A 70,751-nucleotide genomic window follows, 5' to 3' on the forward strand; every position below is an offset into this window, starting at 1 on the left:
TCTTGGAGAGCCCGGCAAGCTACTGAGAGTGTTCCGCCCGCTTGGCAAAGCCTGGCAAGCTACCTGTGATGTATTCGAAATGCCAAACACAGTAACAACAAGTCTCACAATGGAGATGGTACTGGGCCCGCTCGAGCAAATCAGTGAGCAACAGGAGGACAGTGTGTGTGTGTTTGTGTGTATGTGTGTGTTTGTGTGATTAAATTTCCTGAGTTCGATTCTTCCGCCCCTCTCCGAGAGCCCGGCAAGCTACCGAGAGTATCTCACCAGCGTATTCGATATGCCAAACACAGTAACAAGTCTCACAATGTTACTGGACCCGCTCGAGCAAATCGATGAACAACGGGAGGACAGTGACAGCGATTAAATTTCCTGCAGTTTGGATGGAGAGGGGAACGCCAAGTGGAGGGTGTTTGGAGGATCCTCCCAGGAGGGGAGATGCAGGTTGAAAGTAGACTGGACTGAACATGTTCGCCACTCAATGCCTCTTTGGCTGATCACAGCGCCCAGGAGGAGAGAGAGAACAGGGGGGAATGCCCTGCCACAGTGGCAGGGGGGGATGGGGGGATGGGAGGATGGGGGGGAGGGATATTATCCTGGTGGTGGAAAATGGGCACTGGTGGAGGGATGGGTATTTGATCGTGGTATGACCGAGATCCAAGCACAAAATTTGTAAATCTACAACTGTACCTCATGTTGTTTCACTAATAAAAAAGGAAAAAAAAAATTTCCTGCAGTTTGGCAAGGGGGCGTGGTCATGCCCGAGATGCTAATGGCTACGTGTAGAGATTTACTATGGGGTCTAAACAACAATTTTTTTTCCCGGATTTTTTTTTGGGAGGAGGAAAGGGGGGCGGGGCACACACTAACGGTTGCTCAGGCATCAGACCTGGTGGATCCCTGGGGATTGTATATAGCTGGGGGGTTGAGGTGTGTGAAGTAAACAAGTTTCCCAGCACTCCGCCCTGGTGGGGGTGGGGGACAGCGGATATTGGAAGCTCACAGAGCAGGTGACACTGCTTTCTTTTACGAAAGGAATGGTTGTATTTGGAAGATGCAGTTCCATTGTAAGTTCCACTGTAATGTTAATGATTTGGGTCTGAGGACAGGTCTCTGTCTGTAGATTTTGCACTGTGGATCTTTTTCTCTCCCTCCCCCTCCATAACTATAAACACATGCATGTACTTGGGCACGTAATGGATATTAGAACTACAGACTGATATATTAGTAGGATGAAAGTGTCATAGACTCTGTGTAGTTTAAATTCTACATTATATTATTGTCACTGCACAGGACAGCGTATATGACAGGTGATTCGTACATGTCTGTATGAATTTCCTCAGTTTCCCGCGCTCCTGAGCACCCGCTGGGAACGTTTGCCGTGGGTGCTCCCGCAGCCGTCCGCGAAGTTGTGAGAAGGTTTCTGTGGGCGCTGCGTGCGCTGGGGAAGGGCAGGCATCGAGGGGGTGTCTGTGCGGAGGTAGAGGTGGGCCGCAGGGGCCCCCAGGAGCTGGAGGGACATGCCAGCCCCTCCCAACTGCGGTCTCTTTCCTGGGGGGTCCGGACACCGGGGCCTGCTCACCCTCCCACTACTCAGTGCTCTGGGGCCTTGGGGGGGGCACGGATGGGAGGCAGCCAGGGCACGTGGGGATGGGGAAGTGTGTGTGTGTGTGTGTGTGTGTGTGTGTGTGTGTGTGTGTGTGTGTGTGCGCGCGCATGCATGTGTAGTCACTAACCAAAGCGGTCTTCGTGCTTTCATCCATGTTTGGGAAGTGCAGATGGGAATGACTGTGGAGATGACCCCATGGGATGGAAGACTCCTTGGTTGAAGGGGAGAGAAAATTGCGCGGGTGGGTGCGCCACACAAGGGCCGCAGGCCGTGGGAGAGAGAGCGCTGCCACCAGCCTGGCTACACATGCTGAAATCCTGCCACAGGGAAAACACCTGGCTGCCTGCTGCCCTTGTGTGTCTCCCCTCCCCTCCCCTCCCCTCCCCTTCCCCTCCTCCCCGCTCCCCCTCTCTCACCTCCCCTCTCCTCCCCTGTCCTCCCCTCTCTCCTTCCCCTCCCCTCCTCGCCCCTCCTCTCCTCCCCTCTCCTCTCTCCTTAACCCTCCTTTCCTTCTTCCTTTCTTTCCTCCTCTCCTCCTTTCCGTCCTTCCTTCTTTCTTTCTTTCCTCCCTCTGTCCCTTACGTCTCCCTCCCTCCCTCTCTGCTTCCCTTTCCCTCTCCTCCCTTTCCTACTTCCTTCCTCCCTTCCACACCTTCCTTCCTTCCTTCCTTCCTTCCTTCCTTCCTTCCTTCTTTCCTTCCTTCCCCTCCCTCCCTCCCTCCCTCCCTCTTTCTTTCTTTCTTTCTTTCTTTCTTTCTTTCTCGTTCTCTCTCCGTTTCCCTTCTCTCTCTCTCTCTCTCTCTCTCTCTCCCCCCCCCAAATATATACTCTATTTTTTCTCCTAATATACTCTGAACCCCCTGGTTTACAAAGTTGTTCATAATACAGTTGTTTCGGACCTTCAGAGTCCCAACACCAGTCCCACCACCAGTGTGACCTTCCCTCCACCATTGTCCCCAGTTTCCACCCCCTTCACCTAAGCCTGCGCCCTTAGCAGGCACACAACAACTTATTTTCTATTGTCTGCTGTTACAGCTAGTTAAGGCTAATGGAATTCTCAAAGAATACTTCAGAGAAAGTTTGTGAAAACTGTTGTGTCCCTGTGGGGTCCTTAAGGCCTGGCCTGAGGGTTTCCTGCACTGTGTGTCCTTGCGCCTAGTGTTTGCTGATTGAGCTCCCCAGCTTCTCTGCTACTTTCTCATCGGGTCGGATGTGCTCCTAACTCGGATGTCACGATCGTGGGACTTGGAAGTGTCACTTGAGGAACTCCAGGATCCGTAGAACTGTGCCCCTGAGTGGCCGCAGTGCCCGCTGGGGGTGGGGGCGGCTGCTGGAGCCGCTGTAAGTCGCGGGGAGAGGCTGGGGAAGGCACCAGGCTGCAGTGACTTTTCAGCCCGATGTCCGATGTGTGTCACTTGGGCCTCTGCAAAGATGTGCTGTTGGCGGCCGAGGCAACGGGGTGGGGCACGGCTGTGGGGTGCCAGGGACTGGGCCCGCCCCGCTGTTGAGCAGGCCCCAGCGTTTCCTGTCGAAAGACCGCCCAGACTGTGATGGATCAGCTTGGCTTGCCTCCCCGCCGGGGTTCGGGGCTCATGGTGACTGTGGAGCTCACCCGGGGGCAGCTGCAGGACCCAGGCTGTCCCGTCCGGACAGAGTATCAGGTGCTGCATAGAACGAGCCCCCGCCCCACTGCCCAGCCACGTTGAACATTCCTCTGTGCGTCATCCCGGGAATGCACCCACCGGCTTGGTGACTGAGCAAGGCGGGTATCAGGGCCTGGTGTCCCTCTGTGCCCCCTGGACTCCCCCGGCCCGTTCCCACGGCGAGAGGCACACAGTTCCCAGCCCTTCCTCAGACCCAGCCATTCCCTCCTTGCTCCGCCTGCGGAGCTGCTTCCTTCCCGTTATTTTACTTGACAGAAGTCATAACGTGCCCAACTATGGTTGGATCCTCCCCTCCACTCATTGTTTTCCACCACGTTCTCCCTTTCATGTCTTTTTTTATTTTTTTGTTCGTTTCTTCAGGGAACACATCCAGTGGTGCTCAGGGCGGACTCCTGGCTCTGTGCTCAGGGATCACTCCTAATGGACTCCGGGGACAATGTGGGGTGCTGGGGATCGAACCCAGGCCCGCTGCATGCGAGAGAAGCGTGCTGCCCTTTGATCATCTCCCGGCCTCACTCTTTCCTCTTTTTTTTTTTTAATTTTTTTTTTTATTTATTGAATCACCATGGGAAAGGTTACAAAGCTTTCAGGTTTAGGTCTCAGTCATGCAAATATCAAGCACATTTCCCTTTACCAAAACTTATTTTTTACCATGAAGAACCCCAATAAAACCCCACCCCCCACCCCTCCCAGTCCCTGTGGGGCAGATGAATTCTAGTTAACACTCTCTCTGCTTTGATTAGATTCATTGTTTCAATAAAAGATTCACCACTATAATTTAGAGTTTACCCCTCCCCCCTCCCCCCCCCGAATCAGACATGCTGGCAAAGCATTGTGAAGTGATTTGCTTTCTACAGCTGGGTTCAAGAATTATTTGTTGGTTTTGGATTTCTGCTATTTTACTTATTGACCCTGGAAGTATTTCTACTGAAAGTCAGATAGTTAAGAAATTGGTTTCTGTGCTCTGGAGTCGTGGCCGTGCTGGAGAGCCGCTCGTGGGGGGCAACTGGTGGCCTCGGTAGGGCGTGAAGGGCGGACCGAAACGCCCCCCTTCCCATGAGGTTTTAGTCGCCCCCAGTCCCCCGGCTCATACCTGCTGTCCACAAGGCTCCCATGCGGCCGCCATCTTTCTTTCCAGAGAGGAGAAGGCGACTGGGGCAACATCCTTTCCCCTCCGGACAGACCTGATGGCCTGGATTAACGCATAGTCCGTTCACTTTTCTGCTCCAAGCTGCCGGGTTCTGCATTAAGTCCTTGTGCTTCTGGGACTGTGGCCATGCTGGAGAGCCGCTCGTGGGGGGCAACTGGTGACCTCGGTAGGGCGTGAAGGACGGACCGGAACGCCCCCCTTCCCATGAGGTTTTAGTCGCCCCCACACCCCCGGCTCATACCTGCTGTCCACAAGGCTCCCATGCGGCCGCCATCTTTCTTTCCAGAGAGGAGAAGGTGACTTTTTCCTCTTTTTAAGGCTGTCAGTCAGCTTGGTCACATGTCACACATCTTTGGGTATTTTGCTTTGAACGAAGATAAAGTCGTTTTCTTTCAGTATCTTTGGGGCTCTGATTTGTATTGATTATTGGGAAAGGTAAAGGCCCTCCCGTTGATCGTCGATTTGCTCGAGCGGGCCCAGTAACGTCTCCATTGGAGATTTGTTGTTACTGTGTCTGGCATATCGAATACTCTCGGTAGCTTGCCGGGCTCTCCGAGAGGGGCGGAGGAATCGAACTCGAGTCGGCCATGTTGACCGCTTGTAAGGCGAACGCCCTACCCGCTGTGCTATCGCTCCAGCCCATTATTGGGAAAGGGACACAGTTAGTCTTAGTGTGGTTCTGGTGGATTCCTTTTCCGCACTTCCGACGTGATCTGCATGCATTGTTTCTCCCCACCCCCTCCACTTATAATGTTACCCACCTTTTTGAAGGCGGTCCATTAGCAAGGTTGTAGGTGGTCCATCTGGCCCACGCGCGCCTCCACATGGCCGATCAGCCCCACCCCCGGGATATGGCCCCCTGCACTCCAGCAGAACGTGTCTGCGGGGCCCCAGACAGAACAACAGCAACAGAAAACCGATTTCTTTACCTTAACTTTGCTCTACCCCTGGACCTTCTGCCCAGTGCAGAACCTGCTTGGTTTTGGGCTTTTTTGCCCTTTTCTTCTGCATGTTTATTGGGGCAGGGTTGGGGGGGGGCACCTGGCAGTCCTTAGGGGCTGATCTGGGTTTGCCCAGGGGACTCTGGGGGTGCCTGGGTGTGACACATGCACCAGCCTGATGGCTGGCCACATCCAGGCATGCCTGGAGTCGAGGGGGAGGGGTGGCCCGGCTTGGTCTGGATCGCGGCTGGGGCTGGGTGCCCTGCCATCCGCCCACCCTGTGGGCACCGCAAGTTGGGCCCACCCCTCCCAGGCCCATCTGGCCCCCGGCCGCCGGGCTACAGACGGTGTAGGCAGGGACAGGGCGCGTTGCAAGGCTGGGCATCCCGACCGCAGTGGCACAGAGGGCACCCAATGCGCAGCTCACAGCCCTGGCCTGGCTGGGGACAGTTAGCACACGCTCCTGCCTCTGATGGGCGACACCAAACGGGCTGCTCAGGATCAGCTGTGAGCCAAGGTCATGAATCACAAGGGAAAGAAAATTCTATGCTTTGCCTTTTGTTTTTTAATTTTAAAAAATGTATAAGGTCCCTGTCACTGTCCTCCCATTGTTCATCGATTTGCTCTAGCGCGCCCAGTAATGTCTCCATTTTGAGACTTGTTTCTGTGTTTGGCATATCGAATACATCATGGGGAGCTTGCCAGGCTTAGCCGTGCAGGCGAGATAACTCTCGGTAGCTTGCCAGGCTCTCTGAGAGGGGCGAAGGAATCGAACCCAGATCGGCTGCATGCAAGGCAAACGCCCTTCTAGCTGGGCTATCTCACGGTGATTCAATTAAAAAAATTTTAAAAATAAGGTAGTTCACAATATCTGATTACATTTAACATTCAAACACCAATGCCACCACCATTACACCTTCCTGCCACCAAATTTGGGTTGTTTCTATCTTAAGCCCCAATCCCTGTCCCAGAGCACAACTGAAATAATATATTTTGTATTGTCTGTTATGAAGAACCGCTGAAAATGCTACAAAAAAGTATTCATATAGGAAACAGTGAAGATTGTTCTATTTTGGCAGGGGCCATTAAGACATTCTTTAGGATATCACGAACATGTTGTTAAAGGTTGAGTGATGTGAACTTTCATTTATATGAAAATTTGTATATATGCATATATATTTCCTTCTATGATTGGCTGCCTACTACCCGAACCCCATCAAATGTGGTGTGTTACTTATGGAGAATGGGTCGGAAGTGTCTTATGATGTGTCGCATGGCCACATCCAAGAATATGTTCACTCATGCGTGAGACTCGGCCTAGCGTGTGGGAAGTGGCCATGAGCGTGGCAGCAGTTGGGTTCTGGAGGTTTTCGGCTGCCGGGGCTGGGTCCCTTGGAGTGGGAGCTTTGCTTTCTTTTGGCGAAGATGAAGTTCTCACTTGAATTTTGTTCTGTTTTGGTTTGGGTATTTTTTGGGGGGGAGAGTTGTCATAAAGCGTCCAGGCTCCTTCTGGCTCTGTCTGGGGTTCCGCTGCCTGCAGTCCTCCAGGGACAGTGGTGCCGAGATTGAGCTTGGCTGTGTGGCACGAACCCCGGCCCTGCCTCAGGCTGTCTCTAGGCCTCCCTGTGTGCTTTGGGGGTTCCCAGTGACCGCGCCTCTGGCCGGGGGTGTGGGTGGAGGTGCTGGGGCTGATCTCCATGATATTGGCCATACGGGGCTTTCGGGGTCTGTCCCGAGCGAGCCATGAGCCGCGCGTGGTGGGGGACAGTGGCTGCGATCAAACCCTGGATGGGTGGAAGGCCAGTGCCTCAGCCCTGTGCTGTCTCGCCCAGCCCTGCGCCGTGGACCGTCCAGGGAGTTTTCGTCCGAGAAGCTCCGGAGCGTGTCCCGACGCAGGTGGTGGTGCTCCCACATGGGCCGTCCAGGGAGTCCGAGGGGTCTCACCGGTGTCCTTCCTCCCCCAGACGCGTGGATGCACCCTGTGGGGCAGGTGTCCCACCGCCACGGAAGCCCGGGCTTGTCCCTGAGGAGGATCCTGAGGAGGCCACGGAAGACCACAGCCGAGCGGGGACTCTCCCACGTGACTGCAGACACGCGGACAGCAAGGCGCGGGTTCAACCCCTCCCCAAGACGCCCACCCAGCGGCTCCCGCCGCCCCATCGCGAGCCTGCACAGTCCAGGGACACGGCTACTGTGGCCTACCTGGGCGCCCCCGCTCACCTGAGCTCCCCCCTAAGTGCTCACCTGGACGACAGTGCTTACCTCGCCGACTCTGCTCACCCGAGTGCTCACCTGGACGACCCCACTCACCTGAGCTCTCCCCCGAGCGCTCACCTCGCCGACTCCGTTCACCTGAGCTCTCACCTGGGTGCTCACCTCGCTGACTCCGCTCACCTGAGTGCTCACCCGAGTGCTCACCTGGACGACCACACTCATCTGAGCTCTCCCCCGAGTGCTCACCTAGACGACCCTACTCACCTGAGCGTTCACCTGGACGCCCCTGGCCAGCCCGTCCTCGGGCCAGCGCCCCTGCCGAGTCCGGGAGGCCCCACGGAGGAGAGCAGCGAGCAGGGCAGATGGCAGGTAGATGAGCCAGCGAGCGCCCCCCAGCAGGAAGCCCCGCTCCCCGCCAGCTGCCGGCCCCGGCACACGTCCGCTATGGAGACCTCTCGCTCCCCTTCGCCCCAGTTCGCCCCCCAGAAGCTCACAGACAAGCCCCCGCTGCTCCTCCAGGACGAGAGCGCCCCCAGGTACGGAGTGCCCGGGGCTGTGGGCCTGGAGGGTTGTGAGCCCCGCGGGGGTCCTGGGTGGGGGAGGGGTAGCTGCACGGGCTCCCAGGAAGCAGGCAGGGACCCAGTCCTGCAAGCCCTTCCTTGACCCCCACATGCCTCGGTTCCTGGGGGCCAAGCCTCTGCGGCTGTGATCACAGTTTCTCCTAGATGTCCATTCAGTTGATTGATTGATTGATTGATTGATTTTTTTTTTGCTATTTTTTTTTAAGTTTTTTATTTTTATTAGCGAGAGACCATGAGGTACGGTTGTAGACTTACAAATTTTTATGCTTGGGTTTCAGTTATACAATGATCAAATATCCATCCCTCCACCAGTGCCCGTTTCCCACCACCACAGATCCCAGTATCCCTCCCACCCCCTACTCCCCCATCCCACCCTGCTCTGTGGCAGGGCATTCCCTTTTGTTCTCTCTCTCCTTTTGGGTGTTGTGGTTTGCAAAAGAGGCATTGAGTGGCAATCATGTTTGGTCTATAGTCTACTTTCAACATGCTTCTCCCATCCTGGGAGGATCCTCCCAACACCCTTTATTTGGTGCTCCCTTCTCTATCTGAGCTCCCTTTTCCCCCTAGCGTGTGTGGCTGGCCTCCAAGTCATGGAGCAAAATTCCTGGTACTAATCTCGGCCACTCTTGGGTGTTAGTCGCCTATTTTGTTACTTTATGTCCCCCAGATGAATGCAATCTTTCTATGTATGTCCCTCTCTTTCTGACTCATTTCGCTTAGCATGATACTTTCCATGTAGTACCACTTGTATGTAAATTTCATGACTTCATCTTTTCTAACAGCTACATAGTACTCCATTGTGTAGCTGTACCAAAGTTTCTTTAACCAGTCAGATTGATTGATTTTTTAATGTAGGAGTGCTGCTATTTATTCACCACCATGACACCTTCCCACTACCATTATTTCTGATTTTCCCACCACCACCCAAGCCTGCTCCTTAGGCGGATACTGAATAATTTCTTTTGTGTTGCTGTTAAGAATAGCATGAGATGTCATGTGGCCACGGAAGTGGCCGAGCGCTCCTGGAATTCGACAATTTTTTAAAAATATTTGGGGTCTGGAGGCGTCTCTGCAGCATGCTGCTCTCTTCTGAAGTTCATTTGTGACTCTCTGAATCATGGTAGCCAGTCAGTTTAGACCAGGGCCGGAGCATGCCACACGGCTCACCCGGTTCGATTCCTAGTACCCCCCATTGTGGTCTTCGTGCCGTACCCCCTGGTGCTGAGGGCTCCCTCCCAGCCACGCACTCAGGGCTCACTCCCAGGGGACCCTGTGCGGTGCTGGCAATCAAACTCGGATTTGTTCTCTGCAACACGGGCTTTTATTTTCAAAATTGAGTCACTGTGAGATAGACCCTTATAAAGCTGCTCATGATCAGGTTTCAGTTGTACAGTGTTCCAACACCCATCCCTCTACCAGGGCACACTTCCCAGCACCAGTGTCCCCAGGTTCCCTCCCGCCACCCCGCCCCCACCCCAGCCTGCCTCTGTGGCAGGCATTCCCCGCTCTCTCTTTGGGCATTGTGCTTTGTGATACCCGATACTGAAAGTTTGTTATTGTCCTTTACCTACTTTTGCACTCAGTTCTTTTCCAGCTATTAATGTCCAGCTATTTTTTTTTTATCTACAACAACTGAGTGAAGTCATTCTATGTCTGTCCCTCTTCTTCTGACTCATTTCACTCAGCATGATACTCTCCATGTCCATCCATTTATAGGCAAATTTCATGACTTCATTTTTCCTGACAGCTGCATAGTATTCCACTGTGTAGATGTCCCATATCCATTCGTCTGTTCTTGGGCACTGAGGTCATTTCCAGAGTCTGGCTACTGTGAGTAGTGCTACAGTGAACACAGAAGGCAGATGGTGTTTCTGCTGTGTGTCTCTGGGCCCCCAGGGCATATTCCCAGAAGTGGCACTGCTGGATCAAATGGGAGTTCAACTTCTAGTTCTTTGAGAAATGTCAATATTGTTTTCCAAAAGGGCTGGACCAGTCGGCATTGCCACCCACAGTAAGGAGAGTCACTTTCTCCCCGCGTCGGCACAAGATAGCATTTTTAATGCCTGGACTCTCTCTGGCTCTACTTCTTTGTGTTTTGTTTGTTTGCTTAGTGGGTTGGTTTGCTTTTTGGGTCACACCCAATGATGCTCAGGGATTACTCCTGACTCTACACTCAGGAATTACTCTTGGCAGTACTCAAAGGACCCTGTGGGATGAAGGGATGGAACCCGGGTTGGCCTCGTGCAAGGCAAGCAAACACCCTCCCTGCTGTCCTATCGCTCTGGTGCCTCTCTCTTTTTTTAAGCTTCAAAATAGCTCAGAAGAGGAAAGGACATAATTGGACTTTGGGGGGAACTTTATTGTATCTAACGATGCCGGTCAGGGTCCATCCCACATGTGGCTTCAAAGGTACTTACGTACCCCAACCAGCCGTTTTTCTACCACCACTGAGCCGCTGAAGTGCAGAACTGGCCGAAGGGCCATGGGGGTTGGCCGGAGCTCTGTTCTGGGTCACAGACAGTGCTCTGGTGCCCTGGGTTCACCCAGAACCACCCCCATTTCCGTGAGTCTCTTCTCTTCATCTAGCTCTCAGGGCTGGCCAGCTTTGCCCCAAGTGGGTATCACTTTTCCTCCCTAATGCCCCCCCAAATCGAGCCCTGCCAGGAGTGATCCCTGAGCACAGAGCCAGGAGTAAGCCCCGAGCACAGCCAGGTATGACCCACCCCCACCCCCCTGAAAAAAAAATGCCTGTGAATTTCAGTGTACGATGCATTCAGTGCCTGAAAGATTCACGAAGAGATGGTCAAAATGGCCCATTTAATTCCAGAACCAAGTAGCCTTTATACAAAATCTGAGGTGTTTCTGTTACAGAACTGCACGTAGGTGTGATTGATCATTTACTGATCATTTACTGAGGTAAAGCGTTTCATCGGAGGCAGTTCTCTTAGGGAAATTAACTCAGGGTAATACTCTGGCTCCCAGGGGCATGCATATGGCTTTTCTCTTTCCCTTGCTGCTAGTACATATTAAACAATTAAGTTTACACCTTATTAAGAGTTTCAGTTATTCAGGGACTGGAGAGATAGCACAGCGGGTAGGGCATTTGCCTTGCTTGTGGGCAACCCAGGTTCGATTCCCAGCATCCCATATGGTCCCCTGAGTGCAGAGCCAAGAGTAACCCCTGTGCAAGGTCAGGTGTGACCCAAAAAGCAAAAAAAAAAAAAAAAAGAAAGAGTTTCAGTTATTCAGGTAAACACATTAAGAGATAGAGATCCCAAAACTCAGTACTCTGGGCTACAGGGGCAGAGCCCACTGGGCATTACCGTAAATTCCTCAGGCTGGTTGCGCTTGTCCCCCATGCGGTCCTTCCTGTCTCTTAAGTCATAGGGGGGCCGGCATGAAGACTGTGCTTTATACTTTCCAGAATGTTCCATTTCTATACCAGGGTAGCTTTGCCGCTTGCCCTGGGTCCACCCAAAGGTCCTTTGGTGGGACCCCCCTTTTTCAGGTGTTAGGAACTGCAACAACTAAAGACCAAGTCAAGCCTGAGTCAGGTCATTATGATGGCTGTCCAGGAGTGGAGTTCCCAAGGAGTCAGTGAGTTCCCAACTATCAGGAGCACGGCATTAAGGGTCCTTCTGTGCTTAAGAAAAGAGTATTGCCTGATAGTAAACTATGAAATGGTTATAGGGGGAATAGAAAAGCAGGGCATTCACTACAAATACAGAGCAAGTAGCTTACTGTAGATACAAAGTCCAGAGTCACGGGGTTTGACTTCTAAGTAACCAAGACTGACTTGGGGAATTGTAACAATGAGAGGTAAAACACAAAGGAAAGGTAAAAGATAGACTGGGGGGATTAGGGGTGCTCATGAGGGCACTGTAAGCTTTTCAGGGTGAGGGGAAGGAAAAGGGGCAACTCACTGACGAAGCCTAAAGCACGTAGGGTTAGTATCCAGCATCTGCTCAGTCCTGCGGCCACCGGTTGGTCGTGGCACTTCTGCAGGGCCAGTGCACCTGCCTGCCATGCAGGAAAAAACAGAAAAGCCAAATACCCCAGTGTGCAGGAAGTTTCCGGGCTTAAAGTGCATGGAGGCGGCCAGAGAGAGCACAGCTGGGAGGGCACTTGTCTTGCACACAGCCAACCTGGGTCTGATCTCTGGCATCCCACAGCCTCCCTTGAGTCCCCCACGACTGATCCATGAGCATCAGTCTAGGAGTGAGCCCTGAGTGGTACCGGGTGTGGCCCAAAAACAAAGTAAACCAAAAATAGAACAAGTAAGCCCCGTTCCCACACCCCCCTCTTCCCCCGCAGGGTCGCAAATAAGTCCCCCTTCCCACTCCCTCCCTCCCTGGCAGGACCACAAATAGAGCACCTGTGGACAGTCTCCATGGCACTACCCTGCACCCAGAACTCAGGGAGCTGCCCCACCCTCAAAAACATGCATCAGGGGCTATGGACTTACCTCAGTGGTAGAGCACTTAGCATGTTGGGGGCCCTGAGTCTGGCCCCTACAGCCAAGGTCCCCTGAGCACTGCCAGTTTTGGCTCCTAGCCAAATCATTCGGCCACACAGCAGGAAACAACCTGGGGTTCTGCCCAGCTGCGTAACTGAGAACACCTTTAGTTAAGGGGAAAAAATGGGATTTTTTTCCCTGGCATTTTGGGTCAGTCCTGGTGATGCTGAGGGGTTCCTTCTGACTCTGCACTCAGACACGACTCCTGGTGGTGCGTGGGGGACCCTATGGGATGCCAGGGATCGAACCCAGGTAGGCCGTGCGCAAAGCAAGTGCCCTGTTCACTGTCCTATCACTCCAGCCCCAAGAAAAAGATTGTTTTTTATGCACCTGACCCAGGATCGATCTCTGGCACCCCAGAGGATCCCCCGAGCCCCTCCAGGAGGGATCGCTGAGTGCAGAGCCAGGAGTCAGCCCTGAGCACCCCCGCCCCTCCCCCACATGAACAGACACACAAATTAAAGTTTTTAAGCATGAAATCCTGTCCTATAAGGGGATTTGTGAACTTGTGAAATCAGCCCTATGTTTTCTGTTTCTTCTTGTTTCTAGAAGGCAAGAGAGAAAAAAAAACCTTTTTAAGCTAAGGGATGATTGCCAGTCTCCTGGGGCCCTGTCCGTGGGTTTTTGGGGTCCACATTGTTGGGGAGATTCAGGATGGGTGTGTATGGGGATGGTGTGCGTGCAGTCAGGAGGCCACCGGCAGGGCTCCGGGCCTCCTTCTCTGCTCAGTGACTCAGCCAGGCGGTCAGGCCTACTATAGTTGAGTGGTCAGCTGGTCACTATCAGGTGTTGTTCAGTTGAGTGGCCTGGCCAGGCGCCATGTCAGGCCACTTCACAGGGTCACAGGGTGTGGGGCGGGGCAGGGAGCCGCTGGCATGTTTGGCCTTAGGGCCGGGCCCCAAAGGCAGTGGGTGAGTTCACTGTTAGGGAGCACTGCACTGTGGGCCTGGTCACGGCCACCACAGACGCCCTTCCTGCAGGACTGGAGGCTCCAGCGCGAGGTCAGGGTGAGCGCCCTCCCCCCCACTTCCGCTGGCTGCACGATCTAGGGGAGGTAAAGGTGGGGGCCCGCCCGTCCACAGAGCGTGCCCACATGGGGCAGGGGCCAGGCGGGGCTGGGCCCGTGCCAGGGATGAGGCTTGGCTGCTCTGTGGGCTTTCCCTCCAGCTGACTTGAGGAGGGGGAGACGGGGCTCCCTGGGAGGGGTTCGCAGGCGTGCATGCAAGGCACACCGGAGGATGGCTCGCTGGCAGCCTGCTCCTGCTCGGCACAGTGACTGGATGCTCCTTTGCTGTGACACTGCACGTGTAGTGTCAGGTCGGCTGTCACATCCCAGGCACGCGTGGTCATTGAGCTGGGTTGATTGGTTTTTCTCAGGGGGTTTTGTGTTTTGTTTTAGCTTTTTGGGATTTTGGTGGGAGTACTATTCAGAGTTTCTTAGAGCTACTTTCAACTCAGTGCTCTGTGTGTGTGTGTGTGTGTGTGTGTGTGTGTGTGTCTGTCTGTCTGTCTGTCTGTGGGGTAGGGTCACTCCTGGTGGTGCTTGGAAGACTGCACTGTGGCGGAGATGGAGCCCCAGTCTCCCATGTACCAAGCCTGCTCTCAGCCTGCTGGGTAACCCCCGCACACAGGTGTTATCAAGGAGGTGAGGGCCGGAGAGGGAGAGAACAGGGGTGAGGCGATTGCCTTGCACGCAGCCAACCCATTTGATCCCCAGCACCCCATAGGGTCCCCCAAGCCCCACCAGGAGTGATCCCTGTGCACAGAGCCAGGGGTAAGCCCTGAACATGGCAGGCACAGCTCAAAAAAACAACAGCAGCCAAACAAAGAAAAAGAAAGGAAAAAGGAGGTGTTGTTGGGTGCGCCTAGGAAACGCCCTGCTTTTACGGGGTTTTGCTGGAGGAGAGAAGAAATTCCTGAGTTCCTCTTTTGTTTGCTTGTTTTCTGTTTGGGCCACCCCCAGCAGTGCTCAGGGCTGACTCCTGGCTCTGTGCTCAGGGATCTCTCCTGGCCGGGGCTGGGGAGACCCTCTGGGCTCCCAGGGAGTCAACTCAGCTCTGCCCTATGCGAGGCAAGTGCTGTCCCTCCTGTACTGTGTCTCCGGCTTGCAGTGCCCTGCTCACTTGTCCTTGTGTCCCTGGGAGGAGAACCGCATGGCAACAGGGTGAGAGGAGGCCTTGAAAGGGCACCTGCGACTCAGGGGTGCGAGCGACCCTTCTGACACGTGAACCCACAGTACCCTGACCGAGAGGCCTAAATAAGAAATCTCAGGCGTCTGTTCCCTGGAGGCTCACCGCCCGCCCCCACCCCCACCCCCACGAAAGACAGACGCGGCTAGGACCTGGCGAGGAAGTCTGGGTTCAAGTTTTGCGTGCAGGAGGCCGCTCGGCTCCCAGCTGGCTCTGTTACCACTGCACAGTTCCCCAAGCGTTGTCATGCTGGGAAATTACACTGGTGGAGGGATGGGTGTTGGAACATTGTAGGACTGAAACCCGATCATGAACAGCTTTATAATGCTCTATCTTATGATGGCTCAATAAAAATAAGAATCAGTACTAAGAAATATATGTAGAAAGATATTAATGACGAGGCAGTTGATAGAAAAACAGAGTGGAATATAAAAAGGAAAATGCAGACGTGGCGACTGTGGCAGGCGTCCGCAGGGCCACGAGCTGTGCCCTCTGCCCCACGCAGGATCGAGAGGGTGATTGACAGCCGTACCACGGTGAAGATGGTGCCCATCAAGATCGTGCACGCCGAGAGCCAGCCTGAGAAGGACACCCGCCAGGGCCTGGCCCACACCTCGCCGCCGCCCGCCCTACCCAGCGGGCTGGAGCGGGACCAGATCAAGACGCTCAGCACCTCGGAACAGTCATACTCGCGCTTCTGCGTGTACAGCCGTCAGTGGGCCGAGCCCCGGGCCCCAGGCCCCGCCAAGGAAGGCAGCCTGGCTGGCCCCCGCTCTGCCCCCACCGGCTACGCCAAGGCCAAGGAGAGGTCAGCCGAGGACCTGAAGTCAGAGGAGCTGGTCCGGGAGATCGTGGGGAAGGACAAGTCCCTGGCCGAGATCCTGGACCCCAGTGTGAAGATCAGGACCACCATGGACCTGATGGAGGGCATTTTCCCCAAGGATGAGCACCTCCTGGAAGAGGCCCAGCAGCGCAGGAAGCTGCTGCCCAAAATTCCCTCCCCTCGCGCTGCGGACGACAGGTAAGTCCACGCTGTGGGTGCCCGCACCACACTGGCCCATCGGCCTCGCATCTCAGTGGCTGCACCGCACAGGGGGACTGGCAGGTGGCTGGACACGGAGGGCAGAGTGGGGGCTGGGACTGGCCACTGCTGATCCTAAGAGGCACTGGAACATGTAGGGGCTCTTCCGACGCCCGGGCGAGACTGACCTGTGGCATTTGGGGAGATGGAACTGAAGGCCTCCAGGCAAGGCTGAGCCTGAGGCATTCGGGCCCTGCCTCGCTTGCCCGGAGGGAGGGGAAGGGACATGTGCTGGGCAGAGCTGCCCCTTTTATGCCAGTGGTCAGGCAGGGCATCCCCAGGGGCATCTCCCACTGAGGTTTGGGCTACCAGCATTGGCACGTTGGCAGGTATCTTGTAGGCATGGGCGCGAGCCCAGCTGCTGCCCAGCCTAGAACAGTGCCCAGGGCCAGTTGGCCTGTGGGCTGTGACACAGTCAAGAGTTAGCCACAGGCGTGGGGTGCGGGGTTGTGAGCCAACTTTTCTCGTTGTGGAGAGAGGCAGCCACACGTGTGGGTGCGTGCAGGGGCGTTGTCAGGCTTTGGGTTACTAAGTGCCAAGCCGGGCCCCTCTCCCACCGGATGCCCATCCCCGAGGGGAGTGAAAGCGCAAAGGAAGAACCAAGCCCAAGTCAGACCCAGGCACCCACCCCATGGCCTGGTGTTCACCACTCCCTGCATCCCAGATGGGATTTCATAGTTTCCAGATTTGTTATACATACACACACACATGGGCTGGAGCGATAGCACAGCGGGTAGGGCGTTTGCCTTGCACGCAGACAACATGGCCGACCCAAATTCGATTCCTCCGCCCCTCTCGGAGAGCCCGGCAAGCTACCGAGAGTATTCGATATGCCAGACACAGTAACAACAAAGTCTCCAATGGAGACGTTACTGGGCCCGCTCGAGCGAATCGATGAACAACGGGAGGGCCTTTACCTTTACCTTACCTTTACACACACACATATATACATATACACACAGCATATATATACATAAATACACATACACACATACATACATATATACATACACACTCACTTTCTATACTTATATACACACATATACATATATACCCATATATAAACTTATGCACACATATACATATGTACATGTATGCATACATATATACATAGATACATATGCACATATACGCACATATATACACACATATACGTACTATCTGTCTCTGCCTGTGGGACCATTTTTTCCCTTTTTCGAAAATGCGATGCTATGACCTTGAGGGTTCTCCGTTGGGCTGGTGGCAACCATGGCTTGAAGGGGGCGGGAGGTAACGGACACTCCACCGCTTGCACCCAGGAAAGAAGAGGCGAGCGCACTGGCAGCCATGCCCCTGGCCACGAATTCTGCCTACTACAGCACATCAGCCCCTAAGGCCGAGCTCCTCATCAAAATGAAGGACCTTCAGGACCAGCAGGAGCCCGAGGACGATTCGGAGAGTGACCTGGACCACGACCTCTCAGTCAAGAAGGTAGGGACGCGGCAGTTCCCGGGGAGGACTCCGGGCCACATACATCCACAGGGGTTTGCACGATGTTTCTGTACAGCACTGCATGTGCCCAGTAAAAGTGAAACCACGGGGGCTGGAGCAATAGCATAGCGGGTAGGGCATTTGCCTTGCACGCAGCCAACCCGGGTTCGATTCCCAGCTTCCTATATGGTCCCCCAAGCACCACCAGGCGTCATTCCTGAGTGCACGAGCCAGGAGTAACCCCTGTGCATCGCTGGGTGTGACCCCAAAAAGCAAAGAAAAAAAAAAGCCACAGGGGCTGGAGCCGTACTGCAGGGGGGAGGGTGTTTGTCTGCATGCAGCTGACCTGGGTTGGATCCCCGACACCCTGAGCGGTCCCCTGAGCCCCACCAGCTGGGGTCCTTTCCAAAGCAGCTTGGCAGAGGGCAGCTGGGACAGCAAGGGACAACTAGGACGGTAGTTGGAAATGGTTACTCTGGACAGGAACTGCATGCTGAGAGGAGGGGAAGGAACAAAATCTGATAACCTCTCAGTACCCACATTGCAAACCGTAATCCCACAGGGGAGAGGGACAGAGACAGAGAAGGAAAGTGCCTGCCATAGAGACAAGCCGGGGGAAGGTGACAGGAAGGAAACTGGGGACATTGGTGGTGGGAAATGTGCACTGGTGAAGGGACGGGTGTTGGAACACTGAAACCCAGTCATGAACAGCATTGTAACTGCATATCTCATGGTGATTCAATAAAAAAATAAATAAGTAAAAGAAGAGCTCCAAGCTCTCCCCCATGGCTAAAAGAGAAAGAAAAAGAGAAAGGAAGAAGGGGGGAAAAAACAAAAACCTCAAAGACTTTTATCATTCCTGGGATGTGTATCGCCTAGCTCTGCACCTGGCCGTGTTCTTGGAGTCCAGCTAAGGGGACAACAACCTCCAGGCATTTTCAGTCCTTTGCACATTCCCTGTAGGTTTTTTTTTTTGGGGGGGGGGGAGGGTGAGTCTCAGCAGGATGCATTTCCGCCCTGCATCTCAGGCTCAGACACCCAAGCAGGAGCACTGAGAGACCCAACAGCGGCCCAGAGTGGGGAGAGCACCCCACCTCCCCAATACACCATTTCTTCAGCCCAAAGGTGCCCCCAACACCAGGCAACGCAGCCTCGGTGGCAGCCAGCCCTTTCCTCTCTGCCGGAGTTGGTGTGTCTGGGAGAGAGGTGGGCGGTGCCAGCCTAGTGGCAGACACACTCAGGTTCCACCAGCTGCAACCTGGCCCCCTGTACATGTTTGTCAATAAAGTTTTATTGAAACAGGAGCCCCATTTTCCTCCTCCCCAAACAGTGTCCCGCGGCTCTGGCAGGCCTCAGGTGGTATGGGGTAGATGCTGCTGTGAGCGTCCTGTGTCTCCAAAACGTCAAAGTATTTATTCTCCGTCCCCATCCTCCACCACCTCACCCCTTTTATTTCCTTTTACCAAAAAAAAATTATTTTTTCACTAAAACATAAAATTTGCAGAGATTTCTAGGCATGCTATAGGAAATGGTCACAAGTTTGTTCTTGAAGGGACAGTTCTACACTGGACAGCAAACTCACAGTCTCACTGAGCAGGCTGTGCTGTTTAATGTTCCTATTCTGTTTCTATCAAGCTTGTCCATCTAAACCAAGGTAAACTCGGCTACAGGGCATACTTGAAAGAACTGGGTACGAGGCTGGTGAGATAGTACAGCGGGGAGGGTGTTTACCTTGCACACAGCTGACCCGGGTTTGATCCCTGGCATCTCCTATGGTCCACCAAGCAACCCCAGGAGTAATTCCTGAGTGCAGAGCCAAAAGTAACTGCTGAGCATCGCTGGGTGTGAACCCCACCCCCACCCCAAAAGAACTGGTTAGCTGCTTTTAACTGAAGCATTTAGATCACCATGATATGGGGAAATGGAGCCCACAGAATCCAAAATTGATCTTCCCCATAAATAGAGCAAAATCCAGAAAAAATACCCACAGCCCTGCAGCTGTCGCGGACAAGTACCCTCCTATCCAGTGCTTTACACTGAAACCACTGTAGGGGGAGAAGCGAGTCGAAGCAGGGAGGGGCCACTGCTCCTAAGCCAAGCAAACCCACATCATGCTCATACTGGGACAATAAGGAATGAGGACATGAGGTTTGCTGGTGTGCACTGAATCTTCCCCAAGGGCTGAAGATGCCTGGGCTTTTATTCTGTAATGTTTCCAAGCTGGCGTTTGTTCAAGACAAACAAAAGGAAGAAGGCTGTGCGGAACAGGGGCAGTGCTGTGCCTTCCTGTGATGACCGGATTGATTTCGGTGTTACTCACTTTACCCCGGCTCTCGCTGTTCTGATGACGTGGGCTTCACAGCGCTTGCTAACTTTGGGTCATGACACAGACTTTAGAGACTGCTATTAGGTATTGTACTGGAAGGAATAGTTCAAGTTTTAAAAACCCTCCCTCTCTGGATTAAAAAAAAAACCAAAAGTATGAGTCTAATATCCAAGGCCAGGGAACGTGGGCCAGGAGAACTGGTGCATGGTTGGAAGCTCACCACAAGTGTGTGTGTGGGGGGGGGGTATAGCACGCAGGACAGTTAGGATGGAGAAGAGACCATATGACAGAAAGAGTTGGAAATGATCACTCGGGACTAGAATTGAGTGCTGAAAGTAGAGAAAGGAATATGCATGATAACCTTGGGATTGCAAATCCATAATGTCATAATACGTGATGTTCTTGAGATTGCAGAATCCATAATGCTCAAAAGGAGAGAGGGTGGAGGAGAAAGAGACAGAGGGGGGTGAAGAAGGGAGGGGAGAGCGGGAGGAAGGGAGAGAGAGGGAGAGAGGGGGAGGGGCAGAGAGAGGCAGGCAGGGTGGGGGATGGGGCCGGGGACGCTGGTGGTGAGAAATGTGCACTGGTGATGGGACGGGTGTTGGAACATTGTATGACTGGAACCCAATCACAAACAACCCTGTCAGTGTGTATCTCACTGTAATTCAGTTTAAAAAAATAGATTTTTTTTCTTTTACAAAAAAGAACCTCTCTCAGAGGAGAGACCCAGGGCGTGGCAGTGATGGCATGAAAATACTGGGTGGTGCTGTCTCCTGGCTCCCCTGTGGAACCAGGGACCTTCCGGCCGAGAGCCAAGCCCAGATTCCTGGACATCCGCGTGTGGCAGTCCCAGCTGTCTGGTCAGCCCCGAGTGCTGCTTGTGCCCTCATCTCTCATCTCCTCTCCCATTTTTTTGTTTTTTTTAATTCTCTTTTTTTTTTTTTTTTGGCAAGCAAAAAACATGTTGGCTGGCTTGCTCCTTGTGACTCAGCAGCTGAAAGAGGCGGGAGGAGGAAGGGGTGTGCCAGGAGCCCAGCGAGGCGTGAGGCCGCGTGAAGTCCTGGTCATTGGACATGACCTGAGTGTGGCTGTCCCTGGGGTGCTGGGTGTTCGGTGCTCCCCCGGGAGGCAGAGAGCTGAGGCTGCAGAGCATCGTGTGGGGGTACCAGGTCAGCACATGATCAGCAGGACGGAGGCCGGGGCTGCAGTGGGGGGAATCTTGACCGCTAGCCACCTGGGCGGGGTGGGAATCAGCTTCAAGAGGCTTGGCGTGCAGATCTCGCCCGACGCCCCGAGCAGAGGGTCTGGAGCTGCGGAGCTTGGGTCCTTGGGACAGTGCTGGTCGGTGGTAGAGGCTTGCATGAGTGGGGAGCGCTCTCTCTCTCTCTCTCTCTCTCTCTCTCTCTCTCTCTCTCTCTCTCTCTCTCATGCAGCAAGCCAGGCCCATTGAAAGTGCCTGCATCCATCATTCAGGACGAGATGGCAGAACTGCTCTATAAAGAAATAGTGCGATTCCCCGCACAAGAAAAGTTGCTTTTGGAGCTGGAGCGATAGCACAGCGGGAAGAGCATTTGCCTTGCACGCAGCAGACCCGGGTTCGATTCCCAGCATCCCATATGGTCCCCCGAGCACTGCCAGGAGTAATTCCTGAGTACATGAGCCAGGAGTAACTTCATTGCCAGGTGTGACCCAAAAAGAAAAATTGCTTTCATGGGTTCTGTTCTTTCCTTTTCGCGGGAGGGTTTGGGGGCGGCAGAGGCCTTCCGAGCAGTGTTCAGCCGGCCCAAGGCCACCCCCACTGCCCGCACCATGGAGCACTATGAGGGCCAGCACGCAGGGTGCAGGGGTCCACCCTACCCTGCTCAGGGGACCTGGCGATAGAACCAGACTTGTCCCCCATGAGCCACACCCCAGGACCTCTGAGCTGAGTCTGCGGCCCCTTGTTCTTCTTCTGGAACTTTCACAGTGTGACAGATGGTCAAAGGTTTCCATCCGGTGAGCTCGGAGTTCCAGGGTCAGCCTTATCCTGCCCCCGCGCCCCCCCACCCCCTGTCCAGTTCTTGCTGCTCCTGAGTGCAGCCCTGACCCCTACCCCGGCAGCCCAAGTTCTTACCCACTTATTGTCATACTAGTCTCTTCTCTATCCTAACTGCCTTCTCCCCCAGCACTTGAGACAGACTTCTAACCGTGCACCAACCCTCCTGACCCTTGTTCCTGTCCTTGGTTTCAGTCTCAGATTATTTTTTATATCCATGAGTGCAAACATATTATGCCTGTCTTTCTCCTCATTTCACTCAACATGATAATCTCCAGTTCATCCATCTATAAGAAAATTTTTTCCTGGCCGCATGGTATTCCACTGTGTAGCCACACCATAGTTTCTTTATACAGCCCTCTGTTCTTTGGCACTGGGTTGTTTTCAGATCCAGGATATTGTGAAGAGCACGCAGCTGACTTTTCTTGAGACATGTTTTGTGCATATCTTTGTTTTTCTGAGAATAATCAGACTTTTCAAGTGCTTCTTTGCTATTCTGTAAGCATCCAGATGGACGGCTAAGGGGATTTGAGTTCAGTGCCTTTGGGATGATAGAACTTCTTTTCTAAATTCCTCGTATCCTTTGTTTACTGTATATTTTTTGTTTGTTTGTTTTGTGAGGGGCCACCTGACAGTGCTCAGGGGTTGCTCCTGGCTTTAAGTCCACGATTCACTCCTGGCAGTCCAGGGTGTGTGTGTGGGGGGGAAGGGGGAGACCATATGGGATGCCATAGATCCAACTCAGGTTGGCTGCATGCAAAGCAAGCACATTACCCACTGGACTATGGCTCTGGTACCCTACCCTTTGTTTAGTTGAAGTGGTTAAGATAGTGTTAACTCTGTGTGTGTGTGTGTGTGTGTGTGTGTGTGTGTGTGTGTATGTGTGAAGCAAACTGGTCTTTATTGACTTACTGGGTGTGAGAGGGTTCACAGAGGAGAAATGTGTTCAATAGAGAACACGGCAGATGGTGAATGCCTTGCACACATCCAGCCTGGGTTCCATCCTCAGCATCCCCTAGGCTCCCCCAGCCCCCACCAGGAGTAATTCTTGTGAGCAGAGCCAGGAGTCAACCGTGAGCATAGCTAGGTGTGGCTCAAAAAAGAGCGTGTTCAAGGAAGACCACAGCCTTGCAGAGTGAGGCACTCTTAAAAAATGAATCAAAAGGAGAACAACAGAGAGCGGGATGGGGGGGAGGAGAGAGAGGGAGAAAGGCAGCAAAGAGACAGAGACAAGCCAGCATGATGCATCTCCTGGGCTGCTAGAGGAGCCGCTCTTCTTCTCTGGATGTACAAAGTGCCTGCAGCTCCTTCACCATTAGAGTGGCAGCGTGCTGGGGTGTGGGCCGGGGCCCCTCACTAAGCACTAGCCCTTCCATGCAGGGCCTTGCCTCCCAACCCCCAGCTCTGCCTGCTCAGGCGTTGAGAATAGCCCACCAGTCCCCCCCACCCCATGAGAACCGCCGGAGGGGCTCCCCAAATGCTTTTCTGTCACTCTTGCACACTTGTCCATGAGGCTGGGACTCGTGGCTCTGTTGAACTCTCAGGCCTGCCCTACGCATATTTGAGCCGTGGGACAAGTGCTGCAACACTGCAGGAACGGGCGCCATCCCCGAAGGCCTGACGTGCCTCAAGACCCCCGCCACAGGCATGAGCATACCCAGGCTCACACAGCCGCAAACGCTTCCACGGGCTTAGAGGAAGTGGCCGGCACAGAAGCCAGTGACTTGGACAACGTGTATTTAAAAGACTTCTTTGAAATGTTTTTAATTAAAGACATTTGTTTCACAGTTTATTCACATGCCATCATTCAAAACTTGTTCCTTATGATTTGCTGCAGGCATTCAGTATTCCAGCGTAATGTTCCCTCCCCTCCACCATTGTCTCCGTTTTCCCAACTGTCCCCCAAGCCTGTCCCAGCATCAGGCCTAGAGAATTTCTTTTCTATTGTTTGTTACCACCAAATTGCTAATGGGATGATCAAAAAATACTTAAGTGGGAGAAAACTTGTGATAATTGTTCTGTCTCACCATGGGGTCATTAAAGCCTCATCTAAGGGTTTACTCTGCTGTTCCCCACTAGTGGGACCTCCGTGTCACTGTTTTTAATTGAGCTTCCTTGACGTCTGGGCCACTTCTCATTCATTTGCTACGCTCCTACCAGGCTGGCAGGATGGCAGTGGGTAGAGGCACTCCAGAAAAATCAAGAATGTGTCTTTTTATTTCGTTGTATTTTTGTTTGGGGGCCACACCCTGCAGTGCTCAGGGCTTGCTCCTGGCTCTGCACATAGGGATCACTCTCTCTGCAGGTTTGGGGGGCCCTGGGTGTGAGTTCAAGTTGTTGTGTGTTGGATGGCCGAGAGCAGCCTCCTGAAGCCTCCCCAGCAGAGGAAGAAACAGGCGGGGGCTCACGGAGAGATGCCCACTTAATGCAGAGCTGTTAGCACACTTACTGACCACCTGAGAGGCTTGGAGGTGCAGGACTGACCTTAGGTGTGATCATTTACAGAGGGAAAGCATTTGGATGGAGGCAATTCTCTTGGGGGGGATTAACTCAAGGAGACGCTCTTTCTCCCAGGGACTATACGGAGAGATTTCATCCAGGGGCAAGTGACAGGCATTATATTGCTTTTCTCTTTCCCTTACTACTAGTACATATTAAACAAGTTTACTTCTCAGTAATACTTGGCAGTTATTTGGATAAACACAGGAAGAAATATAGATTTCAAAACTAAGTTCTCTGGACTCAGAGGGCAAGCAGGGCATTTACCGTAAATCCCAGACTTTAAGTCCTCTGGCCGCTTTAGCTTTTCCTTCCCCATAGGGTCCTCTCTCCTAGCTACCCTATTTCATTGCTGGGATCACTTTGCTGCTTGCCCAGGGTTTGTTCAAGGCCCCTAGTGCCCCCTTCCCTTTGTGGGGGTGTTAGGAACTATGGCAACCGAAGCCTCAGTCAAGTAATTATTACAGATGCCCAGGAGTAGATATATTTCAGAGTCAATCAACTCCCAAATTACAGGAGCATAGCATTAATGGTCTTTGTGTGTTAAAGCAAAGAACATTGCTCTACAGTAAAATCTGAAAAGGCTAGAGGGGAAATAGAAAAGCAAGTGAATCGGGTGATTGAAAAACATGTAATTCACCACAAATACAAAGTCCAGAATCACAGAGGTTTTCACTCTATAACCAAGCGTGACTTGGGAAACTGTGACAATGAGAGGTAATGCACAAAGGAAAGGTTAAAGATAGACTCGGGGGCACTAGGGGTGCTCATAAGAGCACTGTAAACTTCTCTGGGAGGAGGAAAATGGGCAATTCACTGATGAAGCCTAAACCACTTAGGATTAATATCCAACATCTCCCCCTTTTCTATTTGCAAAATGCAAAAAATTAGAAGAACAATTCCCATCCAAAACAGTCTCTTTTTTTTTTTTTTTTGCTTTTTGGGTCACACCTGGCAATGGACAGGGGTTACTCCTGGCGGTGCTCAAGGGACCATATGGGATGCTGGGAATCGAACCCGGGTTGGCCACGTGCAAGGCAAACGCCCTACCCGCTCTGCTATCTCTCCAGCCCCTCTCTTGATCTAAAACTTCAACCCGCCCCTGGACCCAGAGCAGTGCTTATTTTAAAGGTCCAGTCGTCCTGCACTGTCCACAGGTGGTGAGAGTCATTTTGCCACTTTTTGGCGAAATCGTGCATCTAGATTGGGGTTTGGAGAGCTGTGCCTGCAGCAGCAGTGGTAGTGGTCACAGCAGTGAGTCCCAGGAGGCCAACGAATCCCAGGGAGCACTGAAGCAGGAGCCTCACCACTGCTGTCAGGAGTCCTCCAGCCGGGGATTGCAGCCATTGTCTGGTCGGATTCACTGTCAACCCTAGGGAAGCTCCTATACCTGCAGGATCAAGGGAGTATCCTAGAGAGAAATTAAAAGGTGTTCCAATGAAAAGGTGTTCCTTCCTCATTCCGGATCTGAGGAAACTGGAGGAGGATAAAAGAAAGGGATTGTTAGTCCAAACATGGGGACCTGGCGTTATCTGAACAATCTGTAAGGGAGGGATATAAGAAATGTTTCTTTTTTCTTTTTTCTTTATTTATTTAGCTTTTTGGGTCACACCCGGCGATGCACAGGGGTTACTCCTGGCTCTGCATTCAGGAATTACTCCTGGCAGTGCTCAGGGGACCATATGGGATGCTGGGAATCGAACCCAGGTCAGCTGCGTTCGAGGCAAACACCCTACCCGCTGTGCTATCTCTCCAGCCCCCTCTTTTTTAATTTTTTAAATGTTTTATTTTTTATTGAATTTCTGTGAGAAAGCTGTTCATGATGAGGTTTCAGTCATACAGTGTTGCAGTACCCGTCCCTCTACCAGTGTTCGTTTCCCATCACTAGTGTCCCCAGTTTCCCTCCCACCAACCACACCCCCTAACCTTCCTCTATGGCAGGCTCTCTCCTCTCTCTCTGTCTCTGTCTCTGTGTCTCTCTCTCTGTGTCTTCTCTGTGTCTCTCTCCCTCTCCCTCTCCCTCTCCTTCCCTTCCCCCCGCTTTGGGCATTGTGGTTTGCAATGAAGATACTGAACTGAGTATTAAAAGTGGGTATCAGGAACATTCTTACTGTGACCTCTTAATGAATTCAAGCGAACTAGAGACCTTTATCTGGGGTCCTGTGTCGCTGGCTCCTCCTCCGATTTCCTTGTGACTTCCAGCCAAGATCAGTTTGGCAATGGAACTGGGCTGGACTGGTACTGTTGGAGGGTTTAGAGTGTTGTAGAGTTTGGACAGTTGTAGAGTCTCGGGGTGTCTGGGGACTGAACCCCGCAGATAAATACCACTCCACATGAGGCACAGCGCAACCCGGAGTTTCTTAGTAGATCTGTTAAGATATAAGCGTAATCTTTTTCTCCTCCTTGTCAATTTTAATCCAAATAGCAGAATGGTTTCCTGAGGTGGGGAGAACATATTCCCGACTTCTCATTTACAAAATTGCAAGAGCCTGATTGATACCTGGAAGAATAAATAAACCAATTTAGCAGGTTTTGTCTGCCAGGCAGCAATTTGATTAGAATTCACTGTCGAGGTTTGGGGTGGCGGGGGATTCCCTGACAATCCAGCCTTTCACTGAGGCTGAGTGGGGGGACCGCGGACCCAGTGAAAATCATTAACACTCTCCTTGAGATTGATTTTATTTATTTTTTTTGCTTTTTGGATCACACCTGGCGATGCACAGGGGTACAGGGGTTACTCCTGGTTCTGCACTCAGGAGTTACTTCTGGCAGTACTCAGGGGACCATATGGGATCCTGGGGATCGAACCCTGGTCAGCCGCGTGCAAGGCAAATGCCCTACCTGCTGTGCTACCTCTCCAGCCCCGAGATTGATTTTTAAAATTTAAAGAAAACAATGTCCGAGACAGGGAGTCAAGCCGGGGCATACCATCATTTTTCTGTTTTTCAGTAACTAGCAAAAGTCATAATTTTTCTTCAGGAGCAACCCAGAAAGATGGGATTTCTGGAGCCATTCTAGAAAAAATCCAACTTGTGAGCCTTTGGTGTTAGCTGCCTTGGGCCAGGCAGGGCCAGTCCTTCTGAGGGGCGAGGCACGGGGTACTAAGATCTCACCGGGCAATGCTGAGGAAGGGCAGACCCAATTAATGTCTCCTAGCAGTTTTTGAAAAATCATTGAGCGTTTTGAGGTTTTCATCCCATCTCTGAAGCTCTCTATCACTAGAACATGCAAGCAAGATGTCATCCATATAATGAAAAACATAAGCCGAGTAAACTTAGCAGAAGATGGGTGCAAAACCAAATCAAGAGGAGCTGGAGCGATAGCACCGTGGGTAGGGTGTTTGCCTTCCACGTGACTGACCCGGGTTCGATTCCCAGCATCCCATAGGGTCCTCCAAGCACTGCCAGGAGTAAGTCCTGAATGCAGAGCCAGGAGTAACCTCTGAGCATCACTGGGTGTGACCCAAAAAGAAAAAAAACCAAATCAACAAAATATTGAAATAGAATATCTATATTGACCTTCTCCCAAGCCCACCTCACCAGGTCACGGATGTGAGTGAAAACAGCACAGGGCAAGGTATCTTGCCTTGATCAGGCCTGGACACTTTCCTTCACTTATTAACATTTCACGAGTTAATTTGCTTCCTGAAAATGTCTGCCCAGAGTGATCTAGGACATTAATTTGTGCCCTCAAAGAGCCTACAGTCCAGCCTGTAAAATATTCTTTACAGTACAGAGATGTAGGCCCAGACAAGGCAGAGAGAGGCCTTTTAAAAATGTCTGAGTGAATCTGTTCTTAAACCTCAATAAGATGGGGGCTGAGCTTCCCCCAGCTGGACACAGAGGGGCTGGCAGGAAGCAGACGGACCTCATCTGGTCTGGGTGGAATTGGCCACTTAAAGGCTAATAAAGGTGTAATCAAGGCTCAGCTGGAAACCTTGATCCTGGGAGGCCTGGAAACTGCTTTCTTGCTTTTGGACTCAAGAGGCTGAGGAGGAGGCAGCTGACTCAGCATCTTCATCACTTTCATTTGTTGTATTAGAAATTGAATCCTGCGGAGCTGGAGGTCTCTGGGGTCTTCTGACTTCAGAAGGACTGTTGAGCTGCATCATCAGAAAAATCTCTGTCCTGGAGGCACATTTTCCCTGGGAGAGCTCTTAGCTGATTTGAGGCTCTGGGCAGGGGGAACTTTGCCTCATCTTTGCCTGATCCTTAATCCTCTTAGAGGTCTGTTTGCTAAACTCCTGCTCCTGAGAAAAATCTCCCATCTCATGCCCTATGCTCTCCTCCTTCTCAGCCGTACCTTCCCCAAACTGGAGGATGGAACAGGCAATCTCCCATGGAACCCAGAGTTCCACAGGGCTCCGAATCCCCTTCTCAGATGCCATCTAGACAATTGTCCTAACCTCTTTCCAAATCTTGGTCTCTAGAGTCCCTTGGTCCGGGAACCACAGGTTTATTTTGTCAAGAACTTTCAAGCTGGCCCAGAGTTGGTCTCGGGAAAGTGTCCCGTTCTGCAGGAGAGATGCTGAATCAGACCCATAGATGGCTCGGCCCTTTTGGTCTGACTCAAGGTGCACCAGAGGAGCCTGTGGTGGCCGTTTCTGTCCCATCTTAATGGGGAGGTACAGCTAGGATTTTTTTTTTGGCAGGGGGTCACACCGGCAACATATAGGGATTACTCCTGGCGGTGCTCGGGGGGGGGGCGGGGGGAGGACCCTATGGGATGCTGGGAATTGAACCCAGGTCGGCTGCATGCAAGGCAAACGCCCTATCTGCTGTGCTATAGCTCCAGCCCCACGGCTGGGATTTTTAACTCTCCAGTAACCCTCAAAACCTGAAAATCTGCTGTCTCACTCTTCTCTGAGCAGGGGTATGACTAGAATTCTTAAGTCCCCAGTACCCCGAGTACTGTTCTCCCGCTCAATTCCTAGAGTAGGGGGGTCCACCAAACACAGCCCTTACCTGTAGGTGCCTGATGGTTGGCGGCTCCTGCCCACCCAGGGATGCCAGGAATGACTTCGGGCTGTTAGTGATGCATTCAGTGGCTGAGAGCCCCCTCCCCAAGCCTTCCCATTAAAGGAACAAACAGATGGGAACTCATGGAGAGATGCCCACTTAATGCAGAGATGTTAGCACACTTACTGACAATCTGAGAGGCTTGGAGGTACAGGACTGCCCTTAGGTGTGATTGATCATTTACAGAGGGAAAGCGTTTGGACGGAGACAATTCTCTTGGGGGGGATTAACTCAAGGAGACAGTCTCACTCCCAGGGGTTATACAGAGAGATTTTGTCCAGGGGCAAATGACAGGCATTATATCGCTTTTCTTCTCATTAATAATTGCTGTTATTTGGATAAACACAGGAAGAAATATAAATCCCAAAAATTAGTCCTCTGGGCTCAGAATGCAAGCAAGGCATTTACCGTAAATCCCAGACTTTAAGTCCTCAGGCCGGTTTACCTTGTCCTTCCCCATGAGGTCTTCTCTCTTAAGCCATAACAGCTTGCATCAAGACCGTGCTTTTATGCTTTCTAGACCGTCCGGTTTTGATCCCAGGATAGGTTTGCCACTTGCCCAGGGTCCATCCAGAACCTGTGGTGGGACACCCCTATGTGGGGTGTTAGGAACTACAGCAACTGAAGCCTGAATCAAGTAATCAAGTAATCATGACAGACGCCCAGGAGTAAATATATTTCAGAGTCAATGAACTGCCCAATACTAGGAGTACAACATTAACGGTCTTGCTGTGTTTAAGCCAAGAACATTGCTCTAGAGTGAAGTGTGGGAAGGTTATGGGGCAATAGGAAAGCAAGTAATTCACTACAAACATAAAGTTGAGAGTCACCAGAAGGTTTCGCTGTCATTCTCTGGGAGATGCTGGGGGCCCTGATGTGGTGGTGGCAATTGGGCTGGAATGGACCCGTGTGCAGAGCAAGCCTCCCGTCTCTCTGTCCCATTCACTGTCGCATCGCTCCAGTCCTAGTTCAGTTAAATGAGAGTTTGGGCCTCACCCAGCGCGGTCCTCAGGGCTGACACCTGGCACCTGCACTGAGGGCTGCCTCCAGGCTGGGTGCCACCGGGCAAGGTGAGCATCTTTGTGTTGTCCGATCTCACCACCCCCCCTAGTGCTGTGAATTTTTTTTAATTCAATATGCTGTGAATATTTCAACCCTCCCAAGGAGCTGAAGGTCCCAGTGGTTTGTAGCTCGCTGGCCTCTGCGCTTTTTTCTTTCCTCTGACTTTTCTCTTTGTTTTACCAGAGCGGCTCAGCAGCAGAGACTAATCATTAAGTGGGTTTTTAGTGTCTGTGTTTTTTTCCTTTCATATGGCCTCTGCTGGCAGTTTCTTTTCTGTTTTTTTTTTCTCTCTTTCTTTGTTCCTTTTCATTTTTGCTTTATTGTTAGTTTAACAGGGATCCCAATAGCCGGGGTCTAGCTTCACGGTGCCATTCTCCCCTCCCCCACCCTACCCATGTTCTCCTCCCCCCTCCCCCTCCCTGCCCTTCCTGGACCAACCTCTGTTATCTGTACCAAGTGCAGGAGTCCCCGCCCGCCCCATTTTGAGATGTTTAGTAATGGGGCAGAAAGCACTGATGCGTGGTGGTTTTCCTTACTGCGGCGCTGGGCCTCGGCATCCCCTCCGGTCCCGTGCTGGGGCTCCCAAAGGCATGGCCTCATGGCCTCCCCCTTCATGTAGGTGCCTGCCCTGACTCCATCCATCTGCCTGTTCCCATGGCTCCCAGGGGCCAGTCCTGCTGCCAGGAGCAAATCACCTTTCAGATTTGCATCTTTGTAGACCGGGGTGAGAACCTCACGGTGCACCCTTGGGCACCGGGTACCCGAAGGGGCTTCGTTTCACGGGCAGCATGGCAGGGAGGGCATTTGCCCTGCTCATGGCCGACCTGGTTCCCGGCATCCCACTCCTGGGCACTCCAGGAGTGACCCCCTGAGTGCAGAGCCAGGAGCATTGCTGAGTGTGGCCCCAAACAACAACCAATTTTTTTTCACTGAATCACCATGAGCTACAAAGTTACCAGGTTGTTCGTGATTGGGTTTTGGTCACACAGTGCTCAACACCTGTCCCTTCACCAGTGTACAATTCCCACAACTAATGACCCCGTTTCCCTCCCGACACCATCCCCCAGCTTGTCTCTATGGCTCTGTGGCAGATAACCCCCCACATCCATCTCTGTCTGTCTGTCTCTGTCTCTCTCTCTCTTTCTCTCACTCTCTCTCTCTCTCGTTCTCTCTCTCATTGTCATAGTGGTCTCTGCTGTGTCCTAGCTGCCCTCCCCGGTTCCCCACATATGGCAAGTTTCCAGCTGTGGTCCAGACCTCCTGGCCCTCATTTCTACAATCTTTGTTTTCATTTAAAAGAAAAAAAATTGTATGGGGGGGGGGGTGTGCGCAGCGAAGCAACAGCACAGCAGGTCAGGCACTTTGCCTGGCATGTGGCTGACGTAGGTTCAGAGCCCGCACCCCACGCCCTACCTTGAGCCCTGCCAGCAGTGACCCCGAGCACAGAGCCAGGAGGAAGCCCTGGGCACCACTAAAAGGGGCACAAACACAAACAAAAGTTTTAAAGGCCTTTTTGTAGCAGCTGCACCAACCTGGACGCCTCCTCCCTTTCCTCCTCTTCTCCCTCCTCCCTCTCCTCCTTCCCTCCTCCCCCTCTTCCCACTCCCCCCTCCTCTTCCTCCTCCCTCTCCTTCCCATCATCTCCCCCAATTCTTGGCTTTCTTGGACAAGAGTCATCCCAACAGCTTCTAGGTCTCAAGTCGCATGGCCCAAACATCAGACGATGTGCAGATTTTCTATTTACTGTGTCCCCTCCATGGGTCTTTATCAAAGTGTCTGTGCAGACCCGAAGGTGCGTTTGTCTCCAAGGCCAAGTATGTTGCCGGGAACCAGACATGGGGTCTTTCTGGAATTCAGAGCCCCTTGGCTTCCCAGTGGGGCCAGACTGAACAGTGTCTTCCTGGCCCGTGTCTGCATTTGCTCTTTCCCAGCAAGAGCGTCTTTGTGTATCTTGGGTTTTTTTTTTTTTAAGATTTTTATTAGTGAAACACCATGAGGTACAGTTGTAGATTTACAAATTTTTGTGCTTGGGTTTCAGTTATACAATGATCGAATACCCATCCCTCCACCAGGGCCCATTCTCCACCACCACTGATCCCAGTATCCCTCCCACCCCCCTCCCTCCCTCCATCCCACCCTGCCTCTGTGGCAGGGCATTCCCCCTTGTTCTCTCTCTCCTTTTGGGTGCTTTTGATTTGATTTTTGGACCACACCTGGCTCTGTGCTGAGCAATCTCGCCTGGTGGGACTTGGGGGTGCCGGAATAGAACCCGGACAAGCTGTGTGCAGGGTAAACAGCCTACCCCCGGCACCAGCTCTCCAGCCCGTGAAGCTGGACCTTCTCGAATCTTTTCCAATGTTGACTCCTTTTGACCAGAGGGGAAGAAATTCTTTGGTGCAGGGGTGCGCACCCAGCTGTGCCCAGGGGTTCGTCCTGGCTCTGCACTCAGGAATACCTCCTAGCAGTGGTCGTTGGGACCCTATGGGATGCTGGGGATTGAACGCTGATCAGCCACGTGCAAGGCAGGCTCTGTACCTGCCGTCACTGTCCTCCTGTTGTTCATCGATTTGCTCGAGCGGGCCCAGTAACGTCTCTACTGTGACACTTATTACTATGTTTGGCATATCGAATATGTCACGGGTAGCTTGCCAGGCTTTGCCATGTGGACGAGATACTCTTGGTAGCTTGCTGGGCTCTCTGAGAGGGGCGGAGGAATCGAACCTGGGTCAGCCTGGTCAGCTGCGTGTAAGGCAAATGCCCTACCCACTGTGCTATTGCTCCAGCCTGTACCTGCCGTACTGTGGCTCAAGTCCTGTCACCAGAGAAATTTTCGTGCAACCCTGTGTATAAAATACATCTCCAAATCAAACATTTACTGATAGCGAATCATAAATTTTGTTTCATTTTATTTGGTTTTGGGGCCACTCCTGGGTGCTTGGGGATACTCTGGGTTTTGGGGTATCTTTTTTTCCTTTGGTTTTGGTTTTGCACTACATCTGGCAATGCTCAGGGCTTCCTCCTGGCTCTGCCATCTGGAATCACTCCTGGAGGTGCCCTGGGGACCATATTCCTTTTATCGAATCATCATGAGATGCACAGAGCTGTTCATAGTCGGGTTTCAGTCATAGAGTGTTTCAACACCCGTCCCTCCACCAGTGTATTTTTCCACCACCAGTGTCCCCAGGTTCCCTGCTGCCACCCAGCCTGCCTCTAGGGCAGGCACTTTCTCTCTCTCTCTCTCTCTCTCTCTCTCTCTCTCTCTCTCTCTCTCTCTCTCTCTCTCTCTCTCCCCGTCCTTCTATCCCTCTCTCCCTCCCTCTCTCCCTCCCTCTCTCCCTCTTCTCCCTCTCTTCCTCCCTCCTTACCTTCCTCCCTCTCTCCCTCTCTTCCTGTTCCTTCCTCCTTCTTTACCTCTCTCCCTCCCTCTCCCCCTCCCTCCCTCCCCCCTCCCTCCCTCCCTTCTTGTGGGCATTGAGGTTTACAATACAGAGGTTATCATATTTGTCCCTTTCCCTCCTTATCCAGAGTGGTCATTCCCAACCATCCTTGTCATAGTGGTCCCTTGTCTATCCCAGCTGCCCCCTCCCCCAGCCCTTGAGGTGGGCTTCCAACCGTGGACCTATAAATTGTTGTATCTCATCGCCTCAAGTGCATTTAAAACCCTTTCCATGCCATTCCCCATCCCCCACCCCCACCCACGGAAGCGGCGCCGTATGTACGCTGCCCACTGTGTGCACGCTTCCCTCCGTATACACGCTGCCCACCGTGTGCACACTTCCCGCCGTATACACGCTGCCCACCATGTGCACACTTCCCTCCGTATACATGCTGGCCACCGTGTGCATGCTGCCCGCCGTGTGCACGCTGCCCGCCGTATACACGCTGCCCGCCATATGCGTGCTTCAAGCCGTATACACACTGCCTGCTGTATGCACGCTGCCCGCCGCATGCATGCATGCTGCCCCCGCATGAGCTATTGGCCCTTGGTGGTGGGCTTTGCTTTGGCCCTGTCCGACAGCGCACGGCACGGTGCTCAGGGGCTCCCTGTGCCGTGTGGGGGATGGAACCCGGAGCACTCCTGGCCTCTTGGGGCCGGTGGGGGGCATCACCGCTGACCATGCGGCCTCTTCCCGGCCCGCCCACAGCAGGAGCTGATCGACAGCCTGGGCCGCAAGCTGCAGGTGCTGCGGGAGGCGCGCGAGAGCCTGTTGGAAGACATGCGGGCCAACAGCGCGCTGGGCGCGGCCGTGGAGGCCCTGGCCAAGGACGTATGCAAGCCCAACGAGTTCGACAAGTTCCGCATGTTCGTCGGCGACCTGGACAAGGTGGTCAACCTCCTGCTCTCGCTGTCCGGCCGCCTGGCCCGTGTGGAGAACGCCCTCAACAACCTGGACGACAGCGCGGCTCCTGGCGATCGGGTGAGCATCCCCGCAGCGCATGTACACAAGCATGCACACACACATGCACACACGCACACACACACTCACGCACACACATTAACACACGCACGTACACACACACTCATGCACACACATTAACACACACTCACGCACGTACACACACACATGTACATGCACACATGCGCGCGCACACACATGTGTGCACCCCCACACACAGCCACATTCACACACCAGGCAGCCCCAGACCCAATCTGCAGCAAATGTGTCTCTCTGAAAGCAGTTAGAAAACTCACATAAGCAGGAACTAGACTTGAGTTTGGGGGTAGGATTGGATCACACCGGCAGTGCTCAGCGGATCTTCATTCCTTCTGTGCTCAGGGCTGACTCCTGGCTCTGTGCTCAGGACTGACTCCTGGTTCTGTGCTCAAGGCTGACGCCTGGCTCTGTGTTCAAGGCTGACTCCTGGATCTGTGCTCAGGGCTGACTCCTGACTTTGTGTAAAAGGCTGACTCCTGGCTCTGTGCTCTGGTTCCCCCCTTCTGGGCATTATGGTTTGCAATGCAGATGCTGAGAGGTCATCCCTGTTTGTCCCTCTCCCTCCTTCCAGCACGCGGTTCTTATCCAGAGTGATCATTTCCAATTATCTTTGTCATGGTGGTCCCTTCTCCATCCCCACTGCTAGCCTGGCTGTTTCTCCGTCTGGGCATCAGAGAACTGAGTTCTCTCCACATAACCATCAGGGTACCCCTGGGGGTGGGCAGGACCCCCTGGAGGCTGTTGATTTCCCCTGAGCTGGGGTATGGACAGGAAGGGGAGATGCAGAGAGCAGTGGTGGCTGGGGGGGTGGGGTGGGTAATAAGCCATACAGCTCAGAATTGACCCAGAAATAGGGGAAGGGCAGGAGACCTTCCTGGGCTGCTGCGATTTGAAGCTCTGGAAGCAGACGCAAGTCCCTGCACCCAACCTGCCTCTCAAAGGAGTGTCCCCTTCCTGCCACTGCTGGCTGGCCGGCCTCTGGGCTTCCCTTAGACTCACTTCCTTTTGCCCCGCTATGTCCTAAAATGAAGTAAGTGCCAGAGTTCAGTGTATTGCTGCCGGAAGTGACATGTGATGTAAAGGACCTTCCATCAGGGCTGGAGAGAGAGAGAGCACAGCGGGGAGGGCGCTGGCCCCGTAGGCCACTGAGCTGGGCTCCATCCCCGCATCCCAGAGCATCTTCAGAGCACTGGTAGGAGTCATTCCTGAAGGCAGAGCCCGGAGTCAGCCCTGAGCATCACCGGGTCTGGCCCCAAAACAAAACAAAATTTTTTTAATTAAAAAATTACCTTCGCAGGGGGCTGGAGCAATAGCACAGCAGGTAGGGCATTTGCCTTGCATGCGGCCGACCAGGGTTAGATTCCCAGCATCCCATATGGTCCCCCGAGCACCGCCAGGAGTGATTCCTGAGTGCAAAGCCAGGAGTAACCCCTGAGCATTGCCGGGTATGATCCCCCCCAAAAAATTACCTTTGAAGCCTAAATACGCAAACATACAGTGCACACGGGGAATTCTCACTACTTCAGTCAGGACTTTTGCACACAAATCTAGAACCCAGCAAGGAAAACAGAAGTTCTTGGGTTTTTATCCAAAACTATACAGACCGGGACACCAGAGCACAGCAGGTAGGGCACTTAGCTTGCATGTGGCCGACCCAGGTTTGATCTTTGGCATCCTTTAGACACCTCCCCCCAACACACAACACACACACACACACACACACACACACCTACCTAGCCCCACCAGCAGTAACCCCTAAGCATCACCAGGTGTGGCCCAAATACCCACATTTTTTTAAAAATTTTCTTCCGGGGCTGGAGTGATAGCACAGCAGGTGGGGCGTTTGCCTTGCATGCGGCCAACCCGGGTTTGATTCCCAGCATCCCATATGGTCTCCTGAGCATCGCCACGGGTAATTCCTGAGTGCATGAGCCAGGAGTCATCCCTGTGCATCGCTGGGTGTGACCCAAAAAAGCCAAAAAAAAAAAAAGTCCAAGCTTCAATATGAATAAATGTGATGTATTTAGGGAATTCACATTGCTTCAGACAGGACCCTTATAAGCAGACCTACCCCAAGAGGACAGCAACACTTGGGGTTTCTGTTCAGAACTCTAGGTAGGGGAACCGGAGTGATCACGCAGCAGATAGGGCACTTACCTTACACGTGCCCGACCTGGATTCCATCCCCAGCATCCTTGGTGGTCCCCTGAACCCCTCCAGCAGTGATCCCTGAGCACAGAGCCAGGAGTAAGCCCTGAGCACCACCGGGCGTGACCCCAAAAGAAAAGTTTAGATATTGGTAGGTGTCACATTCCACCCCGGCCGTGGAGAAGAGGCGGCAACGCAGAGGCGGGGAGTCCAGCCCCCCGCCCCTCAACGCAGCTCCTGGCATGTGGGGTGGGCGTGGGTGGCCCCGGGCGCTGAGCGGGCCTCTCCCCGGCCTCAACAGCACTCCCTGCGGGAGAAGCAGCGGGTCCTCACGCAGCAGCACCGGGACGCCAAGGAGCTGAAGGAGAACCTGGACCGCCGGGAGCGCACCGTCTTCCACATCCTGGCCGGCTACCTGGGCGCCGACGGCCTGGCCGACTACGAGCACTTTGTGAAGATGAGGTCGGCACTGCTCATCGAGCACCGGGAGCTGGAGGACAAGATCCACCTGGGCGAGGAGCAGCTCAAGTGCCTGCTGGACAGCCTGCCGCCCGAGCGGGGCAAATAACGGGGAGGAGGCCCCGCCTGCCCCCTGCCTGCAATGCACGCCCGAACCCCGACCTCCAGCACCCCTGCGTACGCCCCCGTCCCCCCCCCCCCCACCCGCCCCGAGGGAGCCCAGCCAGAGCGATGACATGGCCGGGAGGCAGACAAGCCACCAAAAAGCAATAAGTCCCTGTGCAGGGGGGGAGGGGCGGAGTTTGTTTCGTGTCCCCCTCCTCCCTCCTCCCTCCCGAAGACTCGCAGTGCCCCTCGTGCTCCCCGAGGGGACAGGAGGTGGCATGGGGTGTCGCGGGCTCTTGGGCCAGCCGCCTTTCCCTCGCGGATTTTAATGCCTGGGAACCCCGTCCTTGAGCGCCTGTTTCGGGAGCCCAGCCGGACGTTTCTTGGGGTGCCTTTTCCTTGTCCTCCCTTCGCCCCCAGACACCCACTCTGCCGCTGGGAAGGGCTGGTAAGAATTCTGCTCTCCACCTCACTGCCAGTCCCCTGCCAGGGGCCCTTGCAGTGGTTGGTGACGGGGCCCGGGAGGACACACCCACTGTACGGCATGGCCCTGTCACACCAAGGCCCCACTTGACACAATTCTCATGAGTTTTTCCAGCAGGCAGACCACTGCATCACCCACAGGGGTTCCACTGCACCATCTGCATGCCCGGTGGCGGGAAAGCCCTCGGACCCTTCACCCCCGGCGCCTCTGCATAGCAGAAGGGCTCGGGAAAGGGAGTCCAGCGCTGGGCTCCTGCACAACCCCAGGTGCCAGTGTCCCCTAGGGTCCAGTGACCTCTGTTGTGGCTGCTGGCCTCTAGGCTCACTCCCATGAAGGGAGCGTTGAGGCGTGATTGATGGCAGGATCTGCTAGACCGGACCTTCCCTCGCCCTCACCCGCACAGCTGGGCACAGGCCCCCTCTCTGGCAGCGACCCCAGCCCAAGGCCAGCCACACACAGGTGTCTTAAAGGCCACTTGTCCACTCTGTGGACTTACTAAGGCAATAAATACCCTTTCCGGCAGCCCTGCCACGCCACCACCAACAAAGACCGGAGGCTGTGACCTGCTCCTGAGACCAGTCGTGTCAGACTCAGGAAGCCCCAGCTGCCACCTGCTGTGAGCACAGGCCCCTTGGTAAGGTCTCACATCAGGCGCCCCCCCCGCCCCCGCCCCTGGCTGGTTCCTCTCTCCTGCCTCCCCCCGCCCCCACCCTACCAAGACGCAGCAGCTGCCACTTCGGGGGCACGTCTTGTTTGTGATTGTGATGTCGGCGAAACACGTTGAAATGTGATTATCCTGCCCTGTGTGACAGTGGCACACTTCTCATGCCTGGCCCCCATCTCTGTGAAATGTGAAGATTAGAATCTGTGTCCATCCCTGTCCACTCTCCTGTCTCTCAAGAACTTCCATCCACAGTGTCATGTGATGGTCTTAACAAACGCACAGCTGCCCTGTGCTCCCCACCTCACCCCACCATCGGGCCGTTTCCTTCTCGCTGTGTGGCCTCCTGGGGCCACAGATTCCGTGCGTCTGTGTCCATACCTTTGTATAGAAGCGCTGTGCTTGCCTAGGGAATAATCTGGTGCTAATGATTCACATGCGGTGTTTGGGGGTGGGCGTGGCGGGCAAACTCATGCCCCCCCATCAGCCCCGCCAACCCCTACACAGTATACACACACAAACACACACACACACAGACTGTAACTCAACTCTGGAATGTGTTGTATAGCGAGATTGCCATCTGCTGTGAGTCCCGTGGTATTTCTCCTGCACCCCAGCGTGGAAGGTGCAGATTCTCGTGTCCACACGTAGCCTTCAGCTTGTCATCCTGCTTGAACTTTTCACTAAATAAATAGTGTCTTGGGTGAACGAAGCCTGTCTTCTTTGATGTGTGATTTTGGGGTTTTTTTTGGGGGGGGGGAGTGGGGCTTTTGGGGCCAGTGTACTCGGGCTGTGATCAGCGACCCTCTGTGGTTCCAGGGATGAATTTGGATTGGTTGCATGTGAGGCAAATGCCGAACTCCTGTCTGTACTCCCTCTCTGGCCAGGGTTTTGATTTTGTGGGGTTTTTTTTTTGGGGGGGGTTGTGTAGGGTTTGTTTGTGGGTTTTTTGGGGGGGTGGGGGGCACGGTTCATGCCTAGTAATGTTCAGGGGTTACTGCTGCCTCTGGACTCAGGAATTACTCCTTGGTGGTGCTTAGGGGATCCTGTGGAAGTCAGGGATCGGATCCATGCAAGACCCATGTCTGTACCCCCCCCACCACACACACACACCATCCCACCTGCGCTCTTGACAAGCACCTTTTAAGTTGGGTCACGGTCCTCCCGTTGTTCAACGATTTGCTCGAGCGGGCCCAGTAACGTCTCCATTGTGAGACTTGTTACTGTGTTTGGCATATCGAATACGTCACGGGGAGCTTGCCAGGCTCTGCCGTGCGGGCGAGAGACTCTCGGTAGCTTGCCGGGCTCTCCGAGAGGGGTGGAGGAATCGAACTCGGGTCGGCCATGTTGGCTATGTGCAAGGCAAACGCTCTACCACTGTGCTATCGCTCTAGCCCTTAAGTTGGGTTGTTGAAGTTATTTTTCTTTTCTTTCTTTTTTTTTTTTTTTTGGCTTTTTGGCCTTTTAGGTCACACCCAGCGATGCACAGGGGTTCCTCCTGGCTCTGCACTCAGGAATTACTCCTGATGATGCTCAGGGGACCCTATGGGATGCTGGGAATCGAACCCGGGTTGGCCACGTGCAAGACAAATGCCCTACCTGCTGTGCTATGGCTCCAGCCCTGAGTTGTTGAAGTTTGGATCTCTGAGTGTTGTTGACTATGTGGTTTGGTTATTTGGCTCCATCTTTTTAAATAAGAATCCCGGTGTTGAATGCTGGGGGAAAAGGCAGCTTAGATAGAGAAGGGAGCACCAACTAAAGGGAACAGCACGCTGGGGATGGGAGATGCACGCTGAAAGTAGACTCTAGACTGAACACAGTGGCCACTCAATACCTCTATTGCAAACCACAACACCCTAAAGGCAAGAGAGAGCAAAAGGGAACGCCCTGCCACAGGGGCGGGATTAGGGGGCTGGGAGGGCTACTGGGATCGTTGGTGGTGGAGAATGGGCACTGGTGGAGGGATGGGTACTCGATCATTGTATAACTGAAACCCAAGCACGAAAGTTTGTAAGTCTACAACTGTACCCCATGGTGTTTCACTAATAAAAATTAAATTTAAAAAAATGGTTAGGTTGTTTTCATTGAGAATGCTGGATAAAGAATAATAAATATTTTCATAAATTTTTGAATAAAATTAAAATATGAGAAAATAAAAAAATCCTGGGGCCGGAGCGATAGCATAGCAGGTATGGCATTTGCCTTGCACGCACCCGACCTGGGTTCGATCCCAGGCATCCCACATGGTCCCCCAAGGATCACCAAGAGTAATTCCTGAGTGCAGAGCCAGGAATAACCCCTGAGCATCGCTGGGTGTGACCCAAAAAGCAAAAAAAAAAAAAAAATTCCTGGTGCTGAAGTGATAGTATAGAGGGCAACCAGGAGTAAGCCCTGAGCACCGCGGGGTATTCACCCCCCCACACTCCCCAAAGGCCTGGGGCAGGGCTGGCAGGCAGCTGTGTGGCTTGCAGACTCCCAGTGTGCACAGGGTATCTGTCCCCTGGCCCTGCCCATCTGTGCGTGAGTTCCCCGTCCCTGGTCCCACACCCCTGGGGTGGGGGCCGTGGTGCAGCCAGGGATATGCAAGTGGCCGGGCATCTGCTGATGAGATCTGCAGAGCAGGATATGTCACAGTGCCCCGGCAGCCAGTCCCCACCGCTAGATGTGTGGGCAGCTGGTTATCAGGACCACCACAAACTGGGGGCGCATTGCTGGCTGACAACATTTTGTTTGGGGTGGGGGCTCTGCCCGGCGGTGCTCAGCGCTTGCTCACAGCTTCGTGCTCAGAGATCACTCCTCATGGGCTTTGGGGGGGGGTGCCAGGGATTGAACCCAGACTGGCTGTGTGCACCACCCGTGTGTGCTTACTTGCTGTGCTGTCACTCTGGCCCCTAACCTGACATTTTATTTTTGGGGTTTGTGGGTCATCACTAGTCATAGACCCAACCCTGGGTCAATGTCCCCACTCAGTTTCTGAGGTCGCTCCTGGTGGTGCTTTGGGGTGAGGGACCATTCAGTGCTGGACTTTCAACTTGGACTTCCTGCACGCAAAACGTGGCCTGCCCTCCACCCCCGTCCCCGCGCCCAGCATGACAGATTTTAATGGCAGGTGCACAGGAGAGATCTTGCAGGATGTGGGAGAGTTTCCTTTGTGTGAGGGAGTCACGCTTCAGCCCCTGCCGCTACCACATGGTCCCCCTGAGCGTCGTTGGGACATGTCGCTCTGATCTAGGTGCTAGGCAGCAATGGATGTAGGTCCCCCACCCCAAGTGTTTCCCTTAGGGCCAGAGATAGTCCAGTGGGATAGCACTTGCTTTACAACTCAGGTTTGATCTCCAGCACCCCATATGGTCCCCCGAGCTGGCAGGAATGATCCTTGAGCACAGAACCAGGAGTAACCCCTGACCATGATTGAGTACAGCCACCGCCCCCTCCCCCCAAAGAAGGTGCAAAGATAGAGGGGCCAGGGAGGGTGGATCATTGGGCAGAGGCACAGGCGTAGCTCTGCACCCCAGCACCAAAGTGCCCCCGAACGAGCTCTGTTGGGATGCAGAGAAGCACCTGCACGGGAGAGATGGACGCGGAAGTGGGGAAAGCAGTGAATGACCCCGGATGGGAATCCAGGGCAGAAAAGGAGTTGGAGCCCATGAAGCCAACTGCAGGTCCCCCTCGCTTCTCTGCTGGCCCTTCCTGGGACAGCTGGTGGCAGCACACAGACATGGTGACGTGGGGTGTGAGGGCCAGCACTGAGCAGTGAGCTGCACACTGGCTTTGCTTGGGGGCGGTGACGGTGGTGGCCCTGGAGATCTAACAACAATCCAGCCTGCCAGGCAGACAGCGCGTCACCGGGCAGTGTCCTCGGACCCTCAACTGCATTTGTCCCCTGGAGGCAGAGCCTGCTCTGGGGCAGCATCATCTGCCTGGCAAACATCGCAGGACCAAGAACTAAAGGTGATGAGTGATGTTGAAATGGGCCCAGGCCCCTGCAAAGACCCAGTCTCTGTCCAAGGTTTGCATGTGATACCTGTAGGCCGGGGGCCTTGACTGTGTCTTGGCCTTGGTGGGTTTCTCCAAGGGCAGAGCTTGGGACTCTGCCCGGGAGCAGTGTGGGGCGGCTGAGAGGCAGATTCAGGCTGGTGGGGGGATTAGAGCGTGGGAGCAGCGGGGAGGGCACTGGCCTTGCCCACAGCCCACCTGGGTTCCATCCCCGGCATCCAATATGGTTCTCTAGGCATGGCCAGGAGTGATTCCTGAGCTCAGAGCCAGCTAGAGCATCACCGGGTATGGCCCCAAACACCAAATAAATAAGGAAAAAGGCTGATGAAGGGAAGTAGAGCAGCAGCTCAGCCCTAGTTTTGCTCCTTTTTGCCCGAGTCCAGAGCTAGAACATGGCTAGGTGTGCTGCACCTAGGTGGTCCTGCTGCTGTCAGCGGCAGGCACGCTCCAGGGCAGCCCGGGGGGAGGGTGGGTGATGGGGGCTGCTCCTAGGGAGTGGGCTTGGGGAAGTCCAGACGGCACCGGGGGTTGCTTCAGCCTGTCTACGCATCCCCTCAGAGCCCAGCAGATGCTTGGAACTCCAACATGGGCGGGGTCACTCGCCCTTGTGCCCAGGGAGCCTGTGATAGGCAGGCAGGGTTCTGAGCTCCCCGCCTAGCAACGGAATCCTGGAATCCTCCGCAGGAGGCACAACGGGCAGAGCATTCTCCTAAGGACAGACTCAGCATGCAGTCCACACGGAGGTTGTCCTCGGCCCGGTTCTGGGGGCTGGTCAAGATCCAGAGGGCCCTCAGCAACAGGTATGTGGGGCGCGGGGCGCACGACGAATGAGGTCCTTGACTTCCTTCCCAGGGGCTCCCCAGACCCCTGGGTGCACGTGAGATCTGGGCACGGGGCAGCTGACAGATGGGGACTGGGGGGACGGGAACCTCAGCCTCCAGCCCCCAAGACAGACTTGACCATTTAAGCCGCCGAGCTGACCGGAACTAGCAGTTTGCTGACCTCGGTGCCTTAGCCAACCTTTCTCCTCATCCCGTCCCCTTGTCCCATTGGTACACCCCCTCTTGCCCTCCTGCACCCCTCACATACACAGAGCCCCTGCCATGTCTTTTGTCTGTGTGTGAATTTTGCTTCCCCCAAGAACACCTTCAAGAAGAGCCCAGGCCTACTTCATCTGGACCGCCTGTCCTTTGGGGTTCCCCCCATTGCCCCCAAGAACAGGATGGCCAAGAAAATCCCATTGCTTGCCACAGCCACAAGGCACTTGTTCATGAACCCACCTGGGGAGAAGCTGCTGGTGGCCGCGTGAGTGCTGGTGGGGTAGCTGCCCTGGGCAGTGCCCCGAGGGGGAGATGATCTCAAAAGCATGTGCATGCATGCGGGTGTGTGTGTGTGGGTCCGTGTGTGTGTCCGTGTGTGTGTCTTTGTGTGAGTTTGTGTGTGTGCATCTGTGTGTGTCTGTGTTTGTGTATGTGCATCTGTGTGTGTCTGTGTGTTTGTGTGCATGTCCATGTGTGTGTATGTGCCTGTGTGTCTGTGTGCATTTGCGTGTGCGTCTTTGTGTGTTGCGTCCGTATGTGTGTCTGTGTCCGTGTCTGTGTGCATTTGTGTGTGTCTGTGTGCATTTGTGTGTGTGCGTCCATGTGTGTGTGTCTGTGTCCGTGTCTGTGTGCATTTGTGTGTGCTTCATATGTGTGTGCATCCATGTGTGTGTCCCCGTGTGTGTGTGTGTTAGGGCACTCTTGCCCAGCACAGCTCACAGCTGACACTCTCTGCTCCTGGCACTGGAGGTGCAGATTAGATGGGTGTTACATGGTCCCTACCTGCTGCCACGGTAATGTTGGGCAGGTGGAATGAGAGAGAAGATGCCCAAGCCCCCATCCTGGGCAGTGAGGGGTCACATGGGGTGGAGTTGGTATCACTAACTACGTTTCGACCCCTCACATCCCCAAACGCTCTAGGCTGAGCTGGCCGTTTCCTTTGACCTTAGTGGGTGTGCCAGTGCGCCCTGAGTACCATCCTGCTGAGGGCTTCTCAGGCACACTGCCTGTGTACAACAGCCCTGCTCATGCTCTCTCAGCGGACTTGTGGGTGGCTGGCAGCGAAGCGGAAGGAGGGGTTTGAAACCGAAAGGGGCCAGATGGGTCTTGCGTCCTGCTTTCCCGGGCTGCCTCAAAGATAGGGGCCAGGACGGATTTCCCCGGCCAGTTCCAGAACCCAGGAGCGGCCTGATGTTGCCTCCTAGTGGGCCGTGAGGCAAACTACACCTTCAGGAGCAAGAAGCAGCCTCCCATTCTTGAACCAGGGAAATAGCCTACCCCAAGGCTATTGTGTCCTGGAGAATTGTACTATGTGGTCCTTAATTTGAACATTGAACCCAGGTGTTTCGAGAGACCCTGGGAGATTGGAAAGTGTCCTAATCACCACTACAAGATTATTTTATGGTTTTTTTAAATTTGGGGTTTTATTTTTTTTTGGGGGGGGGGCACACCCTGCAACGCTCAGGGCTTACTCCTGGCTCAGTGCCCAGGGATCCCTCCTGATGGGAATTGGTGAACCCTATGTGCTGGGGATTGAACCTGGGCTGGTCACATGCAAGGCCAACTGTTCTTTGACCGAATTTTTAAAACAAATTTAATTAAAGAACCTTGATTTACACTTATTGGTACTTGGCTTTTAGGCATATAATATTTCTTTGTACTGTTTGCACTGTCCTCCCACTGTTCATCAATTTGCTTGAGCAGGCCCAGTAACGTCTCCATTGTGAGACTTGTTACTGTGTTTGGCATATCAAATACGTCACGGGTAGCTTGCCAGGCTTTGCTGTGCGGGCAAGATACTCTCAGTAGCTTGCCAGGCTCTCCTTGATTTACTTTTAATTTTTATTCATTTTTTAAAATTGAATCAATGCGAGATACACAGTTGTTTGTGACAGATGCAAAGATCCTCAACACCTCAACACCTCAACAAAGATCCTCAAAAACCCTAGCACACAGAATCCAATGACTCATCAAAAACATTATATTCCATGACCAAGTAGGATTCATCCCGGGATGCAAGGATGGTTTAACACTCACAAGTCAATCAGCATAATACAACATACCAATAAAAGAAAAGATAAAAGCCATATGATCATATCAATAGATACAGAGAGAGCATTTGACAAGATCCAGCACCCGTTCATGATAAAAACTATCAATAAAATGGGAATTGAATAAGCTTTCCTCAGTTCAGTTAAAGCCAATTAGGGGCCAATTAGCCAATTTAGTCAAAAGCTTTCCTCTTTAGTCAAAGTATTATTCTCAATGGGAAGAAACTAAAAGCCTTCCCTATAAAATTGGGGACAAGAGAAGGTTGCCCACTCTCACCACTCCTATTCAATATAGCACTGGAAGTTTTTGCCATAGCAGTTAGGCAAGAAAAAGATATCAAGGGCATCCAGATAGGAAAGGAAGAGGTCAAGCTATCACTATTTGCAGATGACATACTATACTTAGAAAATCCTAAAGACTCATGATCAAGTTGTTCATGATCAGGTTTCTGTCCTGTAAAGGTCCAACACCGTCCCTTCACCAGTGTATATTTCTCACCACCAATGTTCCCAGCTTCCCTTCCTAAGCATATAATATTCCAACTCCAATCCCACCACTAGTTTCAAACTTCCCTCCACCAGTGCTCCATCCACCCTCGCCTCCCCACCCTGCCTGCCACCTTGACAGGCACATGACAAAGTTTAGTGGTTGCAACTTAGATCTCACGTTTTCAGTGTTGTTGAGTCTGAGGTTTGGACGTATAGCTGTATCCCTCACCCCATCACCAGCGTCACCGAAGCCCTGACCCCTGTTCCCCATGACTTCCTTGTTTTATTCCTTCCCCATCTTGATTTCTTTCCTTCCCTGTCCTTTTCCTCCCTATGCTCTGGAGTCAAGGGTGATCTAGGCACCACCCCCCACCACCACCCTTTATTACATTGCATTCCATCATCCAGTTATTCTTTACACCACAAGAAATGAGGTCATCTGTGTTTGGCTTCTTCTGACTTACTTCACTCAACATGAGATCTTCCAGCTCCAACTAGGTTGCAGCAAATTGCCTGAGTTCATTGTTCCTTGCAGTTGCCTTGGTGTTCCATGGTGTCTGTAGACCACATCTTCATAATCATTCATCTGTTATTGCACACCTAGGCTGATTCCATATCTTAGCTAATGTACTGGTGTGCATATGTCCTTTTGAGAGAGTGTTTCTATGCCCGGGGGTAGGTGTCCCAAAGTGGTATTGCTGCGTCATATCACTTAATCACTTAATCACTTAATCCCCGTTATTCATCGATTTATTCGAGCAGGTGCCAGTAACGTCTCCATTCATCCCGGTTGCGTGCTAACGTAGCCCAATGGTATCTGTTCGTTTTAGGAATATGTAGAGCCTCAAACCGATCATTTAGGGTCTTGATGAAGAAGTCTGACCATCTTATAGGTGGGCGTCCACATGATCTTTTGATGTCTCGTGGAATCCAATCAGTAATGGCTCTAGTCCAGCGGTTGTCTGTAAACCTCATTACGTGTCCAGCCCATCTGATTTTTGATGTCTTGGCAAATGAGACAGCGTCCCTGATTCTTGAGCGTTGACGAAGATCAGAACTCCGGATTCTATCTCTCATTTGAGTGAATCGTGATATTCCAAGCATAGTTCTTTCGATTCCTCTTTGAGAGAATATAGCATTTTGCGTCATATAGCAGCTTAATTCTAAGTTTACTGAGAACTCTTCATACTGTTTTCCACAGGGCTTGGACCAGACAACTTTCCCACCAGCTGTGAAGGAGAGTTCTTTTTCCACCACATCCCCACCAGCATAGATTGTTCCTACTATTTTTTTTTTGGTTTGGTAGTCAGTGGCCCTTTATTTCTCTCTAGCATAGCTGTATAGGGTGGGATTACACATAGGTTGGGTTGAACATTATCATAACAATAAACAGATATAAAGCCCCTCCTTCAGGGGAAGTTCTTCTTGGAGATTAACTCAAGAACAAAATCTCACCTGGAGGTTCAGCACTCTAGTTTACCAGGAGATCTGCTCAAGGATTCTATCTAAGGGCATATTGCTTTCTCCCTTCCCTAGCTACTAATTCATTTAAATAAACAGTCATATTAAATTTACTTCCTACTAATATTTCTAGTCATTTTGTATGAACACAGTAAGAGATATCTTTGTATTTCTTTGTTTCTTTATTTATATTTATTGAATCACCGTGAGAACAGTCACAAAGCCTTTCAGTTCAAGTTTCGGTCGGTCATACAATGATCAAACACCCGTCCCTTCACCAGTGCACATTTTCCACCACCAAAACCCCCAGTATACCCCCCTCCCACCCACCCCCCGCCTGTGTGGCAGATTTCCACTTACTCAGTAAGAGATATCTTAAGCTTAAAGAATGACTCTTCCCGGGCACATCTTGCTACATATCCCAGACTACAGTTTAGTAGGCCAGTTTAGTCATTCTTAACCCCAACAGGGATTGGATATACCTAGGGCAAGCCATAAGCTATCCTGGCATTGAAAAGGGACAAGCTAAGCACCATGAGAAGGATAATAAGTTAACTGCCCGGTCACGGAACAAACTCTGTCATGACTCCAAAAGATGTTCCTACTCTTTTTGACGGGCTGGAGCGATAGCACAGCAGTAGGGCATTTGCCTTGCACGCAGCCAGCCTGGCTGAGCCAGGTTCGATTCCTCCACCCCTCTCAGAGAGACTGGCAAGCTACTGAGAGTATCTCGCCCACACGGCAGAGCCTGGCAAGCTACCCATGATGTATTCAATATGCCAAACACAGTAACAATAAGTCTCCAAAAAATGGAGACGTGACTGGGCCCGCTCAAGCAAATCAGTGAACAACAGGAGGACAGTGACAGTGACAGTGACTATTTTTGACATGTGCCATTTTCATTGTCTTGATTTTGATTTCCCTAATGATAAGTGCTGCTGAGCACTTTTTCATGTGCTTACTAGTCATCTACCTGTCTTCCTCTGAGAAGTGACTATTCATTTCCTCTCCCTATTTAAAAATTGTTTATCTCAATAACTTTTTAAGTCATTAGTTTAGTTACAGACATTCAATATTCCAACACCCATCCCACCACCATTGCACCTATCCACCACCATTATTTCTCCTCTCCCCATTTTTAAATGATGTTTTCAGGCTTTTTTTGTGCATCTTTATGAGTATTTAATATATCTAGGTTATCAACCCTTTATCTGGTATATTGAGTGTGAATATTTTCTCCCACACAGTCTTTTACTTTTAGCCTTTGTTTCCTTTGCCATCCAGAAACTCTTTAATTTTATGTAGTCCCATTTGTTCATTTTTCAGTTTGTTACCTTTTCCAGTAGTATCAGATCATTAAATATGCCTTTGAGGTCCAGATATTGGAGTGTTTCGCCTATATTTTCATCAGTGTACTTTAGAGTTTCCGGTCAGATCTCAAGGCCTTTGATCCAGTGTGAATGAACCTTTTTGTATGGTGTGACATATGGATCCAGCTGTAATTTTTTTTTTTGCTTTTTGGGTCACACCCAGAGATGCACAGAGGTTACTCCTGGCTCTGCACTCAGGAATCACCCCTGGCAGTGCTCAGGGGACCATGTGGGATGCTGGGAATTGAACCCGGGTTGGCTGCGTGCAAGGCAAACGCCCTACCCGCTGTGCTATTGCTCCAGCCCTGCAACTGTAATTTCTTACACATAGTTATCCAGTTTTCCAACAACCATTTTTGGAAAAGGCTATCTACTGCATTTTATATTCATCTTTATCAAAAATTAACTGACCATATATGGGGTTTTGACCTTGGGTATTCAGTTCTGACCCATTGATCAGAGAGCCTATCTTTATTTCAGTACCATGTGGTTTTGATCATCATAGCTTTATAATAAAGTTTCAAATTAAGCAATGGGTTTTGTCTCAGTTTCTTATTGTTCAGTATGGCTTTGGATATTCATGGTCTCTTCTGATTCCACACAAACTTTATAATTGACTTTTCTAGGACCTTGGAGAATGTCATCTGAATTTGGATGAAGAGTGCATTGGATCTATATAATAACTTAAGTAGCATAGTCATTTTTAACAGTATTATTTCTTCCAATCCATGAGCATGGGTTGTTTTTTCATTTCCTAAGGTCTTCTATTTCTTTCGTAAGTGATTAAAAGTTATTATGGTATTGATCTCCCACATCTTTTGTCTATTTCTAGATACTTCTTGTTTTTGGATACTATTTTTTAAAATTTAATTAATTTTTTAAAAGTTTCTTTAACTGAATCACTGTGAGACTATTTTAAATGGGATAAGATCCTTGATCTGTTTCTCCTCTGATTCATTCTTTGTATATAAGAATGCAACCAATTTTTGTGTATTCATTTTCTAGTTGGCTACTTTGCTGTATTTGGTTATTATTTCTAGGAGTCTTTTTGTGAACTCTTTAGGATCTTCTATGTATATAATCATTTCATCTGCAATAGTGATAATTTAACTTCTTCGTTTCCAATTTGGGTCCCTTTGATTTTGTTTTTCTTGCCTGATTGCTGTAGGCAGGACTTCTAATACAATATTGAATAAAAGTGGAGATAGTAGTGGACATTCTTGCCTTGGAATGTTCTCAGTTTTTCACCATTAAGAAAGATACTGGCTGTGAATTTGTTGGACACTGGCCATTACTATCTGGAGGAAGGGTTTCTTCCACTCCTATTTTGTTGAGGAGGTTTTTTTTTAAATCATGAATGAATGTTAGATATTGTCAAAAGCTTTCTCTTCATCAGTTAATTTGATCAGGCTCTTTCCTTTTATTGATGTGGTGTATTGTGTTCATAGATTTGCATATGTTGAACCACCTTTGCATCCTAGGTATGAATCACACTTGATCAGGGTTATAATATTTTTCAATATGTTGTTGGATTTGCTTGGCTAAATTTTAAAGATTTTTGCATCAATGTCCATCAGGGAGATTGGTTTGAAATTGTCTTTTCTGGAAGTGTGTGTTTACTTTGGGTATTAGTGTTATGTTAGCTTGAAAGAAGGTGTTAGGAAGGATGTTTCAGAAGAGCTTAAGGAGTAAAGGCAGTACATCTTTGAAGATTTGATAGAAGTCACCAGTGACACTGTCTGGACCAGCACTTTTGTTCTTGGGGAGATTCTTAATTACTGTTTTAATTTCTTGGGATTGGCCTGTTTAGGTTTTCTACTTCCTCTTCATTCAACTTTGGGAGAATACAGGACTCGAAGAATCTATCCATTTCTTAAGATTCTCCAGCTATCAAGTTGTTCATAGTGACCTCTCATTATATTTTGAATTTCTGAAAGGCCAATTGTAAAAAAAGAATAGGAAGATCAATTGTAATTTCTCCCCTTCCATCTCTAATCCAATTTATTTTCTCTTATTTTCCTCATGAGTCTAATTAAAGGTTTATTTATCTTTTTATTCCTTCAAAGAACCAACTCCTGGTTTCATTAATTCTTTGAATTGCTTTCTTGGTTTCTATGTTTTTGATTTCTGCTCTCATGTTTACTATTTCCCTTCTGCCACTTTTCTGTGCTCTTTGGCTGTTCCTTCTCCAGATTTTTGAGGCTTGTATTTAGGTTGTTGATTTGGGTTTTTTTCTTCTTTCTTAACATAGGGCCTGCATTGGTTTGCATTTTGTAGTGCAGCTTTTGCTGTAACCCATAGATTCTGGTAGCTTGTGTCTTCATTGTCATTAGTTTCAGGGAATCTTTTTATTCTTCCTTGATTTCTTCTTTGATTGAATTATTGTTTAGCAGCGTTTTGTTCAGCTTCCAAGTGTTGGAAGTTTTCCCCATCTTCCATGGTTAATTTCTACTTACATGGCATTATGGTCTGAGAAGGTAAAGTAAAGTAAAGTAAAGGCCCTCCCGTTGATCATCGATTTGCTCGAGCGGGCCCAGTAACGTCTCCATTGGAGACTTTGTTGTTACTGTGTCTGGCATATCGAATACTCTCGGTAGCTTGCCGGGCTCTCCGAGAGGGGCGGAGAAATCGAACTCGGGTCGGCCACATTAGCTGCGTGCAAGGCAGATGCCCTACCCGCTGTGAAGGTACTCTGTAAAATTTCTATATTTGTAAATTTATGTATGTTTAAGTTTTGTGCTAACAAGGAATCTATTCTGGAGAATGTTCTATGTACACTAGAGAAGAATGTGTATTCTGTTTGGAGGATGAAGAGCCCTATATATATCCAACAGTTCTTTTAGCCCCTTATTTACATCTCTGGTCTCTTTCCTAACATTCCCTATAGATGATCTGTCTAGGGTGAAAGTGGAGAGTTGAAGTCTCCCACCACTATTGTGTTTCTGTCAATGTGTTTCTTCATGTTTGTGAGCCTTCCTAGGCCTTCATTTGGTGCATAAATGTTGATGACAGTATTTTTAAATCTTTTGTCCCCTTAACAATAAGTAGTGCCCACCACTGTCTCTAAGTACTTCCTTTATATTGAATGGAATTCGGTCTGATATAAGTATGGCTGTCCCAGCTTTTTCTACCCCCCACCTCCAATTGGCTTGTATGATTGTTTTTCATCCTTTCACTCTGAATCTGTATTTATCCTGTGTGTTTAGGTGTTTCCTGTAGGAAACGAATGAATTTTCTTTCCTGATCCATCTAGCTACTCTATGACTCATTATAGGGAAGTTTAGTCCATGGACATTGAGAGAGATTAATGATAGAAAGGACTGTGTTGCCACTTTCGTGAATGTGTGTGTGAAAGGAATCAAATTGTTTTTGCAAGTCTATTTGGTTTTTGAAGGTGTCCTTTCAGTAATTCTGGCAAGACTGGTTTAGTTGTTGCAAATTCTTCCAGCTCTTGTTTGTCTGAAAAGGTTCTTATCCCTCCCCCAAGTCTAAATGACAGCTTTGCAGGGTAGTGGACTCTAGGCTGGAAGTTTTTCTCAGCCAGTACTTTGAATATGTCATTCCAATCTTCCCTGGCTTGTAAGGTATCACATGGAGGCTCTGTTGTGATTCTTATGCTGTTTCCCTTATATTTGAGGGTTTTCTTCTCTTTTGATGTAGTCTTTTGATGTAGTTTCTCTTTGTCTTTGTGTAGTCTGTCTTTGTCTTTTGATTTTACTATTTTACATACCGTGTGTCTTGGCATTGTTTTGAGTCTGTTTTGTTTGGTAAGCTTTGGCCTTCTTGATCCTGTGCAGGAGTCTCTCTCAAATATCAGGAAAGTTTTGGTTATAATTTCTTTCACCAGCCATTCTTCCCCTTTTCCTCTCCTTCTGATATTCCTATGATTCAAATATTATTTATCTGGATCTCATCTATCGTGAATCTTCCATTCTCTTCCATCCGTTTGCTTCTCTTTTCTTTTGCCATTTCATTATTGGTATTTTGTCTTCAATACTGATACCACTGATATGGTCCTCTGCATGTTGAATTCTGTTACTGTGGCTTGCTATTGTATTTTTGACTCCTTGAATTCCATTTGTATGGGACCTTTGATACCCTGGATCAGTTCATCTTTGAGTTGGTTGAAGTTTTCTTCCATTGATTGCTTTATTTTCATGGAGCATTGATTTCAGTTTCTCATCATTGAGGCTTGAGGCTTTATTTGAGCTTGATAATTTGCCAAGACTAGCAGAGCAAGTTTGTCTGCCAGAGCAAGTGAAATCCTTCGTTTCCCCTTGGTTCTTAAAGATTTGTGGGTACTGTGATTTGAGCTTCCAATTCCCAATTATCTGAGCTTCCAATTCTCAGTTCCCAATTCCCTATTATCTGAGATCTAATAGGTTTATTTTCCAACAAGCTGTGGCTCTTGTAATCAGTTAATTTAAAACTGTTTCTGTGCCCTTAAGAGTCATGAGAGTGAATAACTAGTCTCGTTTGCATAGAGGGTTATTAAGGAGGTATTTGAGGCGAAATGTCAAAACCCTTGGAGTTGGTGGGGTTCAAAGGGTGAAATTGTCTTTCGGTTATCTTTCAAGTTGGTGAAAGGGGGAAATTGTAGTCTAATAGTCTCAGCAGATTTTGGTTGAATGACCAGGGGGCTTCCTTTGTCCAGAGGACCCATGGGACACTGGGCAGGAAGAGGGTAGGAACCCTTGACACACCTAGATGTCTGAAGAGGTCAGCATCAGCATTATGGGTCTGCAGGGGCACGTGCTGGGTAGGAGAGCTGGGTGGAGGGGACTTCGTGTGTCCAGGCGACCTATGGAGAGGTCAGAGTGCAGAGGCAATTGGATGGGAAGAGGGTAAGAGCCCTCCACATTTGTTTGTTTGTTTTTCCTTTATTTTAACATGGTGGTTTACAAAGTTGTCTATAGAACAGGGCTGGAGCAATAGCACAGCGGGTAGGGCGTTTGCCTTGCATGCGGCCAACTTGGGTTCAATTCCCAGCATCCCATTTGGTGCCCCAAGCACCGCCAGGAGTCTTTCCTGAGTGCAGAGCCAGGAGGAACCCCTGAGCATATAGAACAGTTGCTACTGTTATATAATAGACATCTCAACACCAATTCCACCACCTGAGTGACCTTCCCTCCACCATAGTCCCCAGTTTTCCAACCACTCACCAAACCTGCTCCCTTAGCAGACACACAATCATTTGTTTTATATTGCTTGTTATAACCAAATGGTAAAGAAATTATCGAAAAATATTTCAGTAAGGGCTGGAGCGATAGCACAGCGGTAGGGCGTTTGCCTTGCACGCAGCCAATATGCCCAACTCGAGTTCGATTCCTCCGCCCCTCTCGGAGAGCCCGGCAAGCTACCGAGAGTATCTCGCCCACACGGTAGAGCCTGGCAAGCTCCCCGTGACGTATTCGATATGCCAGACACAGTAACAACAAAGTCTCCAATGGAGACGTTACTGGGCCCGCTCGAGCAAATCAATGAACAACGGGAGGGCCTTTACCTTTTACCTTATTTCAGTAAGAGAAAATATGTGAAAATTGTTCTATCTTATCACAAGGTCTTTATCTGAGGATTTACTATGCTTTTTCATCAGCAGTTGAGTCTTCTGTGGTATTGGTTTCATTTGTTGAGTTTTCTTGGCCTCTATGTTACCTTTCTATCTACTTTGGTGTGCTCCTACTGGAATTTCAGTACTGTGCAATTTGGAAGTGTCCAGAAATTTCAGAATCTGTAGAACTGGGATGAATCTGCAGAGATCCCTAGTGAAGCTGTGGAGTTAGTTCCTTTGGAGTGGTGGCAGCTGTGGGGTAGCGAGTGTGGCTACCGGGGGCATGCGAATGTGGTCACTCAGGGACAGGACTTGACCAGCCCCGCTCCTGGGGGTGCCCTGAGTTTTCAGTGGGCGGTGGATGGGAATGGGGCGGGGGACAGAACTGGTAAGCCCGTGAATTTCAGCTGTTTGGCTTACATCTTCTGGAGATTTAGTTTGTGAATCTGAAGAGCAAGGCTGATGAATGAGTCAGCATGGTGCAGTATGAGAGGAGGGCATGACTTCTGAAGCTTCTGGAAAGGTGGGGCATGGGTGGTATGTTCTTTTTTTAAAAAAAAATTTATTATTATTATTTTTGCTTTTTAGGTCACACCCGGCAATGCTCAGGGGTTACTCCTGGCTGTGCACTGCACTCAGGAATCACTCCTGGCAGTATTCGGGGGACCATATGGGATGCTGGGGATCGAACCCAAGTTGGCTGCATGCAAGGCAACTGCCCTACCCGCTGTGCTATCACTCCAGCTCCAGTATGTTTTTTTCTTATATTGAGTCTCCAGCCTACAGAGCCTGTGTCCTAACTGAGTCTCTCTCTCTCTCTCTCTCTCTCTCTCTCTCTCTCTCTCTCTCTCTCTCTCTCTCTGTCTTCTCTCATCGTGGCTTCATGGGTTTTTGCTCGGGCCTGGACCCCAGCACTCAGATTGTACACACTAGCCTCTGTGTATGTGGCTGGCCACAGTAAGAACAGCAGTGCTTCCCATAAGGTCATGAAAAATACCTCTTGAGGTCAGAGTGGTAGTCTAACAGGTAGGCAGCTTCTCTTGTGCTAACTCAGCCAACCTAGATTTAATCCCTGGCACCCCATTTCTATTTGTCATTGTGTCGTTGTCATCCTCACCACTTTCCATAGTGTGCTGTTCTATTTAGGCAAAGAGAAAGTAAGAACTTGCATATGGATAGAGTACCAACATTTTATATTTTCTACTTCATATATATATATATATATATCTAAAATATATTTTGAATATCAATTTGAAAGGTTATCCTGATTTTTCTTCAATTATTTTCTGAGACCAAATCACATAGTTTAGCATTTATCTTTTCAGTGTGCTAGATAACTAGGTAACTCGATAACCTTTTCTCTTTAGTTTCACATCTGAATTTATATTTTTTTGTAAATATGGTAGACATGATCCTCTTATAAGATGAAGTGTTTCAAAAAGTTATTTGTGTATATAAGCCAGATGAAAAAATTAGGTAATAAGCATGTTTGTTTTGATAAAGGAGGAAGTAGAAAAATATGAAAATTGTGGCTTTCAGTTATAAGTTGGAGTAAAGCTATTTGTTCCTTCACCTTACCGTTTTCTAGAACATGATATTTTATATCTGTTCTTAAAATATCTTAATAGAAATTTTAAATGAAAACCCTAGCCAAAATATGGACGTTTCTCAAAAAATTAGAAATTGAGCTCCCATTTGACCCAGTGATACCACTCCTGGGAATATATCCCAGAGAGGCAAAAATGTATAGTCGAAGTGACATCTGCACTTGTTTGTTCATTGCAGCACTCTTTACAATAGCCAGAAACTGGAAGAAACCTGAATGCCCAAGAACAGATGACTGGTTAAAGAAACTTTGGTACATCTACACAATGGAGTACTATGTAGCTCTTAGAAAAGATGAAGTCATGAAATTTACATACAAGTGGTACAATATGGAAAGTATCATGCTAAGCGAAATGAGTCAGAAAGAGAGGGATAGACATAGAAAGATTGCATTCATCTGGGGGATATAAAGTAACAAAATATGAGATTAATACCCAAGAATAGCTGAGATCAACACCAGGCGGATTACTCCATAGCTTGAGGCCAGCCGGGTATTCTAGGGGAAAGGGCAGTTCAGATAGAGAAGGGAGCACCAAATAAAGGGTGTTTGGAGGATCCTCCCAGGAGGGGAGATGCATGTTGAATGTAGACTATGGACTGAACATGTTTGCCACTCAATGCCTCTTTTGCAGACCACAACACCCAAAAGGAGAGAGAGAACAAAAGGGAATGCCCTGCCACAGAGGCAGGGTGGGAGGGGGGGTTGGGGGGGGATATTATCCATGGTGGTGGGAAATGGGCACTGGTGGAGGGATGGGTATCTGATCATTGTATGATCGAAACCCAAGCACAAAGATTTGTAAATCTACAACTGTACCTCATGGTGCTTCATTAATAAAAAATTTTTTTAAAAAAGAAATTTTAAGTTAGCTTTGTAGTTTATAAATTTACCTTTCTCTTCGTTTATTCTATTTATTTATTTATTTATTTATTTTTAATTTTTGTTAGTGAGACATCATGAGGTGCAGTTGTAGACTTACAAATTTTGTGCCTGGGTTTCAATCATACAATGATCAAATACCCACCAGTGCCCATTTCCTACCACCACGGATCCCAGTATCCCTCCCACCCCCCCATCCCCCCATCCCACCCTGCCTCTGTGGCAGGGCATTCCCCTCTGTTCTCTCTCTCCTTTTGGGTGTTGTGGTTTGCAAAAGAGGCATTGAGTGGCAATCATGTTTGGTCTATAGTCTACTTTCAGCATGCTTCTCCCATCCTGGGAGGATCCTCCCAACACCCTTTATTTGGTGCTCCCTTCTCTATCTGAGTTGCCTTTTCCCCTAGCATGTGTGGCTGGCCTCCAAGCCATGGAGCAAAATTCCTGGTACTAATCTCGGCCACTCTTGGGTGTTAGTCTCCTATTTTGTTAACTTTATGTTCCCCAGATGAATGCAATCTTTCTGTGTCTATCCCTCTCTTTCTGAGTCATTTCGCTTAACATGATACTTTCCATGTAGTACCACTTGTATGTAAATTTCATGACTTCATCTTTTCTAACCGCTCCTAACATAATACCTTTAATTTTAAAAAGTAAAATGTGTTTTATGTTGATAATCTTTCCATTTTATATTTTTATTATTTTCATTGAACATCATACTTTTGACATTGGTGTTCAAGAATGAATCATAATCACATTTTATGTGATTAATATTAATAATACATATTAAAAAAAGAGCTTGACAAGCTACCGAGAGTATCTCGCCTGCACGGCAAAGCCTGGCAAGCTACCCATGATGTATTCGATATGCCAAACACAGTAACAAGAAGTCTCACAATGGAGACGTTACTGGGCCTGCTCGAGCAAATCGATGAACAACGGGAGGACAGGACAGTGCTACAGTGCAGTGCTACCCCATAGGGTCCCCTGAGCTCTACTAGGAATGTTCCTTTAGCATTGCTGGGTGTGCTAAGAAGGAAGGAAGAGGAAAGATGGAAGGGGAAAGAGGAAGGAAGGAATAAGGAAGGGAGAAGGAAGAAGGAAAGAAGGAAGGGAGAAGAAGGAAGGGGAAGGAAGGAGGAAGGGAGGATGGGACAAGAAGAAGGAAGGGGAAGAAGGAAGGAAGAAATAGGAAGGTTGAAAGGAAGGAATGAAGAAGAAAGGAAACTAGATGAAGGAAGGGGAAGAGAAGGGAAGAAGAAAAGATGAAGGTAGGAAGGGAGAAGAAAGGAAGTGGAAGAAGGAGGGGAAGAAGGAAAGAAGGAGGAAGGAAAGAAGGAAGGAAAGAAGGAAGGGAGAAAGGAAGAAGGTTGAAATGAAGGGAAAGGAAGGAAAGAAGGAAGGGAAAGGAAGGCAGAGTGAAGAAGGAAGGGAGGAAGATGAAGGAAGAAGTTGGAAGGAAGGGGAAGGAAAGAATGAGGAAGAAAGGCAGGGAGAAAGAGAGGAAGTAAGGAAATGAAGGAGAAAGCAAGGAAGGAGGGAGGGAGGGAGGGAAGGAAGGAGTTGATCTAGCAGACGCTTGTAAATCAACAGACTGCTGCACACAGCATTTTGCCACATGCCATTTGTCCTTGGTGTGTGGAAGCTTTTCCCCTTTGGGTCTCAGCATTCCCTGTTCAGTTGGTTTTTCAGGGTCCATTCATGGTGGTTCTCAGGGGCCTAGTGAGGCCAGGCATGGGGCAGGGGCCACTGCCATGCCAGTGGTGGGACCCAGAGCTTCTGTGGACATCATGCAATGCCCAGGATGGGACCTAGGGTCTCCCAGCCTCTGCTTTCCCACCCTGCCATCCTACCCAGCTGTCTCCCTGGGCCTGACCCCAGCCCCCAAGAATGGCTGTGATCAACAAGACTCCAAGTACTCAGGCTGTAGAAGCTTCGGCAAATATTCCTGCCTGGATCTGGAAATGTCCCATGGGAGAGTCACTTGGGGCTACGACTGGGGGCGGGGGGTGGTTTGAACCACCCGGAAGTGGAAAGCATGCTTTGCAGAGGGCTGGGAGTTTCCGCTGTGAGCTAGCCAGGTGTGGAGCGCCAACATTAGCCCGTGTTAGCTGGGGGGTGTGAGTGTTTGCCGTGGGCCTGACCTGGAGCCCAGGCAGAGGCCCGGAACGCAGGCGTTTCTCTTTGCCCTTCAATCCTGCTGTGCCACGGAAAGGAACCAACCATGCATCAGGGCCACAAACACAGAGCACCCTCAAGAAGGCCGAGCTGTGTGTGAACAGTGACAGGCACCTTCGTGGGGGGGGGGGGAGCTTCCGGTGACCTCCTGAGCGTTGCCCAGAAGCTGTGTGGCTGGGTGCAGTTGATATGGTGTCCATGCCAACAGTTTTATTTACTTATTTATTTTTTTATCTCTCAAACATATATTTCAGATCTACATACCAATCTTCAGACTCCAGAAGATTTAAAAGAATTATAAGGTAAAACCCATAACAATGTTCCTGATGCTAGGAGGGACTGTAAAAAAAAAGATGGGGGGCTGGAGCGATAGCACAGCAGGGTGGGCATTTGCCTTGCACACGGCTGACCTGGGTTCGATCCCCGGCATCTCATATGGTCCCCCAAGCACCGCCAGGAGTAATTCCTGAGTGCAGAGCCAGGAGTAACGCCTGAGCATCGCTGGGTGTGACCCAAAAAGCAAACACAACAAAACAGAAAGATGGTGTTCTTGGCTTGGTAAATTCTCATTTAGTTGAGGTGTCTTATAAGGTTTGCAAAAACAGAGATCAAGCACAAGACCCAAAGAAACCTCAAAGATAGAAAAAGAAAGCTGTGAGAATCTCTTTTTTTTTGGCAAGCAAAAAACCTTATGGGCAAAACTATGTAAATATCCCAGCCTTTACTCTTAATATACCCGTTACCTTTAATATATCTGCTAACATAAATGGTGGCTCATGTATCTGGAGTCAGGGAACCAGAGTGAGGGAGCAAAAATTGTGTTCAACAAATGGTCAGCCTAGTCCCTTGTTTGGGCTGTCAAGACTAACGCCAACAGTTTTAGTATTACACAGAGGCCACGAGGTCCAGCTTCAGCACGTGACCTCATGAGGACACCAATATGGTGCCTTTGGCCCAGTGCCCTGAAGTGTAGCCCACTGTGTGGAGGGTTGGTGTGGGTGGAGGCTTGGGGGTAACTGTTGTCCCTGGCTCTTGGCTATGTTGTTAGGGATGAGATGCCCGTGACAGAGGGTGAGGGTCCAGTGTCTCTGCAGGCCCATGACTTGGATGTTCCACGCCCAATCTGGCCCCGCCCCAACCCTGTGCCGGAACTCACACTCTCTTGCAGGTCCAGAAATACTCCCGGAATGCAGGTCTCGCGGATGCACCACGGCACCCTGCATGTGGCCAGCTTTGCTCTGCTGACTGTCGGCTGGATCATGTGCACCACGGCCATGGGCTTTGCCGAGTGGCGGATATGGCACATGAACAATCCCCAAGGCCTGGCCCTGGTGGGCATGTGGAAAGTCTGCATCTACCAAGTGCCACGCACCCACGTCTCACCTTTCTGCCAGCGCTATCCCTTCTTCGACAGTTACCTTCCTCCTCCCCTTCACAGTGTCCAGTACCTCCTGCTCCTTGGCAACTTGGTGGGGCTCCTGGGAAAGGTCTCCCTCACCATGGCTCTGAGGAATGTGTTCATGGGGAAGACAACCAACACGAAGAATTATTTTCTGATGTCCGGGTTTTTTTCCACCTTCACGAGCATCTGTCTGGCCCTGTCTGTCATCTACACTCATCAAGCCGTAAACAGCGAGGAGGGCATTCTCTTCCCGCCATCGTTTTTAATGCCCACCAGGCCCAACTCACAGGAACTCGGCAATGCGGTTTTGATAGCGTCCGTGGCAGCCTTCATGATGTTGCTGAGTGGTTTGCTTTCTGTTTTACAAAAAATCCCCTGAGGGAATCACCTGCAGCCTTTCCCCAGAGAAGTGTGACATGATTGGTGGCATATATAAGGTGCCCTGAGCCTTCTGGGGAGGATGATCACCACACTGGCCAGAACATGAGACCACTCCAGGGAGTATTGAGTAGGGAGCAACCGACCATTTCTTCCTGTTGCACTTCTTTAATGGGTGGAATGAAAGAAGGTTAATTAAAAAAAAAGAAATTAGTCTAGGTGTCTGTGGGTCTTAATGGATCCGGAGTTTTAAGTATTATTTGATGGGGGCTGCAGAGACAGTCCAAGACTTAAGGTGTTTGTCACACATGCGGCCGACCTGGATTTGGTTCTTCAAGCCCCACTAGGGGCGATCCCCAAGTGTGTGCAAGGAAAAGCCCTGAGGACTACCAGATGTGACCCCCAATATGCCCCTCCCAAAATAATTAATAATTACTGTTGGGTAAACCATGAAAACTGTAAACTGAAAGTATGGAACTTAATTTCTGGGAGGGGACAAAGCTTCTTCTCAATGACTTAGCTATTCTGCTAACCACCCCCTCCCACCAAAAAAAAAAAAAACCCACAGACCAGACCTCATTTCGTAGGTCATGCTAACAACATTTCCCCAGCATATAAAGTTTCCCCAAATCTGCAAAAGTAGAAGTGCATAAAAAAAAATCTCCCCACATCCATTGCTGGAAGGCTCAGCAGTTATCACAAACCTGCCGTACTAACTTCAGTGCCTCTTTCTTCCTCTGCTTTAAATTCATTTTTCTCATTTCAAATCATTTTTTAAAACTTGTTTCTACAGTGCTGGGGGATCAAACCCAGAGCCTCACGCATGCAAGCTTCTACCACTGCATGACATCCCTAGCTCATGTTGTCCTGTGCGATTGTGTGTTTCTCAGAAGGGTTTAAACTCCAGATTATCCTGTCCCTTCATGAAATGAAGAAAAAAATGTCCTCTTAAATGAAAATTGAAGATTGATTTTTTTTTTGCTTTTTGGGTCACACCTGGCGACGCTCAGGGATCACTCCTGGCTCTGCACTCAGGAATGACCCCTGGAGGTGCCTGGGGGACCATATGGGATGCTGGGAATCGAACCCGGGTTGGCCGTGTGCAAGGCAAACGCCCTACCTGCTGTGCTATCACTCCAGCCCCTGAAGATTGATTTTAACAGTTGAAACGATATGGAGTACTTGTGAGCACCTATCACTAAGATAATTTCATTACCATGTGTGAGTGATGGTAAAACTTGTTAGAAATCAAAGCATTTTTGACAAAATCTAATCTAGACTAAGTAATTTTCCTTTCAGGAAGTATGAAGAAGGGCAGAGGTCTAGAGGTTGCTTGTGGGGGCCCAGTTTAATCTCTGGGAGCACATTCGGGCAATGGGCTGAGTCCCCCAAGTGGGCACATGGTCCCCCACTATGCTCACGTGCCCATTTGATGGGCACGTGAGCATAGTGAAAGGGACTCCTGAGCACTGCCAGTGGGGGGAGAGAGAACAGGAGGGGAGGCGAAGCAAGAGGAGAGGAGAGAAGGGACAAAGGGAGAGAGAAAGAAAAAGGAACTTGAGAAGGAAGAGGACGAGAGAGATGGCTAGCAGCAGGTTAATATCTGAAAGAGAAGAATTTTATTGCAGAAACACTATCTCGGAGCAAAGTCAGCTTTAGAACATCAACTGGAGCAAAAATCCATGTAGGGCTCTTGGCCTTGCATGCAGTTGACCCAGGTTCTTTCCTTGGCACTCCTGGATGCTCAGAAGCCTCCAGAGCACACTAGACTTGACACTGCACTCTCCCTCTAGCTGAAACCCCCAAATGTCTCCAAATGTCCTCTGGGGGGCAAAACTATCTGCTATTGAGAGTCCCCAAATTAGAGGCCGCTGCTAACCCAGGGACACGCAATGATATCCTGAAAGGATTTTCAGAAGAGAATTGTGTTGGGTTTTTGTTTGTTTTAGGGCCACACCTGGCAGTGCTCAGGGCTTCCTCCTGGGTATGCACTCAGGAGTCACTCCTGGCAGGGATCAGGGGACCACAGAGAATGAATGCAAGTCAGCCATGGACAAGGCAAACATCTTACCCACTGTACTATCACTCCCGCCCTGACGAAGTTCTTTAGGAAGTAAAACTGCATAGGTTCAAGAAACACAGCAACTGTTTTCCAGCATCTGTTTCTTGTTTTGTTTGGGGGCCACACCTGGCTCAGGATTTTGGGGTCTTTCCCTGTGGTGCATGGGAGTAATGAGAGACGCTGGGCCTGTGCCCCTCACCCCCAAGACTGCTGAGTTGTCTCTGGGGCCCTTCATCTTCCCTTACCAGCACACAGGGGCCTCTGGCAGTGACTTTGCTTTCCCGCAGACACCTAATAATGTCAATGAACAATGCAGTGTTTGATTTTGATGACTCTGCGGTAGGATTAGATGACTGAAAAAACAGAGCTGATGAGAGAGTTAAATTTGAACAGGATAAATTTGAAGACACTGCCTCAACCCCTGGGGGTGGGGGATCAAGAGACTGAAAATAGGCGAGAGAGATGTGTGGGGCCAGGAGTGTAGAATGACAGGCGCTGTGTATGCATGTCTTGAGGCTTCCCAATGGGATAGAAATAGGTTATGAAAAAGGAAATACTTGTGGGTTGAAGCAATATTACATCAGGGAGAGCATTTGCCTTACACATGGCCGACCAGGGTTCGCTCCCTGACATCCCATATGGTCCCCCCATGCACTGCCAGGAGTAATCCCTGAGTGCAGAGCCAGGAGTAACCCTTGAGTGTGTGACCCAAAAAGCCAAAAAAGAGAAAAAAAGAAAAATATTAGAAAGAGAAAAAGGGAATACTTGAAGTGAGATTAAATTTTGGGGGATAGGGGCTGGAGTGATAGCACAGCGGGTAGGGCATTTGCCTTGCACGCAGCCAACATGACCTACACAGGTTCGATTCCCAGCACCCCATATTGGTCCCCTGAGCACCGCCAGAAGCAATCCCTGAGTGCATGAGCCAGAAGTAACCCTGAGCATCGCCGGGTGTGACCCAGAAAGATAAAAAAAATTGGGGGGGGAGATAGGGGTGAGGGCATATCTGCAAGTTCTTCTGGCTCTGTGCTCAGGATTAACTCTTGGCGGGGCTTAGGGTACCACATGGGGTGCAAGGGATAAAATTCAGGTCTGTTGCATATAAGGCAAAAGCCCTACTAACTGTACTCTCTAGCCCAAGGTTCAATTGTTTTTCCAGAATTAAGATGTGAATCCTTAAAGTCACTGTCTATCACTGTCCTCCCGTTGTTCATCGATTTGCTCGAGCAGGCCCAGTAACGTCTCCATTGTGACACTTGCTGTTACTGTGTTTGGCATATCGAATACATCATGGGTAGCTTGTCAGGCTTTGCCGTGCGGGCAAGGTACTCTCGGTAGCTTGCCAGGCTCTCCGAGAGGGGCGGAGGAATCGAACCTGGCTCAGACGGGCTGGCCGCGTGCAAGGCAAATGCCCTACCACTGTGCTAGCGCTCCGGCCGAATCCTTAAAGAGTGAAGTGAATCTGAAATTGGATAAACTTAAAGATTCACATCTATATTGTACCTCTGTGGTAATGAGTTATATTCATAATGATCAGAACCTGATCGCAATGAAAATTCCCATCCACAGATGACTGAATAAAGAAACTGGGCTCCACATACCCTAGAGAATATAACTGCAATTCTGAATTGAGGCTGTGTATTTTGGGACATGGATGAATAAAGTCAGGCGATTCAATGAAATAAACCAGGAAGTTGCCAGATGGTCTCACTCACTCACTCTCTCACTCATGTAGACTATGACCGAAGGAAATGAACTGGCCAAAAAAGCCAACAATCTTAGCTACAAGACTCAGTGGTTACCAGAAGTGCTGGGGTGGTGTGACGGTGCTGGAAGTGGGTACAATGGGTAGAGGGGTATTCTTGGTGGTGGGATTGCTGCGGTGGGTAGTGACCGGCTCTGCGTTCCTGTGAACAGTGTGTAAGGTTACCATGACCTCCAGCAGAGAGCTCCTTTTTTACAGAAGCTATTTAACTGGCTCTTTCTTTAACAGCTCATGTGGTTACATGTCTGCAGGCTGCAATACTTACAGAATGAGTAAATTCCACTTTCTGGACAGCAACCCGAATGGCTGTTCCATTTCTTCTTACCACTGTTTAACGTCCACTACTCACTGCTTGGGCTGGAGCGATAGCACAGCGGGTAGGGCGTTTGCCTTGCATGCGGCTGACCCAGCCGACCTGGGTTCAATTCCTCTGCCCCTCTTGGAGAGCCCGGCAAGCTACCGAGAGTATCTCGCCTGCATATTCGATATGCCAAACACAGTAACAACAAGTCTCACAATGGAGACGTTACCAGGCCTGTTAGACGTTACCAGTTAGACGTTACCAGGCCCGTTAGAGCAAATAGATGAATAACGGGAGGACAGTGCTACAGTGCTACTCATTGCTTACAGCTTTTCTCTTCATCCATGCCACAGCAAACCACTTGCTGCTTCTTTTCTTCCACCTGCCCCTTAATTGTTTCTGTTACCTGATTGGCTATTCCCTCTGAGTGCATCTGATTGGAACAGCCAGACTGCATATGCACATGAAGGTGTGGGGGTCACTGTCGAATGACCAATAAGATCACACCCCCCCCCCTTAGATGTTTTGTAAGATGATCCCAAGGTTTGCAGGCTGACCAATCCAATTTCATTATGCAAACTAGGGTGCATAAGATGCTTTATCTACATTCTGACTCCTCTGTCCACTTTCTGGTCCCTCCCTCCTTGTTTCCTTATAGGATATACAGCTCAACCAATGAGCTCCTGCCTTATTAAAATACCTTGAAAGAGATTAAAGTGATGATTCCATACCTACTACTAACTCATCACTTAGTCAAGATGGAGGGGAAAATGAGGACATTCTCAGAAAAAAAGAACAAAAGGAGACACTTTGGGAAGAAAGTAATTGAGTCAGAATGAAGGAATTGGATTCAGAAATATGGTAAAAAAACACACACACACTTATCAGCATGGGTGTAAGTCAAACTGGTTCTAATTTTTAAATGTTTGTATTATGAAGTTCACATATGACATGTAAGGTAAGAGAAAATTTAGGGTAAAGTGTTTCTTTTTTGGGGTTTTGGGATCACACCTGGCTGTGTTTGTGGCTTATTCCTGGCTCTATGTCTTAGGGATCACTCCTGAGGGGCTCAGGGGACTCAATAGAGTGCTGGGTCCAAAAGGAGGGAGAGAACAAAAGGGAATGCCCTGCCACAGAGGCAGGGGGGGATGGGGGGATGGGAGGTGGGAGGGATACTGGGATCCGTGGTGGTGGAGAATGGGCACTGGTGGAGGGATGGGTACTTAATCATTGTATAATTGAAACCCAAGCACAAAAGTTTGTAAGTCTACAACTGTACCTCTTGGTTTGTCACTAATAAAAAAAAATAGAGTGCTGGGGCGATAGCACAGCGGGTAGGGCGTTTGCCTTACAAGCCGCCAACATGGCCGACCCGAGTTCGATTCCTCCGCCCCTCTCGGAGAGCCCGGCAAGCTACCGAGAGTATTCGATATGCCAGACACAGTAACAACAAAGTCTCCAATGGAGACGTTACTGGGCCCGCTCGAGAGTGCTGGGGACCAAAACCAAGACAAGTGCGTTCCCTGCTGTACTAACTCTCAGGCCCTGGGTGAAGACTTTTCATTTATTTTTGGTGCCATGGACAAAGGCAAGGGTTCATATACATATGAACCACACACTAACACTGAGCTACATCCCCGGCCCAGAGAGAAAAAGCAATATTTTGTTTATTTTGGGGGCCATATCTGGCAATACTCAGGGTTTACTCTTGACTCAGCACTTAGGAATCATTCCTGGTGGGGCCCAGGAGACCATACGGGATGCCAGGGATCAAACCTAGGTTCGCTGCATGCAAAGCAAGTGCCTTATATTCCTTACTATCTCTTTGACCCCTGGGGAAAAAGGTTTTCTTTTTTATGTCTGAATCAGTGATTAGCTTTAAATTACAGAAGATGGGTGGCAGGGGGTGGGGGCTATAACCTGCAGTACCTTGCACTACTCCCAACTCTGTGCTCAGAGATGACTCCCAGCCCTGGACCTTGTAGATCTGGAAATTGAACCCTGCCCCCAGCATGTAAAGCATACACTCAGCCCTGCCCTTCGGCAGTCTCTGTGCTCCATTCATTTTCCATTTAAATGAGTTTCTGTGTGAAATGTTCAGGGTCACACGTAAAGAAAGAGAATGAAAAGAAATGAGAGGACCAGAAAAGAATACAATCTTCATATTTTGGAGACAGCACAATTGTGCAGAGTCTGAGAGATGATGGCATAGTCATCCTGCCACATTGGGGGTGAGAAGGAGCAGCCAGGAGCAAAAGCTGCTGTTTGGGACCATTCCAGCAACCTCCAGATCTCTTGAGAAGCAGGTTTGAATTTCCTTTCCTGCTCCAGCTCCTGTCCATAGCCCACTTAGCTCATTCTTCCAACGCCCAAGGCCCTGTGGTAAATCTCTATTTGAAATGTTGATGCTTTTCCTGAGCAAACGTGAAGCATGTGGTATTGGAATCATGCATGAGCCCAGCCACTGCTTTCAATAGCTGGCACAGTTGCAATCCTGCTGCCTCTGCTGCTGTGACCCCTGGCACCACAGCAAGTGTTCAGCTCCCAGCACAAATGTGTGAGCCAATCCTGGGCGTGGCAACAAGAAAGGGAAGGTCATTGATTGGGGGGAAAAGATAGAAACGTGTTGGACCTGGAGAGACTCTACAGTGAGGAATGTACTTGCCTTGCAGCTGACCCCGGTTTGGTTCCCAGCACTGCAGAGGGTTCTCCAGTCGAACCAGGAGTGACCCCTGAGTGCAGAACGAGGGACAAGATTGAGTACCTCCGAGTGTGAACCCCCAAGACAAATAGACATTCAAATAGGATGTATGTTTCCATCAATCTTTGACTCCATGTTGACCCTCACAATCTGTTAACTACAGAAACAGTGAAACTTCTCCATTCTATCTGGAACTCACTCATTTCAAACCACTGGCAGAATGGCCGACCCGAGTTCAATTCCTCTGCCCCTCTCGGAGAGCCCGGCAAGCTACCGAGAGTATTCAATATGCCAAACACAGTAACAACTCGAGAGAGAGAACACAGGGGATTGTCCTGCCACAGAGGCAGGGGGGATGGGGGGATGGGGGTGGGGGGGATATTATCCATGGTGGTGGAAAATGGGCACTGGTGGAGGGATGGGTATCTGATCATTGTATAATCGAAACCCAAGCACAAAAAATTATAAATCTACAACTGTACCTCATGGTGTTTCACTAATAAAAAAAAAACACAGTAACAACAAAGTCTCCAATGGAGACGTTACTGGGCCCGCTCGAGCAAATCGACGATCAACGGGAGGGCCTTTACCTTTACCTTTTTGAAAAACAAAGTAATTTCTCTGCAGGAATGCCGATGGTGCCTGGACTAACCTCCAACCCAGATTTGATCCCCGCACCCTGTATGGTCTTCTGAGCTCACTAGGAAGGATTCCTGAGCACAGAACCAGGGGTAAGTCCTGAGCACTGCTGGGTGTGGCCCAACTCCCCTAAGAAAAAGCATATGTCAGGGCCCTAGTTTGAACCCATTACTGCTTGCTCACACCCCACCCCCAGTATCACCTGGCAGAGCTCTGGAGGCATCACTGGGCATGGTGGTCCCTGGAACCTTAGGGCTGTGCAGCTTCATGTTCTGGGGACTTCCCGGTGTGAGACTGTCTCCAAGAACGACCTCAAGGACCTCTGAGCTCCGCGTGGTAGCCAGCCCCCCACTCCCCGCCGAAAAAGAAAAGAATGCCAATGGTTTGGCCTGTATCCATGAAGACATGACGTCATCTGGGCCCACGACACAAGAGTTCTGATTGGCCGGTTTCCCCTCACTGCCTCTCTCCCACCAACCCCAGGCACTAGCCCACCCTCCTGTGTGATCCTTGGTTTCAAAACGGAAACATTGAGACTCAACTCACCCAACTCATCAAGCATTAGTTGATATTTTTTAATGATGACCCACAAAGAGATTCTAGTCAGGTCAATCCACGATCAGAAGACAGGGGAAAGAGAAGCTTCACTTCTGGACACCAAAGCTCTGCTCTGGAAACGTTCTTAAGACAGTCATGGTTCGTCCGTTTCTAAACAACACCGACCTGAGCGAAATGCACTTTTCTCGAATAGTCTGCTTCTGAAGTCAAAGGCGTCGTCTTTTCAGCCAGCTTGTTGGCATAAAGCTGTGACACCACCAAGAGAAGCCCCCCGGTCAACAGGGCAAACCCACTCATCCACCCGATGAACAAGGCGTTGCCGTACTCCCAGCGGGGTCCGTGGGTGGGGGCCCCGGGACCCCAGAACTTCTGCACCGTCACGTGAGCAATGAAAGACACAGGCGCCAGGGTGGTGAGGCCGGCGAAGCCCGTCAGGCCTCCTCCGGCCACGGTGGCGCTGCTTTCCAAAGAGCTCCCCTGACGGCCCCCGCAGCGCAGCCATGTCAGTCCTAGGAGGGTGAGCACGAGTCCCAGAGAGCCGGCCCCGCAGGCCACGCACATGAGGATGCGAACCAGCACCATTTCAGCGGCCAGGTCCCCCTGGCCCGACGCCTGGCACACGCTCTGGCCGGTGTCCTGCACCACGCACGCCTCCCAGAGGCCCAGCATGTATTTCTCGTTCTCCAGAAGGCCGGAGGAGACGGTCAGCCACTGCGGGATGCACAAGGCCACCAGGCAGCCGAGTTGGCCCACTAGCAAACAGAGGACCCCCAGGCTCCTGGCCAGGCAGAGAGCCCCAGTCATCTTGCCCTGCGACCCGAGCACAGATGCGTCTCTCCGGGAGCCCAGGCTACCTGCGGGGATGGCCGTGGCAGCTGGCTGGGCTGGCCCGGCGACTGTGTCCACACCCTCAGGCGGCCCATCAGAGCGCACCTGCTTATTAAGACACCACGTAACCGGGCTGCTGCTGCCACCCCCTAATTACGAGAGGCACCCCTACCATTAAAAGGGGCCTGACAGACCAGCTGCAGACTCGCGGGCTGGTGAGACAGCCAGTGTAGACTCAGGCAACCGTCTGCGGTGAGCGGGATTGTGGGCAACCATCTGTGGTGAGCCAGAGTGTGGGCCGCCATCTGCTTCCCGAGAGCTGGACCATTGGTGGTGGAGGTCCTCAGGCACGAGAATCCAGGCTGTCCTCACAGGGACGCTGTCACACGCATTTTCAATGGGGTCTTCTCTGCTGCGGTCTGGGACCTGGCTCCGTTCTTCCTGACTGTCTTCACAGGAGCCTCTCATGATGCGCAAGAGATTAGGATCAGCTGGGAGGATCAGCCGTGCTTCCAATCTGGCCCTTCCTTTCCCTGGGATGCTCTTAGAGAAGCTGAACATGGATGGCCACGCGGAATCCTCCAAAGACGTTTTGAGACGCTTTCCTTAGCACAGCTAACACTCGCCTGCCACCAAGACTCCGCAATGCGTGAATTGATGAACAATACAGAGTTGAATAGCCAGTGCTACAAAGGAGTGAACTGTCAGCCAGGGAGAAACTTTCAAAGCCTATCATTAGGGCTGGACCAATAGTACAGCAGGGGAGGGAGGGCGCTTGCCTTGCACGCAGCTGACCCAGGTTCCATCCCTGAGCGCCTAAGCAGGAGTGATGCCTGAGCGCAGAACCAGCC

General features: G+C 50.7%; 2 protein-coding genes across 3 annotated transcripts; both read left to right on the top strand.

Annotated features, from left to right (window-relative positions):
- Positions 1 to 7,824: 7,824 nt before the first annotated feature.
- Positions 7,825 to 37,560, top strand: SHROOM2 (shroom family member 2). 2 transcript variants are annotated; one of them, XM_056113778.1, is made up of 5 exons: positions 7,825 to 8,114; positions 15,370 to 15,885; positions 17,244 to 17,415; positions 34,501 to 34,773; positions 37,241 to 37,560. In XM_056113778.1, the coding sequence occupies exons 1-5, from the start codon at positions 8,023 to 8,025 to the stop codon at positions 37,505 to 37,507; spliced, it is 1,320 nt and encodes a 439-aa protein (XP_055969753.1). In that variant the 5' UTR covers positions 7,825 to 8,022; the 3' UTR covers positions 37,508 to 37,560. The 2 variants fall into 2 exon arrangements, with proteins under 2 accessions (XP_055969753.1, XP_055969754.1); XM_056113779.1 differs by having other exon boundaries at positions 34,504 to 34,773.
- A 22,893-nt stretch (positions 37,561 to 60,453) lies between these two features.
- Positions 60,454 to 61,047, top strand: CLDN34 (claudin 34). Its single transcript, XM_056113788.1, has one exon. The coding sequence runs from the start codon at positions 60,454 to 60,456 to the stop codon at positions 61,045 to 61,047; it is 594 nt and encodes a 197-aa protein (XP_055969763.1).
- Positions 61,048 to 70,751: the final 9,704 nt, after the last annotated feature.

This window comes from Sorex fumeus, unplaced genomic scaffold (genome assembly GCF_029834395.1).
Source record: "Sorex fumeus unplaced genomic scaffold, SorFum_2.1 ptg000023l, whole genome shotgun sequence".
Classification (NCBI taxonomy): domain Eukaryota; kingdom Metazoa; phylum Chordata; class Mammalia; order Eulipotyphla; family Soricidae; genus Sorex; species Sorex fumeus.

Excerpts from the sequence above, each read along its gene's own strand:
- SHROOM2 (XM_056113778.1), top strand. The coding sequence starts at position 8,023 with ATGGAGACCTCTCGCTCCCCTTCGCCCCAGTTCGCCCCCCAGAAGCTC. Across the intron at positions 8,115-15,369 it reads CAGGACGAGAGCGCCCCCAG|GATCGAGAGGGTGATTGACA; the intron begins GTACGGAGTGCC and ends TGCCCCACGCAG. Across the intron at positions 34,774-37,240 it reads GCGCGGCTCCTGGCGATCGG|CACTCCCTGCGGGAGAAGCA; the intron begins GTGAGCATCCCC and ends CGGCCTCAACAG.
- CLDN34 (XM_056113788.1), top strand. The coding sequence starts at position 60,454 with ATGCAGGTCTCGCGGATGCACCACGGCACCCTGCATGTGGCCAGCTTT.